The 66,726-nt window shown below is 42.4% G+C and overlaps 2 protein-coding genes across 3 annotated transcripts; one reads left to right on the forward strand and one right to left on the reverse strand.

Annotated features, from left to right (window-relative positions):
- Positions 1–22,850: 22,850 nt before the first annotated feature.
- On the reverse strand, positions 22,851–48,999 carry EXOC5 (exocyst complex component 5). 2 transcript variants are annotated; one of them, XM_053980834.1, is made up of 19 exons: positions 48,881–48,999; positions 44,238–44,329; positions 41,744–41,891; positions 41,183–41,377; positions 36,941–37,005; positions 36,464–36,492; positions 36,208–36,317; positions 35,680–35,724; positions 35,432–35,572; positions 34,266–34,348; positions 33,609–33,818; positions 33,325–33,360; positions 32,294–32,441; positions 30,099–30,207; positions 29,292–29,412; positions 28,820–28,906; positions 26,484–26,592; positions 25,324–25,539; positions 22,851–25,177 (listed from the first exon to the last, which is right to left on the reverse strand). In XM_053980834.1, exons 1-19 carry the CDS (start codon positions 48,905–48,907, stop codon positions 24,989–24,991), a joined length of 2,160 nt encoding a protein of 719 aa, XP_053836809.1. In that variant the 5' UTR covers positions 48,908–48,999; the 3' UTR covers positions 22,851–24,988. The 2 variants fall into 2 exon arrangements, with proteins under 2 accessions (XP_053836809.1, XP_053836811.1); XM_053980836.1 differs by lacking the exon at positions 33,325–33,360 and having other exon boundaries at positions 48,881–48,998.
- Positions 49,000–49,089: 90 nt separating this feature from the next.
- On the forward strand, positions 49,090–58,610 carry AP5M1 (adaptor related protein complex 5 subunit mu 1). The gene is made up of 8 exons (XM_053980225.1): positions 49,090–49,223; positions 53,228–53,873; positions 55,213–55,440; positions 55,940–56,079; positions 56,798–56,883; positions 56,985–57,100; positions 57,344–57,440; positions 58,448–58,610. The coding sequence occupies exons 1-8, from the start codon at positions 49,156–49,158 to the stop codon at positions 58,528–58,530; spliced, it is 1,464 nt and encodes a 487-aa protein (XP_053836200.1). The 5' UTR covers positions 49,090–49,155; the 3' UTR covers positions 58,531–58,610.
- The last annotated feature ends 8,116 nt before the right edge of the window (positions 58,611–66,726 follow it).

A 66,726-nucleotide genomic window follows, 5' to 3' on the forward strand; every position in this document is an offset into this window, starting at 1 on the left:
AACAAACCCACCCCAAAAAATTCTCTGGCCTAACTGGGAAACTTTTTGCTGTCATGGCTTGGGAAGCAGTCGATCCTTTCAAACAATGGCTTTTAAGTGATTTTAAGTTCATGTGTTCTGACTGCTCAGTTTGTCTCATTGTTAAAGCATCAGCAAAAGGGAGAGAAAAGGGAGAGTTTTATCACAGAAATCCCCTGCTCGTGAAAGATTTGTTAAATGACCATGCAGTCAACTGTGGAATTGGGACCATCGTGGCATAAAATGTTGTTTTCATTATTAAACCAATTGCCAATTGCACGTTACAGTATTTGCTGTGGAATAGAAGTTACACAAAGCCACGTTTTCCCTGGTGCTGCACAAGGTTTGGAACACATGTGTGGAGTTTTATACATGAACACCTCTGTCTTTCCCTTCCTTGTGGAAATCAGGACTCATTTCACCCAGGGGTAAGAAAGCCTGCAGTTTCCAGATGACAGTCAGGCCACCAATGTCCAACCCCTTTCTTTGCATTCCATTTGCCATTAGGATCATATCAGTTGGCCACTGGATACAGAACATTTCTGCCCTTCAAAGCCCACAGCAGCTGGATTACGTCATCATCACAGAATCAGAGAATATCCTGGGTTGGGAGGGACCTACAAGGATCATCATGTCCAACTCCTGGCCCAGCACAGGACACTCCAAGAGCCCCTCCAAAATGTGCTGACTCACATCACAGGGGTTCAGCAACTTTGCTCTGACTGGTCCAGTCACAAAAAGGTTGGAAATAGAGGGGTTGTGAGATTCCTTCCCTCAGATTCCTTCCCTCAGTGGCTCCAGACCCATGAGGGGTCTCTGCTGTGTCCTTCTGGTGAATCAACACCCAATTCAGGTTCCCTCCCTGCCAAACAGCTCATGAAAATCATTCTTTCCTACTAATCATTACTGATTTATTTTCCTGGTCCAGCCTTGGGCAGTTGTTGTCTCTCAGATCTCCATCAATGAGTGGTAGATGAAACAACTCACACCATAACCCAAAAGAAGGGGTTAAATCAACAGAGTTATACCTTATACAGTCAATGGAAAATTCTGCTTCTTTTTTAAAAACTTCCTCTTTTGTAGCTGACTTTCAACAGACCAGCTCCTAAATTCTCCAAGTTATTTCTCCCCCCAGTTTCACAGTTGGACACAATTTTAAAGCTTTGATAGCCAGGCCCAGCTCCTGACTTGTCCCAAGGGACAAAGTAAAATCACAGAAACCATCAGACATTTGTTTTGCATGTGCCAGCTGACTACAGAGCAAGAATTTCCAGACTGCAATGCACAAAAATTTGACTTTTCCTTCTATTTCAGCACTTAAGACATACCAGTCAAAGTAAAAATCCTTATCTAGAAATATGGACTTCACCTCCCACTAGACAGACCTTAAAAAATATTTCAAGTCTGAGGCGAATAAAAGAACAGGAGGAAAGGTTATACAATGTGGATCTAGACCAATTTCATAGGAAAAATAGGGATTACCTTTAACTGCAGCTTTTCTCACCTGTCCTGCCTTTCCTTACGAGAAAATGAAAGCTCTCCATTTTCTCCCACTTTCATTTTATGTTCTTTTTAAACAACTAAGCATGGTTCTTGTTCCCTAGAATTAACTCACACTGGTAGTTCTAAGAAGAAACCAATACCTATGAACCAGATTTAAGGGAAAAAAAATTTTTTTTTTATCTTCTAGCTGCTAAAGATTCAAAGTTATTTTGTAAGGGACTAACTAAATGTTGACTTTTTTTTTTCTGGTATTAAATCACAAAAGATATGAATGTGTATTTATATAACACAGGAACAGGCAACAATTAATTTGAAATCAGATTGTACCATCTTAGACTTTTCTAGAAAAAAAATTTTTCTAGCCAAGTATTAGGGATACTGTCAATTGATTCCAAGAAGAAATTTCTGGAATAACAGCCACTAAGTTCACAGATTCAAAGCTTTATCTAGAGGGAACATGATAGGGAACACGCAGCAGAGCAGATTTTTCACTCAAGACTCATTCCAAGAGCTGCAAAGCTACAACAGTTTCCAAAATGTAGGACAGAATTCCTTAGGTTATTGCCTTACACACATGTCCACACAGCCAACAATTAAAAATTCACAAGAACATCTTGTCAGATGCCTCAGCATTGGGTTTGCTTCCCAGTCTGAGCCTAATCTTACCCTGAGCATTCCTTTTCTCAGGAGGGAGCGAGACTCGCAGTTAAGATGGGACTGGGAAGCAAAGTCACAGGAGTTCAAGTCCTGATCCTGCTTCTGAGTTTTGAAGAACTTGTTTAATCCCTCCAAGTTGCAGCTTTCCCTGCATAGAATGGGGATAATATCGCTTGCTTTTAGTTGTCTGTTCAGTCTATCCAAATCCCAAGTTATTTAGGAAATAGCTTCTCAGCATATATTTACCTTTTTGCTTTGTGGAGCAGGAATTCCAATGCCATTGGAGCCCTTAAGCAGTAATAGTGAAAGCTGGTGAATTAGTGCCAAAGGAGATCATGGTGTGTCCAGCTTTTCAAGCCAGGTTAGTCAAAAAACCCTCCAGAATGTTTCAAACAAAAATGTTCCTGTGTCACAGTACACAGTTCAGCTACACTATTTCTTCCCAGCAGGATTCATCAGTTAAGAGCTGCTGCTTCTCTCACCCTGGCACAAGGCTCCTGGGTCTGAAGGGATTTAGATATAAAGCTTGAGCACCAGGAATGCATCCCTGAGGAGGGGGAGACAGTTCTGTGGCTCCTACCATGACAAAAGCTGAACTGTATTGCAACCAAACATTGATGGGCCTGATGAAGAGATTTCAGGATTGCACTCACTGGCAAAAATCAGCCAGGGTGTCAGGAGAGGTGACCACAGTAGATCCTGTTGTCTTACAAAAATTTGGCCAATCACTGTGGAAAATTCTCAGCTCAGACTCATGAGCAAGCAGTGATTTCTTATTGTACCAACACACAGAATCCCAGAATGGTTTTGTGTGGAAGGGACCTTAAAGTTCCATCCCTGCCATGGGCAGGGCCGCCTTCCACTATCCCAGGTTGCTCCAAGCCCTGTCCATCCTGGCCTGGAGCACTTCCAGGAATCCAGGGGCAGCCACAGCTTCTCTGGGCACCCTGTGCCTCTCCACCCTCACAGGTCATGCCAGGAGCAGCCTTTAGGAAGCCTCTGCAAAATTCTGAGGAGCAAATACCACCCCAAACGCTGCAGGCCATTTGGGGAAATTCTTTTGCGTGTGAGAAAAAGGGATGTTTGGAAGAACATCCAGGAAAAGGGTGTTTGGAAGAATACAGCCTGCAAATCGTTCGCCCTGTTCCGCTAAGCCTCCGAAATGATCTGGAGGTGTCCCAGTTAAGCAGAACTGCAATCCCTAATAAGTGGCACTCATTGCCACTAAGCACCGTTGGACTTACATGATTTCCCTTGTAGATGTCTGGATTAAGTGGTTTTGCCAACTAAGCACTTCCTTCTTCTGATCCAGCGGCGCGTACGGAATCACACCTATTTTACCGCTTTATGTATCTCAAAGGGCTGGTTTTGTGAAAATGAAAATGCAGTTTATCTGTTGCACAAGTTTTGAATACATGTGAGCTCCTGGGGCACGTGGAATACATTTCACTCCATCCATCCATCCATCCATCCATCCATCCATCCATCCATCCATCCATCCATCGTGTTGGCCTCACCGTGCACTTCACCTGGTCTGATAACATTCCTCTGAGCCAGGAATCACGTGCTGAGCCTCGGTATAATGTCAGGGCACAAAGGAAAAGGAGAAAGAAATAAACAAGTCAACCTCAAATCCAGGCACCTTGAAGCAGAGCTCTGAGAAAACTGTCTGTCTCAATGGAAAATCCTAAGGCTGGTACATTTTGGCGGCTTTCAGAGCGAGCAATGCCCCTTTCATTGGGCACTCAAAGCTCTAGAGTCACATCTGTTTGTGCTGGCGTGAGATTGGCACGCTGCTCCCGAGGATGAAAGCTGGAGCGGTGGTGCCAACCTGCTGGGAAAAGCATGGCTTTCAGGATTTTTCCCTTTCTTTCCTTTTGCTGCAAGGATTCTCATGCGGTGCCAAGGCGGCGTGAGAGGCGAGCGCCACAAGTTTTCTTTGGAGGATGAGGGGAATGGTTGGAAAGGAGGAGGAGGAGAAGGAGGGGGTGAGGAATGTGGTGGGGGAGAAAGGCATCGTGTGATGCCTCAGGTTTGAGCTCATCCCTCCAGGGATGGGGATCCACCACTGCCCTGGGCAGCCTGTGCCAGTGCTGGACAACACTTTCTGTGAAGAATTTTCCTACTATCCAAACTAAACCTCCCTTGGCACAGCTTGAAGCCATTTCCCCTTGTCCTGTCCCTATCCTGGGAGCACAGCCCGACCCCCCCGGCTGTCCCCTCCTAACAGGAGTTGTGCAGAGCCAAGGTCCCCCCTGAACCTCCTTTTCTCCAGCTCCCTTAGCAGCTCCTGGTGCTCCAACCCCTTCCCCAGCTCCACTGTCCTATTTGTACTTCATTTTCAGGTCAGTTTGGATTAATGGGAATTCATGGCATGGCCCACAGTTTGAGTCCTAAAATAGGGTTCATCCTATTTATCTCATCCATGAGACCCAGGTTTCAAATATGACTCCCTGAACATCAAGTGGAAAGCAGGGCCAGGAAAACATTACTACACCTTGGGACAGCAGGAAAATAGCACATGACTCATGAGGCCAGAACTCAGGGAGGCTTTCAGTGCCTTCATAAAGGAAGATTAAAAAAAAGCAAAGGAAAAATAATTCGGAGTTGCAGCAGGACTGAGATTACAGCTAACCTCATTCTTGTGCCTTGTAAAATATCTGAGCATAATTAAATCTGTTCCTTTTCTTTAATTAGCCTTGTGTCTCATTAGAGCAGTTCACTACCATGTCTTTATTTACTTGATTTATATCTCCTCCACACCTTTGCCTTCCCTCCTTCACCTAATCTTAACATCTCTCTTTTCCTTCCCTTAAAGCTCTTTATTTTCGCGCTTTGATGTTACATTGGCTTCCTCTTGACATGTTTTGTTTAAAAGAAAAACAAAGACAGAAAATCTATACACAAAACAGAAGTCAACTACATCTTGACAAATCAAGCTTTTAAAAAGTCAGAAAAAGCAGATTTAGAGATGAAAGCTCATTCTTAACCCAGCTTCCTTCTTCAGAGACCTTAATATGATCTCTTTATGTAACTGTTTGCCAATTAATTCAAAATATAATGCAAGCTGCAATTTTGCTTAGAGACACGCATTCATTAGGGTTGGGGAAAGCATATAGTTTTCAGGCTTTGATTGATTTTTTAAATCTCATTGAGACGTACAGAACAAGACATCTTTTAAAGACATCAATTGTCCAAACAGCCACGGTTTATATCTACAAATTTACAAGAAACAGATGGTTTGCACATGGGAGGAAAAGAGAGTTATCCTAGAAGAATGGTAGCAGTGTTTAATCTGAGAGTGATGACAAGTCCTGCTCAAGTTCTGACCTACATTTGGAGAAAATAGCAGTTCACCATCGCAGACTCTGCTTTTCCCAACACACAGAGATCAGATTCCTGAACATGGAAGACCATGACCTGTAAAAGTTGCTCTGGACACTCGTAGTTATCACTTCCATCCTCTGGAAGATGTGCTGGCACTGCACCTATGGCATGAGGAGGCGTGGCTTTACAGGCAGACAAATCCCTAAAAGACCCCAAAGTTTGGGGTTTTCTTCCCCCCACCAAAACATCTTGAGGAGACAGTGGCTGCAGGGACAGAGGTTTCACAGCTTTCCTGATTTCACACCTAAACAGTGCTGCTACCCCAACGTTGTCCATCTGATCCTTGCTGCCATTCTCTGGGGTACAAGGAAAGATAATAAAAAGCTATAAGCTGTGGAATATGATATTGAGGTTCGCTGGCATGTGTTCCAGGTACCCAAAGGACTCATTAAACAGGAAAGGGTTTAACTGAGCTCAACAGATTTAATTGTCTGGATTCCTGAGGATCCCAAGGATTCCTGAGTGGAATCAGGAGTCCAAATCTCAATACCTTTCAGATCTCTCCACTCCTGACTTACTGAGAGTGATTTGCAGTCCCTGCTTTGCCTCCAGCTGCAGCACTGATACAGAACAGTGGTGCTGCAGCATTCAGCTGCAGATGCAGCCCAAGATCTCATAAAAAATGGAGTCCCTGCCTAGAAAAAAATTGCAGACATCTAAGTCCTGGTGTAAACCAAAGTATTCCCTACATTTTTCACATGTAAGTGACCTGAAACATCAAAACTCCTACCCAGACATTTTGGGCACATCAAGTCCATTAGTGTATAAAAAACTGAAGATAAAATAAATGCCTCTTTGAGCTTCATCACCCACAGGATTTGTTTGGAGACCACACCAGCTCAGCAGGCATAAAAACAACCTTCAGACCCTACCATGATTCCGAAATCCTTGACAAATTATGTTAGAAAGGTACAGTGATGCCTCTTCTGACAGAGCCCACTGAGTGTGGCAGGATTCAAACTCCTTGTGCCACCAGATCTCAGGTGACATGAGAAAATCTGAGCAGCAGATTGATGAAAGAAATGGATTGACCATGAGAGCAGGGTGCAAAGCAAACAAAAAGAAGAAAAAGGAAAGCACGTGGCTGTTGGGTGAAGGGGTCAACAGCTGGCTTTGAGGTAGGAGAGCAGCACCGGGCAGCAGCAGAGCACTGCAAGAGTATCAGCCACCAGATTACAATTTCAGGGTGCAGGAGCCTGCTCCGAGCTTCCCACTCAATGCAGAAAAGTATCAGGGAGGTGATCTTAGCATAGGAATAATTGGATGCCAGAAAACAACCTGTTTCATCACAGAGTGCCCTGTGCTGGCCCAAATCTGACGCCGTTAGAGGCTCTGTGAAAATACAAAATGTTTAAAAATCGGCAAAAACAATAAAAAGATGACAATATAGATGGGTTCCTCAAGGGTCCCAGGCAATCAGGATCCCATCCCTGTCCTCTTTGCTCAGACAAAACTACTGGAGGGAGGAATTTGCTCTGTGACAGAGCGTGCTGGAAGCATGCCCAGGCCCACCACGGCTCCATCCCAGTAGTTCAGCGTGGAGCCCCCGGTGCTATTCACGATCAAGAGAGTGAATTCTATAGCTCCCTGCTTCCCCCTGCCCTGTTGGCAGCCACATTCCTTCACTGGCCTTATGCAAATCCAGCCCAGCCCCCCTGCTCCCCACTCCTTAGCCCTGTGCAATATTTTATTGAGCTATTGTTTCTCCAGGACAGTTCAGAAAGCATCACGGATTTTTCTCTGCTGAGAGTCTCAGGCCACAAAGGAAAATATCCCTGCCCTCACAGGGGAGGTCTGCAAGCACAAGCTCTGGCACACCAGTCACCATCCAGGGCAGCCTGTTTGCCCAGCTGGGGCAACTCCAGGCATTGTCCCAAGAGTGGGATCCCCTTCCCAGCTGGCTGTCGGCTTCTCCAGCACCCAAAGGACAAAACTTTGCACCCAGCCCCATCCAGCCATGGGCCTGTTGTGGTTTCCAGGCAGCTGTGCTCCCTGCAGAGGGGTTCTGTCCCTGGGGCTCAGACACTTCGCGTGGGAAGGCCCTGCAGAGGGATCTGCACAGGCTGGATCCGCGGGCTGAGCCCAGTGGTGTGAGGTTCCACAAGGGTTGAGGTGTGAGGTCCTGCCCATGGGTCACAACAACCCCTGCAGCTCCAGGCTGGAGGAAAAGTGGCTGAAAACTGCCCAGAGGGAAAGACCCTGGGGGTGCTGGTGATTGCAGCTGAACGTGAGGCCAGGTGTGGCCAGATGGCCTCTTGGCCTGGACCAGGAACAGTGTGTCCAGCAGGAGCAGGGCAGTGACCATTCCCTGTGCTGGACACTGGCAAGGCCACACCTCCAATCCTGGCGTCAATTGTTTGCTTCTCACAAGAAGAGGATGCTGAGGGGATGTAGTGTGTCCAGAGAAGGGACTGGAGCTGTGGGGGCTCAGTCTGGAGAAGAGGAGGCTCAGGGGAACCTTCTGGCTCTGTACAGTTCCCTGACAGGAGGGGACAGCCAGGGGTGGGTTCTGGGCTCTGCTCTCAGGGGACAGGGTGAAATAGCTTCAAGTTGCACCAGAGGACATTTAAATTCAATGGTAAGAAAAATTTCTTCACCAAAAGAGTTGTCCAGCCCTGGACAGGCTGCCCAGGGCAGTGATGGGGTCCCCATCCCTGGAGGGACTTAAAAACTTCGTAGATGTGGCACTTGGGGACATGGGTTAGTGGTGGCTTGGCAGTGCTGGGTTAACAGTTGGGCTCAATGATCTCAAAGGCCTTTTCCAATCGAAATGAATAAATTATTCCCATGGCATCCGACTCTTCTGGGATTCTCTGTCAACTCCAGGAGCTGGCAAGTGTGGCCAAAGCCATGGCAGAGCTGTGCCTGCCAAGGCAGTTCACTGGCCTAGCAACATTTTATTTTCTCCCACATGACAAAATAAAAAGCAGGAGAGAATTATTCGTCAGCTCAATCCCTGTGTTAATCTAGTTGCAAGTATAATGTGATTTCCCTCCTGCCCCAGTAGTAGGTATTGCAACACCTTACATATGGATCATTTTAATCTAATATAATCTGGCTGGCTGGAAAGAAGGTTTCCCTCCACCACAGCTGCTTTTGATTAATGCTAAACATACATGCAAAGCTTCAATCAGCAAGAGTGTGCATCTTAGCTGCTCTGCATTTGGTAAATCAACAGTAAACCCTAGAAAATGCAGAAGATGCTGCAAAGCTTTACATGCTTAAGTTATATCCAGCTTTCCCCCCCCCCCCCAGATGTTTCCTCTCTTTGCCATTTCCAATGTATCATGATTTATTACTACTTTTCTTTAAGCAAAATTGATTTAAAAGCTGCTGACTGCAGGAGATAGGAAGTGTCAGCTGACCTTTACAAAAAACAAACCCTGGGCAAATTAACTGTTTTGTCCTCTTCATTTTACATTCACTTGCTGCAAACTTCAGCAAGAGGAGAAGCATTTCTGCTGGAGCTGAGATCAAGCACATATGTTATAAAAAAAACATAAAGCCAATAAACGATAGCTTTTTTATCACTATTAAATACAAACATGTATTCTTATTTTATTATAATTATCAAACTAGGATTAATATAATCTTGTATACTGCTTCCCTTCACGGTGAATTAAATTATGTAAAAAGTCTCCCACCAGTACTCTTACCCAGCAAGAAACATTTTAATTGTAAATTTGCCTTTTGGAGTCTTTAAATGACACACACACACGCATTAAAAAAGGCCACGACTGTGGAAGCTGTGTATGCACTAATCTGTAAATAGACTCCCAGTCCAGGACTCATCTCTGAAATGTGGCATCAATTGCACAGGCTCCCATTTAGTTTTAGTTGAATAAAGCCATACTAGATACGCAAATAACATCAAACTTGCCGGATTAGAAAGGGGCACCTCATACTCTAAATCATGATTGTCAATCATCACCCAGGATTAAGGGATATAGTTTAAAAACCTAAAAGCAAGCACTTCCTTTTAACTTCTGCCTACTGTGCATTTTGGATTATCGCCCAGAAGCAGCATTACTTGAAACAAGGCTGCCTCCCTTCTGCCACCTCCGGGAAGTGCATCTCTGCCATCTCCTCACCTCTGCTTGGGGGAAAAAACCTCTCAGCAAAGCATGCAATTTAGATTTGAGATCTACTGCTGACTGTGATTATATTTATAACTCGCTTTTCACAGAAGAATGGGGGGTTATTTTTGGCTTAATAAGTGCTTTCTGAACACAGTCCCCATTCTTACCACAAAGATGTAAGGCAGTTAAAAACCAGAGCAGCTGCTCTGTTCTTCCACAGAGCTGGCAGCCTCCCTGAACCACCGACTTCCAGGTGAAGGGTTTTGAGGGAATTACCTGGAATGCATTTCACTGTGCTGCTAAAAGCAGAGCAGCATCCCTTGGATAACTCACCCGTCCTGCTGCACACTGGACAGTCACACTCAGCCTTCTGTCCCCCACCTCTCCCTCCATCACTTTTCCCACCTTCCCCTGGTTGAGCCAGAAGTTGTGCAAAGTGAGAGTTGCCACTTGGGAAGTCTCTCCATGGCTGTCAGAAAAGACCATGGGATAGGGAGATTTGGTCGACAAACATTGACACTGAGTGTGCATGTGAGCTCAGTGAGCTGAGCTCAGCGTTGGGACCTAAACCAGGAATAATTTATGGGAATTGTTGCTGCAGTTTGGGCCCCGACTCATAACTGATTACCTGATTTTCCAGGTTTGTGGTTTTCCTTATCTGATGTAAACTCAGGTCATTTTTTGGGCTTTTGGTTGTTTCTGCCCAACAAGTGTGCTGCCAACTGATGTACCTGGACATGCAGGCTCTGTTGGAGAGCTGGGTATGGATGACAAAGAGAAAGCACACAAAGGATGGGGCAGAGAGGGAACCTGCCTGCACAAACCAGGATCTGTTTGCTCTGTGTGAAGGCATTTCTAGCCAGCATTCTGTGTTTCCATTCCTTTGGCTGCTACCAGAGACAACACATCCCACCCTGTTCCATAAAAACAGGATTAAGTCATCTTGCACAGCTAATTGAAGCCTTTTTCAAAACCAGTATTTGTGGAACACCTTTATAACTGAGATGGTCACCAGAACCTAGGGACAAGGTTCATACCCTCACTGATGTAAATTTACAGCTGCACTGACTCCAACTTCACTTCCAAAATCTAAAGTAGTCAAAGATCTTGCCCCTATGGTGCAGTTTATGGCTGCAAACTGATTAAAGAAAATATACACTGGTTCTTTAAGCAAGAAGGGGAAAAAACTCATCTAAGGCTAATCTTATCAGCATATAACCTTTTAATCAGATTATTGAAACAACATGTTAATTTATGAAAAGTTCAGCATTCTATTAAATTGCAAACAACCTAGTGAATTGCAACCCAACAGGCTGCTTCATTGAATTCATGCAGCCACTCCTGGCAAAGGCATTCCAAATTTGAACTTAATTAATATTCCTACTCCTGGTTTCCATAGTTTCTTTTTAAACATGAGTACCAGCAGAAACTGGCAGTAACTTTACCCATATTCTCAATAATAACCCCCCTCTGGCTGTCAATATGTATGAAAGGAAAAATTTTTTGCATACCCCAAACAGCCTGTCATTTTCCTGTCTTTTGTCAAAAATATCTTGGCAACTTTTTTCCTCTCTTTTTTTGCTTACACAGCTTAAGATGCTTAACTGTTTCTCTGCTTGGGTTGTGAGTGAGGCACCTTCCATCCTTGTAGCATTGACCTCAAATGACAGCCACATTGCAAAAAAAAATAAAACCAAATTTCACAGAGGTATCGGGGGGAAAGCTTTCCTTGGAGAATCAAGAATGTAAGTGCTAAAATGCTTGGGGAAGTATTTAACATTTTCCATCCTTGCTTAGGAACTTAAAAAATTACTTGTCTCCATCATGGAATGAGAACTTATTACCCTAAATGTGATTTGAAGTTATTTTTCTATTCCTATACAAACTGAATGTCAGAAACACAGACCAAGAAAGCCTCACTCACCACATGGACAGAAAGCAGGAGAGGAGCACAGCACTGAATCCAACCTGGGCATGGAAAAGGAATAACGAGACATTCCCAGCAGTTGCCCTGCTTCCACAGGAATCTTTCCAGAGGATAAAGCCCCTCTGCAGCTCCACAACACTGCCCTTTCTCCATGATGTGGTCCTCAAAACCATCTTCCACTGTTCACCAGATGAGCCTCTCGTTCATGGAATCCTGTGACTTTTAAGGAGTATTCTTTGTATTTTGTGTTGGTACAAGAGGAACATAAACATCATTTGGGAGGGTACCCAGAGAGCTCCCATGAAGAATTTCAGGCAAAAATCTGCATAGCAAATCCACCCTGAGCTCTGTGCTGCTGCAGGACACTGTAATAAAGATTAATCCCTCAAGCTTTGGGACCAGTGACTTCAGATTTATGCCTTTGGACTTCTGCACAGGAATAACCTGGGATTACTTTCCATGGGGAGCTCAGTGTCTCTGTTTCATCTGGCCAAGCAAACCCCAAGTATCTCAGACCGTGTCTGACTGAACTTCTCTTAGAAGCAGAGTTGTCCAGCAGAGCTTTAAACCAGGTGAGATGTCAGTGACAGCAGTTAGAAAGTGACTTCACAATTCCCTAAATTAGGGACTAAACCTAAAGCTGTTTCCTAAACTGAAACCAGTAGGTAAGATCGGGATCTTGCCATGGATATATCCAAACTGATTCTTCTCTCTAGTTTACTTAGGAGGATGGTGAGGCCCTGGCACTGGTTGCTCAGGGAGGTTGTGGCTGCCCCAGCCCTGGAAGAGTTCCAGGCCAGGTTGGATGGAGCTTGGAGCAATCTGGGATAGTGCTTAGTGGCAATGAGTGCCACTTATTAGGGATTGCAGTTCTGCTTAACTGGGACACCTCCAGATCATTTCGGAGGCTTAGCGGAACAGGGCGAACAATTTGCAGGCTGTATTCTTCCAAACACCCTTTTCCTGGATGTTCTTCCAAACATCCCTTTTTCTCACATGCAAAAGAATTTCCCCAAATGGCCTGTAGCGTTTGGGGTGGTATTTGCTCCTCAGAATTTTGCAGAGGCTTCCTAAAGGCTGCTCCTGGCATGCCCTGTGAGGGTGGAGAGGCCCTGGCACAGGGTGCCCAGAGAAGCTGTGGCTGCCCCTGGATCCCTTGGAGCAACCTGGGACAGTGGAAGGTGTCCCTGCCCATGGCAGGGGGTTGGAATGAGATGATCTTCAAGGTTCCTTCCAACCCATTCAAGGTTTCTATTAATTTCTCAGGTTGGCACATTAGTTCCATTTTAACCAAAAGTGGCCAAGGCACCTTTTTTTAAACAAACAAACAAAAAAATTCTCCAATAAATTTTATGCAAAAAGTTCGATGCAAAGATCAGAAATACAAATCGGTGCATCACCAAAGGCAGGCTGCAGAGTGAGCTCAGCAGCAGTTTGTTGTTTATCCCATCTGTTGACCAGCTGAAATGTGTGAACTGGTGTCCAGTTAGAACATATGTTAATGTACAGGAGATGTGCCAGATGCTGCGTGTCTCACAAGGATCCACAGCACACACAGCCACTCATCCACCTGTGGGACAGCACAGAGGGTGCTCCAGAGGGATTTAAAGGAGTTCAGCATCACAGAGTCATTTAGGGTGGCAGAGACCTCTCAGATCACTGAGCAGAGGGAGGAAACTCTCAGACATCATTCCCCAGGAAAGCAGGCTTGGTTTAGTCCAGTGTTAAATACAATAAAAGTAATTAACACCTTCCCTGACAAAACAAGGTTTAGATGCACACAGCCAGTAAATCGGGTTCTGCACCTCTTTTGGGGCTGTTGAATGTAGTGTTGTTCTTTATGACCTGAATTCACTGCTGATCCTGCTTTAAAAGTGGGGGTGGGAGGACCAGGTGATTTCCTGAGGTGCCTTTCAATCTGAATTATCCCATGTCTGTCCTACATCTGGAAACACAAGCAGCTAAGTACAGCCATAGGTGAATTTTCCACCTGCAAAGGCTACACTAAAAAAAAAAATCCAGTGAGCAAAGATGGAACTCACAGATTCTAAACTGACACAGTGAGTCTACATCACACCCTCAACAGGTAGAGGAGCAGACAGTGATGCCAAAACCCACTAATCAAACACTAACCACAACAAGGCAACCTTGGGCTGGTCGTGACACCTATTTCATTCCATCAAGGCTGATGTCAACCACAATTTCCAGGATTCTGCAGGATAAGAAGCCTACCTTCAGGGTACCACAGTGCAAAAAGGTGATGTCTCATGCTGTCACATTCCAAATTCTGCTGTTACATTGAGTTCAATCATTGAGGCTCTGCTAGCTGTTGCCTCCTGTGTTGCCAGACGGGGAAACTCAAAGCCACCTGCGAATCAGGAGGGGACAAGATGACAAGCAACTGTTTGACTGGTGGAGATCCTATTCTTGGAATAGTTCCTGCCCATCCTGCCAAAAATGCCTTGGCTGAGGAGTGTGTGGTGGCTTGGGATGAGGGATGAAGAGAGGGGAGGGAGTGCTGCTGAGGATCAGAACTGCCTCCAGGTAAGGTAGACCCAAGGCAGAGTTGAAAGAGAATGGCAGGTCAGATGGAAGCACCCTGGAAGAGATGGGCATCCAGGAGGATGTCCAGCCAAATCCAGGATTTTCTTCAGAAGGAGATAAATAATTTCTCCTTGATGTTGGTGCTGGCTTTCAGCTTTAGAGACTCTCAACTCAGGAACTGTTAAAAAAAAAAAATAAACCAGTGATCCTTTGATGGGGCAAAAAGATGTTTTGTGGTTCACAGTTCACAACACAGAGAAGGGCAAATAGGCTGGCTGGAAATAACCTTCCATGCTGCACAGGGGAAAAAAACAATCTCTTAATTCTTCAGCTGCACTGGGAAGGGTAACAGACATTATTTCTGTTATGGCCTGATAAGCCTTAGCTAGAAATGGAGGCTGGAAAACAAAAGGGGGAAAGCAGTGAGGACATATGAGGGCAGGTCATAAGCAGAGCCCTGCAGGAAAGCAGGCAGACATGAGGTGCACCCCAGCACGCTGCCTGAGCAGCTCTGAAATACCAAAAACCCTGAGAAACCACTCAGACCCAGCTCTGCAAAACTCCACCTATGAAGGGAAGTTCACCGTGGAAAAAGAATCAGGATAGAGACTTGCAAGGAGAACAGGGGAAAGGCCATTGCTCCCAGAAGCCAGGGATGGAACAGATGGATGGCATCTGTAGATTGTCTAAGTTGCAGCACAGCTGAGGGAGCGGCGTCAGAGCCACGAGCAAACGGTCAGACAGCAGCTGCCACTCAGGCAGGCAGGGAGAGGGGCCTGTTCTGCTCTGCCAAGGACCAGCAGGTGTGCAAGGAGAGAGATGCCAAGCAGAAGGGAACCAAGCTAGAAGAAAACTCATTTTGTTTGAAGTTAGCCAGTGTCAGATTAAAGAAATCAAAGACTTGTTTAGAGTAAAGCAAGGAGAAATAAAGGAAGCGTTTTTCAGATTTCAGTCCAAGCCTTTTGTCCAGTTTAACCTCTTTTCTCTTACTCCTCCATTTGCTTGTTTTCTTCATCAGTCACAACAGAATGGCCCCTCCAGAAGAGGCTCATCCCTTGGCTTTGTGATCACCAAAGAGACCAAGATCAAAGCAATTCAGGAAGCAGTTTTCATGCCTGCATCCCCCTAACGTGCTCCTTCACACAGCACTGCCATGGGAGATAAACCCCTGAGCAGTGCCACGGCAGCCAGAGGGGCTGTGCGTTTTTCCTAAAGACAATTCCTGCACACAGAAAGGAGGCATTTGCCTGTATCAAATTCTCTGCTCTCCAGCCTTAGCAGGGAAGCAAAGTCCTCTTGAGCTTCTTCCTGTTAACAGGGAAGATGAAATCCAATGAGCCACACAAGCTGAATTAATTTCAGATGGTTTTCAAGGGTCAAATTAACAAGTAGCCATGGCTTTCTTGGCCTCTACAAGTAGGTGAGGTTATTTTACTCATTAGGCATCTCATTTTAGCTGGTTTAAACGAGTGCCTTGCATCCCCCTTCAGAAGTGATGAAGCAACTGAGACTCTTCTAGGAAGCAAATCATCTGTCCTACTTTAGTTCCACGCCAGGATGAATCAGACTTTGAAACAGATCCCTTCTCTCTTAGTCCATGATACAGAGAGCCTGCACAAGGAGCACAGTGCCCATTTAAACTCACAGAATGGAAATTTGGTGATCAGTCCCCCACGATGTTACCATGCCTGGGGAGCTGCTCCACTTTTCCTTCTTTTGGCTCCAGTTCTGTCTTGTGTGGCACTGCAGAGTAGCTGTGTTGTCTTCTACAATCTTGTTCCATCACAGAACTGGCTCTGTTCCATTTCCCCTTGGAATCCACACAGCTCAACATCCAAAAAATAACTACCCACTGAATTAAAACAAAAACTTTTAATATGTTATGTCACTCTCCCACAGCTTCCTCAGCACATCTTTCTGGGTCTATTTTGTACAGGGAATGCTCAAGAAGGAGAGCTATTCCTTGTCTTTTTTGGCATGAAGCAATTTTCTGGCACTGACAATTAAAAGCAAGTACACTGCAACTCAAAGCTGGAGACAAGTGTAAGAGTGTGTGTGACAGCACAATTGACGCTCATTCCATTTTTTTTTAAATCAACTTGACAGACTCTTAGGAATTTCTAAGAGCAGACATTTCCTGAGCCTGATTAGGACCTTACTGAATCCTGGAAATAAAACCCCAGGATGAACTCTCTTCTTTAGCTGACATCACTGTTGATTGCTGCCCTCGCCATGTAACTGAACACTCGGCACTACCATTGAATCATTATTTCCTGCCTTCTCTTTTTCAGCTTGGCCCCTCATGTTGCTAAATGTGCCATTTTTCCATGAAACAAAGCAGAAAACTGCCCACCTTCCTGTTTCTCACCTCACATGGTGGGTCTGAATGGAAAACACCAACATGGAGAGAATTACACATTGCACAAAGAATGGCTCCAGCTTTCTCGACGGAAACAAGCCCCGTTTTGGGTCACACCACTGCTGCACAAGGAATTGCCCTTCCAGTGCCCTGATCTGAGGGGCCCTTCTGGAATAATGTCCTAGAGGGAAGCTGACAGCTCTTTCTTGCCCTCCCCCTCCTCCCATCACACAACCAGCAGCATTATTTTTACAGGATTGCTGTTTGTGAAGACCAAATAAAGCCATTTCCTTTAAAGCAAAGCACCTTCACAGTGTAAAGGCTTCAAAGAGATCTTTGCCCATCATTGCAGGGACTACTAGAACCTTGAACCTGTGTGTTCCCAAAGTCACTTTAACCTATTTTTCAATTTGCAGAAAAGAGGAGTCTTTTCTTGCTAACAAAAGCACCACCTTAGCACCCCTCTCATCAAAAAATTAAGTGCTATTAGCTAAAGACACTCTACTGTCTGCTCTGAGTTATACACCAGTCATGGTAGGTTTTAATTTGATTAGTGATTGGGCTAAAAGCAGCTAAATAAAAATTATAATGCCCAAGAGCCACTTAGACTTGTTCAGACTCTTTAAATACCAAATCCCTTCAGCAACATAACATTATCTTTATAGACAAAACTGAGTTTAAAAGTACAAATCTAATTGATCTCAAGTGCATTGGAATTACTATATTTAGGCATTGGATTATGTACTACAGAAAGCCTCATGCTATGCAGGCAACAAAACTAATTGTGGGAAGACAAAGGTATGTGTCTAACGTGCTTATGGACTTTTAAAAATTCATATTTCCATTGAAGCTGGCAAAATTACAGCTGCTCACACCAGCAGTGAATTTGGCACTGTGCCCTATATGTTGAACAAACATAAGCCAGCTATTTCTGGTCTCCTTCAGAAGACCTGGACTTCAAGCTCTGCCTCAAAATTACTATTTAAGGCTTTCACTGTTGCAAGAAGACAAAAGTAAATAAAAAAGCAGCAAGTTGACTCTCAACAGCTAAACAAGACTTTTCTTCTCTTTAGTCTCCACTGGGGGCTCAGTTCACGCAGACATTTATGGCAAATGCTCTGACACTGAAGAAAGATGTCTTTCCACATTTAAAGAAGCTTTTCAAATGTAAGATGCTATTTCAGAATAAAGGAGTTGCCTAAACAAGAGGAAGGAGCAATCCATCCCCACGGCCACTTCTGAGATTGATAGATATCAGCATATATACAAAAACCACCCCCATACATAGAAAACAAAGGGTACACAAATGGAGAGATTCACTCATTCACTAGCCCAGCTGAACTTGTGTCTGGCTGGTCAGGGACATTCTTTTAAAGTCTTCAGATGGATGCAGGGATTCTGGCTGCTCTGAACTGCTGCTGCTTGCAATTTAGTTGCCTCCCTGCAGACAGATTTTCCCAGGAGGAAAAAAAGCAGCAAAATCCAATTTTCCCCCCCCAAATACAACCCCAGATCTGCATGTCAGAACAAAACAATTGTCAAGAAACACTGGCAGGCAACATGATCCAAGATTACAGAATTATTTTAGTTGGAAGGGACTTTAAATAACATCTCATTTCACCCCCTGCCAAGGGCAGGGACACCTTCCACTATCCCAGGCTGCTCCAAGCCCCATCCAACCTGGCCTGGAACACTGCCAGGGATGAGGCAGCCACAAGTTCTGTGGGCAGCCTCTGCCACTGTCTCCCCACCCTCACAGGGGTGAATTTCTTCCTAATATTGAGCCTAACCCTGCCCTCTGACAGTTTAAGATATTCCTCTAAAACTTAGTGGCTCATCGCCATGCAGCATTTCCTGCTTCTCCCAGAATAACTCTTCTTGACCCTTCTTTATAAAAGGAGATGCATTCACTGGTTGAACAGACTAACTTTACCCTCAGAGGCTTCCAAAAATGCACTAAGAAGGGAAAACAACAAGCAACATAGCAGAAGACAAAATAGGTCTTAAAAATAGGAAAAAAACCCAAAACACCTGAACTTCATATAATTCAGAAAAATCCACAGAAGGAATCCATCTATTACAAGGGGCTGGGCTGGGTCTTGGAGATCTTATTTCAAGCTTTCCCCTAACAGGCTGGAGGGAGAAGGAAAGGATTTGGAAAAGAAATTCCATGGAAGAGCAAGAATCTTTCTAGGTTGAAAGGTGTTTAGTTTTTTGGGGTTTTTTTTCCTTAATGAGAAATTAAAACCACACATGCTGGGAAACAAAGTTAAGTTAAATCTAGCCCAGCTTTACACATTTTAACAATTCACTCTGCTGTCTGTAGAACACAGCAATATAAATATTGCTATCTCTGTTAAAATGAATTATTGACAATTTTAATACATGTTGCACAGTACATATTAATATAGAAAAATACATGTTATCAGCAGTGCAATGTTGACTATGTACTAATCCATTCCACCTGCTCAAATATTAGTGCAAATAATTATATATTTGTAATGCATCATTGCTGTCTAGTTTGAATCTCTGCCTCCAGAATAAATGTCTCTTCTCTGAAGTTGTTTGCTATTATGAGTAAAATGTTATATATTCATACTCAAATTGACTTTGGGTGGATAAGTAAAATGAGCAACCTTCAAAAATCTACTTGCCTAAGACTTAGCAAATCATTTTAATGAATTGTTTACAGTAAAATGGATGTTATAAAAATGTTTCAAATGCAAGCTCGTGTGTTCACTGGCTTCTCCACGATGCTCAAACATCAGTCAAATATCAGTGGAGGGTTCACAATGACCCTCTGCAACCCAGGTGAACCTGAGCTGTTTATCCTGACACCTGGAGCTTGGAATTGGTTCTGGACACATCTTCTCTCCACAGTCTCCTTTTTTAGAAGCAAAGAGGGGCCCTTGGTGAGGCTGAACCCCTGACAGATCAACAGTTCCTGTCCCCACAGAGTGATGGCCACCATGGAAAAGCAGCTGCACATCCAAGATGCTGCCAGGGCTCCTTTGTGCCAGGACAAACCCTTGGGATGGGCTGGGAGGGGCCAGGGCAGCCCTGAGGACAGATCAGCTGGGGTTCAGGTGAGTCCATTTCAAGGGAAGTGTGGAGCAAACAGCCTCCTCTGGGGAGGAGAAACAGCCCCAAAACTTACAGAGCCCACTGCGCACACAAAGGGGACAAATGAAAAGGGCTGACACCTCTTAGTCTGTTCTCCCCTCTGTCCTTGCTAAATCCAGCCCTGAGAACCAAAAAAAAAAAAAAAAACCACAGAGAGAAGGGCTTTCAGCAGCAGCCACTGCTGCTGCAGTGCTGGCATCCTGAACCAGCACTTTCCCTCCACACTCAGGATTCAGCAGCCTTCCAGATGATTTTGGGTTTCAGTGAGAGAGAGGAGGTTTAACACTTCAAGAAGAAAAATTTTAAATTTTCAGCTTTCAAAGAATGCTGCACATGGGAAGATCAGCAGAACAAGGCAGCACTGACAGCTGTGGCTCTCTTGAGATGGTCACACATGATCTAAAATTACATCAGCAGGGTGGAAGAACTCTGACCCCACAGGGGGACTGGATATTAGGAAAAGGTTTTTCACTGAAGGGATGGTTGGTCAGGGCAGGCAGAGAATGTGGGGGCTGGCCCCTCACAGCAGGGATGAGGACAGGTAAGGCATGGCAAGGGTGGGAATTGCCACAGCCTGTGGCTCAGCCGTGTTCCAGCCTCAGCTCCAAGGTCTCCTCACTCCACAGAGGAAAAACAGCAGTGCAGATGAGCAGGATTGGGACTGCTACAAGCAAGCCTCAGATTTAGTTTCATCCCATAACAGGATGAACTGAAGGTAAAAATAAATAAGTTACTAAGAAAACTTCAATCAAGTATGAAAACAAGCAATTTTGATTTAAGCTGATCTCAAAGATACTCTTCAGAAATGGCTCAACTTTGCATTTCATGTTACTTTCCTGGCACATTTACTAACGATTAAAGCTGAGATATCTGAGTTTTCCCTCCATGGCTGGCCCCTTACATGAAGTTTCAACCTAATGTACAGATCAGGGGAAAAGAGATGGAAACAGAGACCTGCAGAGATGAGAGAATTTGGGGAAGGTAGAGGGATGAAGGGGCAGGGAGCTACACTTCTCCCACCAGGCTCCATGTGCATGAAGAAGCACCAGATAATATGTAAAGATCTCCAAGAAGCCACACTGCAAAGTTAAAGATTTTTCTCTCTCTGGCAAAGTGGAACAGAGGGGAAGGGATAGTGCAGTCCTGAGATCTGAAAGGAAAACAGGGCCCAGGGACATAAAGCTAATAGAATAAAAGTAGAAACCAAGGTTTCCACTCACACTGAGGGCTGTATTGACACAGGGCTGTGCCCCACACAAGAGAAAAGACGACAGGCAAACACAGCTGCTTCCCCACTGCAAGATAAGCAGAAGATGTGGTAGAGAAATCTCCTACCACCAAAAGAAATTAGAATGGAAGAGAAAAAAGACAAGCAAAACACTGAATGTAACTGGGCAGGAGATCTGCCTCCCTCCCCTCCTTAAAACAGGTGTAGAAACACCAGGAAAGAAAAAAAAAAAAGCCTACAACATGCCAGCCTTGATGCAGAAGCAAAACAGAAATCTGTCTCCATTTACAGCTACCATAGAGGAGGTGGTGGGGAGGAAATAATGCCCAGAAGCCAAAATCCAGCTGAACACTGAGGACAGGAAAGGTGCTCCTACCTTTCTGTTGTCCTCTAGAAGAGAGCTGGTGGCTGGCTTGTCCTCCCTGCTGCTCCTGGGACAAGAAGAGCAAAGAGTAAGGGCTGCTACCTGCATTTAAAGTTAGACAAGCAATTGTTTAGATATCTGCTTCTTTTGTACAAAAAAAAAAAAATCATAGCCTCAAACTATGAGTGGCTCAACTCAAGTACTAATCTGAATTAAGACAGTTATAGCCATGAAAACCTAATCCAAAGAGCCACCTCCCGCCCTGGAGTTTGTCATGACATCCAGAACTGAGAATGTTTACTGCCATGCACATACTGGACTGAGAACCCTGGAACTCTGTGTTTTGAAGGACAGAACAAGGTGTACCCAGCCCAGAGAGGGACTCAAGGGGCCTCACCCTCACCAAGGCACTTTGCAAGACACAAAATCTCCCACAGAAACAGAGCAATCAATTCAAGCAAGACTCCATCACACCACCAACGAATTAAAATGACTTTGTGAAGAGGAAAATAAAACCAAACCCCAAACCCACCCCAAGTCCTCTCACCATAGCCAGGATAGCCTGAATTTCCCTCTGTCCACACTTGCCACCCTCAAATCCAGCAGTCACTCACCTTCCTCCAGCTCACTGTGGTCTTCAAAGAGAGTCACAAGCTCAGCTCTGGCCAATTCTCCTTCCCTCCACAGGGGCTGCACCTTGCTGATGCATTTCCACTCCTTGCAGACTCCCACATCACCACCTGTCCTTCACAGCAGACACACACTGGGTTTGGAGTCTCCTCCTGTTGAATCCATCTCTCCAGATGAATGAACAGCTCCACAGGCAAGGATTTTAGCCAGCTCCCCCTCCTCTGGAGGCTGATTTCATTTCAGGGTGGGACACAGCTGTGGAAACTCAATGCCAATCCTGCTTTTTCTCCCAGGCTGGTGTGTGTGTCAGGCTTCCATCATTCCTGTTTTAACCTCCTCCTTCGTGTGCTTCTTCAATTAAAACTGCTCCTTCTCCATATCCTTTTTTAGTTCGTGTCTTCTTCATTTCTTAGCCTCTATTTCTCTATATTTACCAGAACTGCTGTTTCCCCCACCTTTTTTTTTTTTTGCATTATTCGTGAAGGACTGTTACAGAATTCCTTCCTGCCCTCTGTGCACACACAAACAGAACAAAATAGCAAGTGACCTTGATAAATTATAGGACTTGAAAAAAACCCACAGCTTCTTTTCCAGCCTACAACAGTTTACTGCAAAGCCATTTTCACCAATTGTAGACAACATAATTACACACACACACTCTCCCCCTCCCAGGTTTGGCTGCCAGCCTGATAAATAAATGTCTATGTTGTAGGAGGGAACATTAGACAGGCAATACTTTAACTCATTATATGAACATTAAAAGGCATATTTGTATTTTAGATACTATTTTATTACATTCATAAGCCACTGGAAATATTTTTCTAAATTATATGCTATAAGAGCTCTAAACTTACAAATGTGTGAAAATTATAGTTCCCCCACCCCATCCCAATCCAACTTGTATTATAAAATAAACTTACTGACAATGCAGCCTTCTCCAGAAATAGAAACTTTCAGTGTGTGCATGGGGAGGTTTTTTAAAGGAAGGAGAAAGCTCACACCAGTGATAAATTTGGTCAGTAAAATTACTTTTATTCCTTTTTTTTTTTTTTTGTTAAATAGAAGGGCTTATACAATTGAGTATAAATATCTTTGAGGAACATGGAAATGAAATGAAAAAAGTATTTGGAAGGAATTCTTTTTATTGAAGAAGAGTTTACATATCTAAGTGTTCACCTACTTTTTGCTGCCTCCTGTTAACAGGCATAATGGAAATATTGCACTGAGCATATGCATGGAAAACACAGCTAATAAAGCAAGGAATATGGTAAATACATTTCATACAACCTTAAAAAAATTCAAACAGTCATACAACAAATTCTGAAGCACTTCTGTGATCTGCAATCTCAAGATGATGTTCACGGTTCTGAAGTGTTAGCAAATTGACACTTTTTTTTTTTTTTTTTAATAGAAAGATTTTGTATTGGTTCATAAAACCACAGCCTTAAAATTGTTGGCTTTCAGTTACAGAGGTAACAGAGAGGTATCATCTGAATTCACATCAGAGCTTTTGGAACAAAAATGGCAGCAGTACAAGCAGGTGCCTCCTGCAGTGTCCAAACCCCTCTGTGGCTTTGCCATGGCCAAGGAACAGAGCAGAGCAGCCCAGCAGAGCAGCCAGACTCCCTGGATGCTGTGAGCCAGGCTGGCAACCATTCCCTTGTTTACTGGCAGAATGCTCCCCTACATCCAAAATGAAGCAGGAGAACCCCAGCTAAGCAAGAGAAGTTCCAACAAGTCTTGTCAATATTGACCCCACCTGGGAATTCACTAACAGAAGAGGAAAATACAATTCTTTGCCCAACACATAGAGTGAATGGATAGAAATGCTGCTCTGGAGATGGGAGACAATGAAGTTTCCATAATGTGCTGAGCCCACAGTAGAAGGAACGTGTTAGAAAGGATTTGCTCCACTGCAGTTCCAACCTGGTTTCCACAAGAGCCTACTCTGAAAAAAAAAGGTCTATTTACAATAATTTCCAGCTGCTTGTGGAAAAGCCACCCCAGAGGTTTCCACCACTGCTGCCTCAGTTCACTGTGTGCACACTGTGGGTCCATGTCAGGAACTCCTGAATAAACCCTGGAGCACAACAGACACAGAGTAGCCTCTGTCCGATATCAGTTTTGATCAGTGGAAGAGCAGCTTTCACACACTTCAACATTTTATATTGCTCAGGCACCGAGAATTTGCCACTCTAGGTTTTTGCTGGAGCCATTCCTGCCACATAGCAAAAACTGGGCTACATTTTATCCTTTCACTTCGTTAGAATTTGAATTTATTTACATACAAAATAAGACAGGAAAAAAAGTTCTTTTATAGTAACCCAACAATGGGCACCTTCACTTGTAATAAGGATGCCTTAGGCAAGGCAGCTGCATTTACTTCAGGAGCATATATAAAATTCAGTGTGCTGGTATCAAACAGAAACAATAATGTCAGATCATACAATGCCAGTACATTCCAGTGGGCCCTCAACTATTAGATAAAAAAACCAAAACAAAGCCAAAGAACCAAAAATAAAAAAATCCCAAACTTTTCACCACTTTTAGTTCTGTTTAGAATGCTACACAATGAATAAATTACGTCTTTCTGGGATAGTGTTTTACTCCTACATCTCAAAGAAATTCCAAGCTAATTAATTAGAGCAAGAAATTACATTGAGCAGGATAACGTTTTAAATGAAAGAAATGACTTAGAAACACCAATCAAAGATAATTTGATTATGATTAGCTGTGCTGAAGTCTAAGTCATTAAAATTGATGAAGAATGTTTTTACACTGGTCTATTCTATGTAATCCATTACCTACGCTATGCTCTGTAGTTCAAGTCTAACAAATGGCATCTGATAATTCAATATTGAAGACTAAAATACTTTCAACGCACCATTTGCTCTCCTACACCAACATGTTTCCAATTAAAAAAAAAAAAAAATCAGTAGCAAGTAGATTTGTGAAATTCTTCACTGGGAGAACTTGAGCTAACATGAAACATCATCCAGATTTTTACCTGCTCGCCTTCTACATGGCCAGGTTTAAATATGGCTGCTGCTTTATCCTGAACAGTTACTGTCCCACAAAAGTTACACCCATGGTTGGTTGGTAAGAAATAATTCCCTGTGCTTTCTAACAACTGAGGCTGCCCAAAGGTGCAAGGTTTCCTGCCACGCTCTCAGCTGAAGTGGCGAGCCAGACGAGCAGACCTGTAGTCGACACGCAGCTGGACAAAGGAGTGAAGGATGTTCTTGTCCAGGTTAGCAAGTTGTTCTCCTGAGCAAACCTGCTTCAAATTGTCTGGGGCTACAACCAGAAGGTTGCAAAGTGCATGCAGGGTATCAAAGAGCTGTAAGACCAGCGCAATCTGTGGGCAAGAGGAAACAAAGGAAAAAAACAGAAATAATTAGAGTTGCTCAAAGTCTTATAACAGAATATCCATCTACATCTTCAAAACTCTTCCTCCTGAGAGAGGATTTACAACCATCACTGCCTCCTCATGGACAGGCTCACCTTGAAGTCTTTGGCACACTTCCTGTACTCAGCCACATCACAAATGGCCAGCATTCCCCCCATGCAGCTGTAGGAATATTGCTGAAGGTGTTCATAGATGAGGCGATGGAAACGGACCCCGAGCTCCATCAAAACCGTGTCCACATTCTTGCCATCCATGGAATTCCTGATCTTTTCCACCTGTTTCCTAACATACCCACACACTTTAACACAAGCCTAGATTAAAAAATAAAAAGGAATAAGTAAGAATTAGGTAATCTACTCTCTTCCACATCATAACTTGAACATCAGTTACTAACTCTTATTAACCTCAATGATGTGTTGTAAAAGTTTATTCTCCAGTTAATAATTTCCACATTTCTTTTTATTTGCCACACAAAGATGCAAAAATGCAAGTAGAAAGATGGATGCAAGAAAATATTCAAATAAGTTATAGCTCATATCAGTTCAGAATAGAACATTTCAATCTGGATTTTTAATTTAGTGATCCATCAAAGGGTTGATTAAAAACCTCTTGTGAGTCACAATCATAAACCCAAATTAACAGCCATACAGGGATTTTCACCCTTCCCACAGAGTACCACACTCTCTGTCCTACTGCTGCACTTCTCCCATTCCCACCTGGCTGCAGGCATTCAGGGAATGCCCTCACTTCTTCCCACTGAGTTTGTTCCCTCCTCCTCCCTGCCTCTTTCCCTAATGTGAGCCATCCCAGCAGCCCCTAGGCTGGGATTCAGACACACTCACTGGAGAGACAACACTGTGCAGCAAAATGTTCATGCTGTACCTGTGATGCTTTGCCATGTTCCTGCCATTCTGAGAGGAAAAAGCACCCAGCAACTGGAGAGTACCTGATAATTGATTTTCTGAAACTGATAGCTTAAAGCTAATTATCAGCTAAAAGCCTTGTTCCAAATTTGGGCCTCTTGGGAGGGGAAAGAATGTGCCAGTTCCTCCAGCACTCACTGATTTGTGTCTGACACTAGATAAAAACTACTCATGTTCCTTTTCAGCTTGAGAAATCAGTCCACAACAGAGTTTGGAGGTGCTTGGTGCCAGATGGAAGTAAATTAAGTATATCCACATGTTGTCTAATGGGAGTTTGGTAAGGAGCATCTTGTACCTGGTAACACTCATGAGCTGGGACTTTGGTTACTTACATTTGTATATTGAATCAAAACATTGTTTTCATCTTCTGGTTTGAAATCTGTCTTCCTTTGCTCTGCAGCCAAGATGTGCTTCATCTGTCCAATCATACAATTCAGTGTCCTTGAAAGTTACAAATACAGATTGGGTTTTGAAGGGAACTTTTTTGTTTCCTTGACTTTTATATTTATATATACTGACACAATTCTGGACAAAACTAAGCAGCATAAAGCAATAAGGGGAAAAAAAACCAGCATCTAACATTTTTCTATAGAGAAGATTTTATGAAAGCAGTTAGAAAAAAGAACATCAGCCAAAAAAAAACCCTAAAAACACTTTCCTCCAAGTTCAGTGTCTTGGAGCAGAGGATGCAGCCTGCTGCTTTTAAAGGAGACACATCAATTGTGAGGTAATCCACTCAAATCCAGCTCTTCAGAGAAATTGGACAGCATCCTTCAGCACAGAGAGAATCCAAAGGAAGCATTCCAAGGAGTTTAGCAGAATTAGATCACATTGCATATTAGTCAGAAGCAAGCCCCAGAAAACACTTGGAAAATGAAGGAACGGTGAGGGGAAAGAAGAAACTTCTTCCTTTGCCAGAGCTTGGTATTTCTCTTGCTCCCAAAAATCTAATGGAGTTTTACAGCAGCAATTATTTCTCCTTTATAGGATTTATCTGTTCAGAACATTATCTAAGGTCAAGGCTCTGCTTTCCTTCGAGTCCACAGCAAAGGTCAAACAGCAAAGCAGGCTACAGAGGCTGCAAACCCCTCCCAGTAGCCACCTTGGCCAGGAACATCCCCCTGGCTCTCTTCTCTTCTCCTTTCCTTCAACCCCCCTCATCCCCCCAACCTTCCCAAAGAAAACTGTCAAGGACATTCCAGACCTTGAAGAATTCAAGCTGGGGTGAGGTGGAGAAGAATGTATGTATCCAGAGAAGGGAAAAAACTCCTTTTATTCCTATGCACAGAGCTCAGGCTTGTATTTCAGATTTACTTTGTTCCAAGTCCACATACCAAGAGAAATTTAAAGAAATAATATCTTGCATTCTCCTCAATTTCCATTTGGAATAAATACTCCCAGAAGGCTGTTTACACAAAATACATTCTGAGAGAAAACCAGTTAAACTAATTCTGTTTGGCTACTAAATCACTTTTACTGATGTAGATAAGTGCTGTGAATGGTTTTCAAGAGCTGCACTTGGACTTTTCCAGATTAGATAAAGCAGAACCCATCAATGTTTCAAAAATTTGCTTTATTTTTTAAATTCATTCCTTTAAGCAGGACATCAATTCTCAACAGCATCAGTGGCACCACAAAGCAGCATGAAACAGCCCCACTAACACATTTTACATGTAATGTTCATCTCAAAACTAATCTCTTTTTTATCTGCTGAAACACAATTTTTTTTTTAATTCCTCATCCAAACCTTTGATTGTACTGTCTTCTGACAAGAACTTGTTCTCCTAAGTCTTTAAGAGATTAATTATTTAACACAAAAAGATACAAACCATTGTAATACTGATGACTGACCTCTATCTGTCTAGATCTAAGCTTGTGGCCTCAGTGCTTCAAGTGCTTCCAACTTCGTGTTTAAACCTCTAAGGTCACCTGCAGCAGGAGCAGCTAAAATCTCAATTGCCACCTTGCATCCCCTATTTCCACCTTCTCCTTGCACTTGCAGAAAATAATACACCAAATCAGAAGTAGGGCATCACACAACAGCTCCATTTCCTAATATTAAGCTCGTTAGTTTATTATTTTCCTCTGCTGCAAAACAGCTGTGATTTTAATTTGCAATTTTTATAGCTATCCCCTCATTTTTATTCTGAGAAATAGAAAAAAGATTAAATGAGTCACAACCTCAAAGCAAGTCAATGTCAGAATCAAAATTATTCCAGGTCTCCAGACTTCCACGACTCGGTCTAATCCATAGCACTGCACAGATCCCAGCAAATCATTTAACCTATTTTTGTCAAACCTTGCTCCTAAATGGAAATCCTGCAAGTGCTTAACCTATTTCAATCATCATTTCTCCCTCTTTCAAAGTAGAAAAACACCAGTTTGAGACAATAAGGTAACAGTGAATTATTGCACTCTTTCAACATAAGCAAAATCCTTTTGTATCCTTCCAGAAGCAGTTATGGGTCAGAAATCGGGCATGGAAAACATGACCCTCTAACCACACAAAATCTAAATTTCCTATGCACAATAATGGATGTTTATCTGTTAAAAAATAATTAAAATATCAATTTTGAGTTGAGGAATAATTCATGCTTAAAAGGCCAGTTAACATATATCACAAAGGTATGGTTTAAAAGATTAAGAGAAAGTTTTAATCTCTACTTGCCTATCAATGCCCATATCCAGCTTCACTTCCATTTGTTCTATGATATCCTTTTTCTTCTGAAGGCATTCAGATAATTTAGGAGAAGAACTGCAACAGTATAGAAGATGTGTGACAGTATTAAAACATCAAAACTAATTTGTTTGATGGGTTTGCTGCTTCCAACAGGATCTAGTGAAGATTTCCCACCCCAACAGGAAAAGGGCATGGCCACAAACCCCCTTGATTCCCACCTGGAATGCAGCAGCAAAACCTCCAAGGAGCAACATGTCTTTCCTTCCTATCAGTATTCATGGAGCTCACCCTCACCCATTTGTTTCCAATTTGTTTAAAGTTCCCTTCTTCCCCCTCCTACAATATCAAGTTGAACTACTCCAAGCATAAACTCTTCTTAATAGAGATGAGAAATGAAAAAAATTAGCTTTCTTCACCAAAAAAAAAAGACCAGAGGAAATGTTAATCAAAACAAAGGTACCTGATCAATGGCATCAGATGATCATTGAACTGCTTGTCAAATAAATGGAAAATAGTATTGGCCTGGTGGACAACATCCAAGAAATAAAGATTTGCATTCTTTGAATCAGAAGAGGGAATGCCTGAAGCAAAAGAGGTTTCATTAGAATTGTAACAATATGCAGTTCTTATAATTAGCATGATGACTTTTTAAATATGCAGATTTTTTCCATGAATGCTTCAATCACAGGCTTAGAGTTTCAAAAATTTACCACGGTGCCATATATAGAATTCTTCTCGTAGCTATATTGGTAAGAAGCATAAGCACAGAAATACCTAACTGGTAACATTTCTGATGGCAAAACAGAGCAGTCACTCTAAAAACTCCTTCAGAATGTGAGTTTGATGCTGTCTTGCAAGACAGACAGGTTCTCACTGTCAAGATTATAACTTCTTTAAACAAGCAGTTTTCTTATTTACTGTCACTCTAAGCACACAAATATACAAACAAGCACAGAATTCTTATAAACATTAAGATTTAATACAAAAATATTCTCCTGTTGTGACACAGAATACAGAGGTAGGGAATGCTGATGTCCCAGCTTCTGTGATAAAAACGTTTCTAAAGACAGAAGCACGTTTCCATCTGTGCATCAATTCCCCAAATGAAAGTTACACTTTAGAAGCCATTAAATGTCAACCCCCAGACACACAAAACAGATTTAATTTAACCAACACATCCTGAACAAGGCCAATCAATAAGGCACAGCAAAGATCATCTGCACAGAAAGGCCAAGGAGATGAAATGCTGAGGAAATACTGTACTCACCAGCAAGGCCAGTTTCTAATGCATAATCGATGTGTTCAGTACATAAGAACTCTACAAGCATAGAAAAAATTCTGAAAGCATTCTTGGGTAAGTCAGAGGGATCAGAGAGCTTTAAAGAAAAAGAAAAAAAAATGTCCTAAAGGTCAGTTCTACATAGATTTGAAAGTTTATTGGATATTGCATAGGGGATAAGCTTAAAATGTAACAAGTATTCCAGAATAATTGGAATTTTACTCAAAATGAAAAGGATCCATACAGAGAATTATTCAGGAACAGCCTATAATATCAGTAAACCCTTCAGCATTTATAGTAAACTGAACCTGCCACAGGATGCTACAACAAGCAAAAGCATTAGCAGTTTCTAATAATAACTATAAGAGTAATAATGAAAGGAGATATTAATTAATAGTCCTTTCAACAGTTTTCCAGATGCAGTCTCAGGAACTGCCTAACCTGCATGCCACTGGATGATGGGAAAATGCAGACAGAAGAGATTACTCTATGCATACCCTGTATTTTTATTCTTTTAACACTCTCCTGCCACTGGCCACTGTGAGAAGCAGGACACTGGGTTAGCTGGAGCAGCTCCAGTTTGTGTTCTTTTAGCACTGGAGCAAAAATAATGCAGCTGAACCTGGGCTACATTTAGCACAGTTCAGCTGGAGTCAATGGAGCATGAACACTTTTATTAAGTGCAGCAATGCCCACATTTACACTCAGCATCTGGACTTTGATGAGCTATAAGCAACATGGGATTTCGGACAGCAACCTGTCAGTAAATCCCTTTTCTAAAGAAAAACGTGACAGGGCTTTTGTACCTAGGAAAAACAGCTTTGGTTCCTAAGGAATTAGGTGAAGACTTTTATAAAGCTTCAAGGAAGAAAGATTACTACTGCAGCTGCAGGTAATTTACACAACACTCACAAATATTTCTGCTGTATTTCCCCCCAAAAAACTCAAAAACCCACCAGCAGAGACCCCCAAACACTGAAATGTTTCAATATACAGCCACATCAAAATTATCAATTTATTCTTTCTAAAGCAGTCACAGCTGGCAGAACCCTGCACACATCTGCTGTGTGACATAAATACCACAATTAGTTAGCCAAGGACTAACTTATCTTTTGCACAGTGAGTTGCTTTGACCACAAACCCCTAAATTCTAAAACTCTAATTCTGGAAATCTCCTTACGTGCCAAGATCCATTGGGGTTTCCACTCAAATACAATTCTTCTAAAATTATTTATATTAAATCTGATCCCAACAGAAAGACAGAAACAAAAGGTTGTGCACATGTAGAAAAAAACAGTTTATATCACGAATTTAACAACTGCTTCTAGCAACTATGACATTGAGAAAAATAATGATCTATGTGCTTGCCTTCCAGTCACTGATTGTCACCCCGAGGAAGGTGGTGATCCCAAGGGTGTGCAGGTAACAGTCCTGTGTCTGTACCCTGTTCTGTCTTTGGCCCCACTCAGTTTATGAAATATTAATACATCTAAATATCTGAAGCTTTTCTGCCCTAAACTCACTGGGAATGTTAAAGGAATTAAAATTTCCTAGAAATCAGTGTGTTTAGCTAATTAAAAAAAAAAAAATCACATTTACGTCTACAATTAAAATTTCAAGGGTTTTCATTTACACCAAGTACCAAACAAATATGATTGACAGGCAGTAAAACCAGCAATTTAATTAGAAGTAAAATACCTTTTTCATGTTAGACTGAAGCATTTAAAGAACTGTAGAGGGTTACCAAGGTAAATAATGTTTAAGACTATTCCTCTCAGCATTTTATTGGTGACCATTCACTAATGTAAGAAGAAATTACACTTGAGGCAGGAAAACAACTGTTGAACTATTCAGCATATTTTTGAAGCAGGAAAAGAAAACCACACTAGTGGTTTCTCAGGTTTTGGGTCTAATTTAGTAAGAAAAGCAATGCAGCCAGTAGGTTTAACCATCCCCACTTCTTCCAAAAACAGCCAGCATTAATCCTCACAAATTACAACTAGATCCACATGGAAAAACAAACCCTCAGCCTCCACTGTGGCTCCATTTCCATGAAAAACACAAGAGACAATTTGAAATGTCCTTTCCTTTTCCTATCACACCTCAACCAAAAACTTAAGCTCAAGACTTAATCTCACACACAAAATTATACCACTAAGGGAGGTCACAGGAAGCAAACTTACCCTGTGACATCTTTCAAAAGCTTGTTTGGTTTCTTGCAAAAGGTTAACCACCACTTCTTGTGACAGGAAAGTTTCCCCATGTGTGTCAATGCTTGGCCCCAGGGGTAAGTTTGTTCGTTGCCTTAGTCTCTCTTTGAGGTCTTGAATACTGGAACAAAGACAGACCCCAAGAAGATTTCACCAGGTGGAAATTTTGGCACTCAAACTCAACAACAATTTAGGATCTTTTAGTTGTTAACTCAAAAAACAGGACCCAAGACACAGTTTAGGATGTGCAAGCATTAAGACAAGTCTTGCAAGCTTTAAAAACAAAAATTGGCAGTAAATGCAAAACTACCACCTCTGATTCCATGGTCAACTGTGTTCTGGAATGGCACGTTCACCCATGGGAGCAGCTATTCCCCTTGTGGGATGAGTGATTTCACTGGAATCCTACAGCACTTCTGCTGTGGACAGATTCAGCCTCCATCCACTCTGTCACACTGCACTTTCTAAACACTAATGAGAGCTTCCTATCTCATCCACACCCACAAATCCTCTCATCCTCATCCATTATCTCAGCAGTTCTTTATTTAGTCAAGCATGCTTCGACACATTTCCATGCATAAAACAACCCATACAGTTATGCACTACAATAAATTTAATTTTCCCCAAGAAAATTAAATTTTCATCTTTGCTTTTTTTTAATTACTTCACTGCTGCTTTTTCCATATCATTCCTCATTCCTGACACACTGAACTGAGCAAGTCTTTGGAAGGTGCAGCAGCTTTAGCACCTCTGCTTCACACAAGTTTTAATACTTCCTATCCCACTTCTCACTACTCCTTCATTAGTTTTTCTACCCTGAGGATAATGAAGTCTTGTTTTACCTTTCTCTAAGTCCATTGCATCTTCTGGGCTCACTAAGAGCTTTCTCACTGACATTGCTATGGTCTTTTCCCCTTCCTAGGTCTTGGGAGGGGACCACAAGACCTGGGCAGGTGAAAAAAAATGTATGCTTTTAGATACACACATATACATGCTTTAGGTACCTTAGTTTTGCTTCAGTCCTTTTGTGGATCTGGATCCTAAGTTGAAACATAGGTTTAACTGGTATTTTTCATTTCCAGTATGTACAAATACCATGCACTGAGTACATTTCACATGTACTGAGAGCAACACACTTTTGAGCAGAACATAAAGTGAAAGCAAATTATAAAAAGCTGTAGGTCTTTGGCAGTTCATCACTGTGCATCTGACATGGCAAATACAGCCTTTCTCCCCTCACCACCTCCCTTCCACTTCAGAATTATCAAACTTCCCAAAAGGAACTTACCCTCCAGTGCCAATGGACCTCTTCTGGTGGTTTTTGGAATCATAATAGCGCTGCAGAATCATAGCACTCCTACTTTTCAAATAGCCAATTTCCACCTCAATGTAATTCTCCAAGTAGGAAATGAAAATGGCCTTGATAAGCTTAGACAAGAAAGTCTGCTTATCAGTACCCAAGTTAAATTCCATCAATTTGCTTGACAGATTAGTGGTTCTTTATGCAAAAGAAACAAAGAAGGGAAGGGGAGGAAAAGGTTGAATGTGGATGAATTACAGCATTACACGTTTGTAAAGTACACAGCACAACAGAACCCTGATGGTGATTAAGACTTGGAGCAGTTTTGCATTTAAGTAAAGAATTTCACATAATTCATGTTTAATTACACACAGCACCACTGCAATCAAGTTGCCAGTGAGATGGGGAGGACTGGCTTTTACACAGTTTTAAAATTACTCTTGAAGATCACAATAATACCCATTGAAAATAATAATGGCCATTTTAAATTTGCCTTAGGAAACCCATCATTGTAAAGGTTAATAGACATAAAAAAATTTCAGCTTTTATGAGAAGTTTACATTTTTGGCTTCTTTTTCTTGACAATGGATCTGTTTATTTTCCAATAGCTTCAATCCAATAATTTCATCATTAATATATAAATACCTTGTATATAGATCATAGAGGTTTTTAAGATACTGTTCTGCATCTGATTTCCTGTGTTCTTCCAACTGGTCCTTCACATAACTCTGCAAAATTTGGTACATCTGTTAGAAGATCAACTGACAACCACAGGTCATACTCACTACTTCCTTGATTATATGGAATTTCCTGCAAAGTGTAGACCTTACTTAAAGGAAATTAATCTCTCCTTTACATCTCTGATTTACACTTCCTGCATTATCCACAGGGGGGGTCAAACACACTTGTAGAAAAACATGATTTAATAATACAAAATAGTAATGTGTGAAGCAAAGACAAAAGACAGATGGTTTTGAAAATATGTCTGACTACCTAACACAAAATCCCCTCACTTTAAGAATCAAAAGCACCAGAGGCCTCAGAGCATTTCTGCAGTTGACAAGGCAAAGGAGATGGTTACATATTTGCTTATCATAATACATACACTAAGCAGATACAAGCCTAGAGCCTTCTCATCATTGAATATTTGGACAAAAATATAATTTACCATAAAATACTAATTCAAAACTGACAGGCAAAATTGGGGTTGAAACACAAGCTCAATCCCTGCACTACAAAAACAACATCTACAGGGATATTGCTTTTTGCAAGGAAAGTCATGCTGTTGACTTTAAGAACTTAAGTGGGTGTATTTGCAGGATGAAAAATTTAGTATTTTCAATTATTCTAGATTTTCATAAATATTGCATTAGCTGCAAGACAGTACTCACAACATAAATGATTTTCACTTATTCAAGGCTAACCTCACACATGACACCCAAATCCAAGAATGAGCAAATTAAAGATATGAAATGTGGAAGTTCTTTTCCTGACATATTCTTGGTAGGGGGCATAGAGAAGAAATCAAACTCGTGTATGACATCTCATGAATTACCCAACGAACACAGCAATTCCCTAATAATTTTACATATTGAGTTTGAGTATTTGCTCTGTATTCAGAGCACAAGGAGATTTATTTGATATGGGCTTGATTATCTGTCCTAATTATCACAGAGCAATGAGTTAATTCTATACCCTTATTCAGAGATTACAAATACTGTAAATTCTCATTAATTGCTATCACTAGATGAAATATTTTTTTTTATTAAGAGGTTCCTCAATGAACTTCAATGTGTTAAAATTTGAAATACCTGAAGTTTAACTTCAAAGATATTTTGAATGAGTTTGGCTAGCACGGTCTCTGGATTGCTAAAGATTTCTCCAACTTGCTTATTCACTCTCTGGCAGAGAATGGCTGCATCTTCAAAGACATCATTCCTCAGGAATGCACCCTAGCATTGAGAAGCACATTTTAGAATATATTTACAACAACCTATAGGACTAAATAAATCAATAATGTAAGGTAAATAAAGAAATGATGTAAAATAAACTGCATTACCTCTTGACATTGTTTTATGTACACATCAACACAGTGGGAATAGCCCTGTGGAAGGAGCAAAACAACTTAGTGTTAGAGCAGGCTGTTCATGCTTTCAGTAAAAAACAAAATCAAGGAAATACAAAGCTTGTGGAAAAGTTACTTAAAAAAAAACCCAAACAGAATGCATTTAAAGCACAGACTTTTCCAAACCCATTTTTGTTACATATCTAATAACTCCACTTACTACCACTCTACATGGATTTATACCTTAAGTTTCAACATTCTTTCTCAAGTATGAAAGTCAGGTCACACCCATGCAAGAAGAGATTATCTTAGGAAGTTCTCCACTGATGCTGCCCCCAATCCCCCTCATCTGCCTCCTTTATTCCCCTGCACTTGATTTCAGATTGAACACCTCAGTCCTGAAGTGACAAATTATCTGACACGAGGGTTGTGCCCACACAAATACATTCACTCAAAACAGGCACTTATTGTGCCGTGGGTCGGTTTTATTCACGTATTTAAATTAAGCCCCTCAGCTTTTACCTTAAAGTGAAGCAAAACTGCTGCTACTTCTCTCATTCTGGAGATTTCTCCTCTGCGCTGAGCACTGGTAAACTCTTGAATTAACTGGCACTCTAAATCATGGTACTTACCTGGAGAGGAAAGGGGATAACAACAAAAACCCATCAAGCTACGTAATTCAGGCAAAAACTGTAATACTGACAGCATTGCTTACTTCTTTAATCATCTTTAACAATTCAAATACAGCAATATGGATTGAACTGGATAGATAACTTACTTGCTATCTTTGATTTTACTTCAGAAAACCTGTTAACAACAAAAAAAAAAAATAGCATGATGAAATTCAAATCCACATCACATGAGAAATCACAGGCATCCTGGATCATGAACAGCAGGCACTCTGCTTAAAAACGAAAACATGCAGCACAAAGACGACAGAAAAGTTCCCCGCTTTATATCCTCCCTAAAAACCTACAAGCATCTAATTCAAATCTAGCATTAAGTCAGCAAAGCAAAATTATCCCATTAAAAGTCTGTTAAGCAGTTTAGGATGTGTATGTAAAGATGATCCTACAACATGAGCGCGTGAACACAAATTTGAGAATAGAGGAGAGAGAAATAAGCACACAATCCAGCTCAAAAGCTCCATGAATCCCTAAGCACAGCACCAAAAGGGGAGACAAGGGAAGCATCAGAAAAATCATAGCTGTGCGAAGATTTACTTTCTTAAAAAGATGTTCAGATAGATTTTTACCTGTCAAAAGGCAGTTCCTGTGCAATCAAATGCAGTTTCTGAATAATATCAGCTGCCTCTTTAATCTGGTGAGAGGAAAACATGACAGAGTCATTAAAGGTCTGATTTTGGGCTGTTCCTTTCCTCCCCCTGCACTGTCCAATTTTCATACACAAAGTTCCTATCCCTAAAGCTGGTTGAGTTGACATACCCGAGGAAGAGATCAACCCCTCCAAGTTCCCATATGTACTTTTAAGATGCTTAAGGTATTTTTCTTTAACATAAAGTAATATAGGTCAAAATATGACGAAAAGTCACATTACACATTCCCATTGGGGATATCTGTGGATGTTTGTGTGAGCTGTCTGGACAAACAGCTCATACCAAAAAAAAAGCCATGACTGTACTTGGCATGGAGAGGGGAGGAAGGGGAAAAAGGGGATCAAAGCAGAGCATTCTCCCAAAGAAGGAGAAATTTAAGATATATTAGAAATTATAAACTCTGAGGTCCAAAGTAAAAATCAAGATGGAAGTCAGGTAATTACACAGCTACAAAATAAGAACATCTGCATGAATACAAAAGTTAATAAATAGGTAACACAGCATGCAAATCTGTGTTCTGCTCTGGGCAGCAGAACCTTTCATCAATTATTCTTCCACCATCAGTCAGCACAGGACATGCATGCATCTAAGTGGTGCTCAGTGACTGCTTCTTTAGGCTGAATAAAGTGATGGAAAACACAAATTTCAAAGTGTGGGTAGGGAGCTGGTTGCAACTGAACTTGAGTGGATTTAAGCAGTGCTGAGTGGGCCAAACCTGACACAGCTGGAGCACATCTGATGAGGAGTAGCTGAGGGAGCTGGGGGGCTCAGCCTGGAGAAAAGGAGGCTCAGGAGGGACCTTCTCACTCTCCAAAACTCCCTGACGGGAGGGGGCAGCTAAGGGGATTTGGCTCTGCTCCCAGAGAACAGGGACAGGACAAGAGGAAACAGCCTCAAGTTGTCCCATGGGAGGGTTAGAGCCTAAATCCATGGGAGGATTTAGGAAAAAATTCTTAATGGAAGGGGCTGTCACTGGCACAGCTGCCCAAGGCAGTGGTGGAGTGCCCATCCCTGGAGGGATTTCAAAGCCATGTGGATGTGGCACTTGGGGACGTGGGTTAGTGGGGGCCTTGGCAGTGCTGGGGGAAAGGTTGGGCTTGAGGGTCTCAGAGGTCTTTTGCAAGCTGAATTATTTGATGGCTAAAAGCTTTATAAGCTGACACAATGGAGAACATGCAGAATTTGCAGTTTATCTTGTTCTTCCAATTAGTGATGATCCAGGGAACTGAAGTGAGAGGGAAGGAAGTAATGAAATCCTATTCTGACACCACTTAGAGCAGGCTGGATTAAAACTTTTCAAGAATAGAAGCAGACACACAGGTAAGAATAGAGAGCACAGGCATCACACCAGGCTGGTTGTTCAGCAAAAATAGGGGCACTCAAAGTGTATCCATTCTGACTATTAAGAGCAGCTTATGTTTTGAACTGTCAGCTTACAATAGCCTCTTAAGGCAGAAGCTGCTACACTCCTCAAATAAATCCAATGAAAGAGCAGTTATTTCTATTAGCTTGCAGCAACATTAATACCTAACAACTGGGGTCTATACAATTGTCTATATATTAACAGTTATTCACCAAAGCTACAAAATCAAAACAAACAAAAAAAAAAACACAACCAAGAAATCCTACAAACACAACATTTTCTTTGTTTCCTCTTCACACAGTAGCTGTTAACTAACTTAGATTTTATTGAACTCAGGACTTTTTCTATGCACAAGAGAAGCCATGACAAATCAATTCTCCACAGTTTCTGCTTAAACCCGGACATCTTTAATTTTTAATTGAATCAGGCTTCTGTAAACCATTAAACCAAAATAAATATCGATTTTGTAAAATACAACTTAAGGGCTATAAAGTATCTGGGAAAAAACAACTGAAAAACCATGGAGAAATAATGGCAAGGGAGAATTTTAACACAAAACATGCACAAGTGAAAAGGCATAATGAAATTAAGTACAGAACATAAACAGAGAAATGGACATGAGAATAACAGTAAACATATTAAGCAGGACAATGTTATTGCATGATAAACAAAGTGAGCTGCTGATCATTTTGATAGTTTAATTGTGTTGGAATGATTTGCTCACTTCAAGAATCTTCAGTACAGGAGAAAGATTGGTTAGCTAGCAGCACAAGAGAAATTATAAGGATTCAGAGGGTGAAGACACAATGCACAGAAAGGGACAAACCAGCAAGGAAAACTTTCACAGAGGTAAGTCAGAAATTGCTCAGTATAGCTGGGAGAAAGTGGGAAGCACAAACAGAGAGTAGAGAAAGAAAGGAATCCAACAGATGTTAAGAACAGACACTGTTGAGAAAAGTATCAATTAGAGCATAACTGTACTATATTCTTTTTTGTGCCTCTCCTTTCACAGTGTCCCCTCAATGTCTCAAAGAAAAGTACACACTTGTGAGGGCTGGCAGAGCACAAAAAATCATAACATCCTCTAAAACATTATCTAAAACCCCTATCAGTTTGAAGATCAGAAGACTGACAAAGCACTAAGGGTTCACATTTAAGAATATTTGTTACCATCTCATACTTTAGAAGTATTTTTAGTACAAAGATGCATTAAGATGTAACAGCTCCTGTCTGGGCAGGCTCTTTTACAAACACTTGGACTTATTGTTTAAACCAGGAGGCAAAAAGTTCAAGAATCCACCTGGCTGAAATTAGCCTCAGTAAGATAACTTGTATCCAGAAATTCTTGTTTCTGTTCCCACACCCTTCCCCTGCAGACTGGCACAAGACTTAAGGCCTTTAAGGCCTTGTCTTCCTCCAGATTTGATGAGTATCTTACTATTCTTTGGGGTGTACAGAGATTAATTTGTTTACAAATTTCCCAGGTTCACCCTATTTATCTACCAAATTTTTATGCTTCTCCAACAGGATGTATCATGAAACTTTAATTTACAAATAAAAGTCAAAGTTGAATTCTTTGAGCCGCTTGAACAGACAACACATCATTCTCTAGCTTATGTTTTGTTATTCACCATGCTGCCATTAAATATTTGTAAATTGCATGTTTTATTACTCCTTAGGAAGAAAGAAAGAATTTATGCAGCTCTGGGAAAAGCTCTCCATAGAAGAACTTCCCTTATGCTGAAACCTGTTTCCCTTGGAAATCAAGGAAGTTTTTCTCTGCTCTCTCTTGAATTAGGGCAAGCTATCAACTAGTAATTACCATATATCCACAGACCATGAATCAAAAGGCACTGTGCAAGTGACTCCTTGGGAATACAACTATATAAAATGATTAGCTTTTCATTTCCCTGAGAGACACCTCCAGCTCAGTGGGAGGGGTGACTATTAACCTGTTCTCAGGTCTTCCATGAGCTGCATTTCAAGCACATTTTTTGCTGAATGTGCAAATCAAGTATTTGCTGTTTCCACATATTATAATTTTTTTCCTGTAAAAAAAGTGGTACCACAGAATTTAAGGAGGGAAGGAAGATTCTTCAGGATACACCACATAAAAAAAAAAAACCCAACAAACCCATACCAACAACTTTACTTAAACTGCATTGGAAAATCCAATGTGTCCTTTTGCTTAGAGCTGGATTATTTTCCTTCAGTTTATTTCTGTTTGTCACACCACTCAGATTGTATTTGCTTCATGAACGTACTCTTGAAGCACAAGAAAAACAAAATGCTTGAACATTTCTTTGAAGTTTTCCTGCCTGGTTCCTCTAAATTCCAAGGGTGGAGACATAACCACAGGACTACACAAAGCCCAAAGGCATGCTGTGACAAAAAGGTATCCAAGGCCAGTGGACTGACCCAACAGAGCAAAGTTGCACAAAGAAGTTGCATTCAGAAACGTTCTGCTTTACAGGATGGATCTGAGGCAAGGGGTTCAAAGGAAAGAGGCAGATATTGTATTGCACTCCAAAGTTGCCCTCCCAGCGTTTCCCAAATCTCCGATAATTTCATAAAATGAAAAATGCCAACATTGCCACATTAAGCATCGCTGAATACAAATGCTTTATCAGCAATCTGCAGCCCAGTGTTGTTAATTTACATTTCAGAACAATGAAACTTTAACGAGTCAGTCACTCAGTGGTTTGAAGTCTGACCATGGTAAGTCATGGTAGCAGCTTGTAATTAGGGCAGTCCCGCTTATTGCTTTGAACTGCTTTCATCCCGCTGACAGCTCTTACCTTTTCAGAGTTTGTAAAAACATCAGACTTCAGCTCTCCATCCAGAAACTCATTAAAGTATTTCATCAGCTTCTGAGCCTCCACAGCCCGTTGCCGTGGCGTGTTTACCCCCTCCAGCTGGTCGCCAAGGTGACAGACCTTAGTTGCTACATAGCTGATGTGCTCATCCAGTTCTTGGAAATGTTGGAAGGCAACCTGGAGAACACAGACACTAAACTCATGATTTCCATTTCATGTACTTCAGGAAACACAAGATTTCCTTCAGGAAGAAGCCCAGTGAATGCAGGTGCTGCATCTCAGAAGTTCTAATTAATTAATTACACACAACTCAAATAAAGTTTAGTCTTCCTTTAAATTATTGTGAAGACTCCCCACTTTCAGCATTGCTAACACTCCTTAATGGAACATGCAGATAAAGCCTCCTTTGACAGGAGAAATTGTCATCAAACCCCCTTTATTCTTATCTCAAACAGCAACACCCTGTACCAAGAAAAGTTAAAGGGGCACAGGATGCTTTGAAAACTTGCACAGCTTCCCCCTGACTCTACCCTTTGGATTTACCTGGTTGCTTTTCTGCAGCTCTTGTACTTTCTTGGCAAATTCCTTTGCTTCCTTCTGGCACTGTTGTTCTAGTTTCTCCACCTTCCTCTGAATCCTTTCATCCATTACCTGTAATTCTTGGATATGATTTACAAATTCTTCCAATAATCTGATTTAGAATAAAATACAGGAAAACAGACTTTAGTTTGAAAGACACAGTCTTCTGAGGAGTTTAAAACACTTCAAAAAAAGCAACTTGCATACAAGGCTGATCTAACCATGTCCAACTAAGAAATGTTTCTAGATTGTAGATTTAAATAAATAAATAAAATTTTTAAATTTAAATATTTTAGAAAATAATACTACCATTATATACAACATTAAATTGTTTAGAAAAATTCTGTTTCTACAATTTTGTTTTAAACTACATCACCCTGGTTGTGTACCACTCTATGATAACATAAAAACTCTGTGCATGGTGGGCCAAAGGAGAGAAGAACACCAAAATATCAATCACTCAAGAACATGGCTCTGCCACAGATACAGAATTCCCTTCATCCCCATCTTCCCTAAATAAGTGTCATATGGAAAAAGAAAGCTTAGGCCACTACATCCCTTCATTGTAAGGGATACAACAGAAAAATATTCTCTATTCTACATGTTACTGTAAAGTTAGAAATCAGCATGACAATGAGTAATTATTAATAAGTAACTGAGACAGCCATAATTTCATAATGTTGTTCTGACTGACTTCACTTCTTCCTATACCCATTTTAGAGGGTTTTTCTGCCCTTTTTCTGCCCTTTCCCATCATTAGCTTTTCTTTCAGACTCACATTTTACTCCTCCCAATCACAGTACATCTGCATGCATTCCTGAATTCCCTCTGTTCTTTTCATTCTGTTCTCAACATCTCTCTTTCTCATTCCTGTTTTTGTTCATTCTGTCCCATTTCAGTCATATTTTCAGCTCTTACTTTTCTAAATCTCCCAGTCACTGGTCAAGGGAAGGATTACTCCCAGATCCTCCATAGCCATAAAACTCATGCTAAAAACGGAAAACATCTGAAACATTTCAGAACTTTGCTGTCCAGGTTCAATGTCAGAAGAGGCTTTTAGGCCAGTCAGTTACTTGAGGGCTTTTCTTTTTCTTAAAGAAAACTGGACTGAGGCAGACGTTGGTGACTCCTCTCCTTCACTCCCTGCTTGCCAGAAGCCCAAGAGCAAGCACATTGCAGCAGATTTCACAGAAAACCACAAGGAACACATCTAAGTTTACAGAAGTATATTGAAACAGTGAAAAATCACATTTAAACAACAAAGCATTCTTTCAAACAAAAGCCTAGAGACATTCAGGCAGTCTCTATTTATTTTAACAAACTGATTCAGGCTGGGGTTTATGTTTTAAACAGGTCTTGTGTCAACTCTGCACTTTTTCAGCAGCACTGCTCAATATATTGAGAAAGGAAAGAAGCAGAAGAGGCAGCTGCTGGTCAGGTTTACAGATGAGAAATAAGGACTCCAATACTCTTTCTAGAAAACAAAAGCAGCATCTTCTAAAAACAGAAAAGGAAAAAACAGGCACAAAAAATCTGTTTCTTTTTTAATACTAATTTTGACTCCCTGCCCAATACTAGAAGATGCCACAAGAAAAATATTTACTGTTGCAGGTTTCACTTGCTTGTCCTGAAAAATATAGAAGTGTCTCCGAGAAGTTCACACAAGCAAACCAGAAGAAATACAGAAAAATCTGTTAAATTAAGTAGGAATTTGTGCAAATCATGAACTACCCTAATGTATATACTGGGCACAAGCACAGAGAAAGAGCTCCAGGGAACAATGCTGTGTATTTCCAAGCTTCTTCCTGCTTCAGTCACACATAAAGCTCTGCATAGGATACAGGCCTCAGACTGAATGTCAAGAGTTCAGCATCTTGCTAGAAATTCAGCAATATCCTTTCTCTTCTCAGACACCTCCAAAGGGCAAGAGTGCTCCAGAAGAAGCGTCCTCTGACTGTGTCAGGTTCATTTGCTGACATTTTAGTAAGTCAGATTAGTTTATCACTAGATCTTGTCCCCAGAGCTGCCTCTCTTGCTGTTCTACCTTTTTGTGCCTTTTATTTGCAAACTACTGTGTCTTAAAACAAGGCAGCTCAGGAAACTAAAGTAAGAAACTCATTAAATTGAGTTAACTAACTCATTAACTATCATAGCAGTGAAGCCTCATATTATGCTTGAACCCAGCAACTGTCTGACAAGCACAAACAATTTTATTTCCCTTTCATTCAGAAGGTCTCAATCAGAAAGTGACTCTCCCTACTCCTTACTGAATAATTAGTTCTGAATAACTGGCTCATGGTCACAAATGTTAGCAATTCTCCCACGTGAAAACCCCCTTGGACACACAGCACCACTACACACAGGCTTTGTGTGGAATAAATATATGGAATATATATGGAATAAAACAGTACAATTAGAGATACATCCACTTTGGCCATTGTGCAATTTGATTTTTTACCTTTTGGGATCGAAAGCTTCTCCACCTCTGGAACCTCCCCCAGGTGTTCTCCATGCCAGGCGTTCAATGTATTCATCTGCCACAAAAGGCTCCTGGCCACAGAAGAAAAACCCTTTACAATGTGCCACAGCAGGTTGTTCCTTCAGCAGGTGCTCACACCTCATTTTGAAAGTGTTTAGAAGCTTTACTATAATCAAAAGTACAGTGTTGGCAATTACTCCATCACCTCTTGGGCTACATATTTATTGCTGAGAACACTGCTTTTAATATGATGAGTTGGAACATCAAGTTTAGATAGTATCAGACTGTTTGCAAAGAATGTGCTGCAGGTCTGTGAAGAGCTGGCTCTAAATGACATTATTTGCAGCTGAGTTTGTGGCTTGTCATTCCAAAGTGCCTGAGCTCTGCAGCTGATTTGAGAGGTTACACCACCCTAGCCAGCCATCAGCTGCACAGCAAAACACATCAGAAAATTCATCTGCCTACAAAAACTACGTGGCTTTTACAGTTGTTCAACTCTGTCACACCATGGCATCACACAGAGAACTGACCAAAAAACCCAGCCCAAAAAACCCAGCATGAGATGCCACTGAATGCAACCCAACTGCAACTGCAGAAACAGAGCAGATAAAAATGAGGAAAAAAGGCATAAACACAGAGGATGAATTTGATTTCCACAAGCAGAAAAAACAGAGTGTAAATTCCCAAGTGTAAATTCTCTCCTTATGCCATCTTGATACTAAAACTCAAGGTTACACAAGTTTCTTCCATAATATTTGCTGGTTCTCCCATAAAAACACCACTCAAGGGTAAAGAGTTAAGATTATTTCTCCACCCAACAACATTTTCTGAAGGCAGAGGCCTCATTTATAAACCCAAGACCTCCTATTTTAGCTGGCCTAATAATCACACCAGCTCAAACATTTCATCACATAGCTAATACTAAATTACTCTAAACACAGTCCACTTTCTATCAATAATAAAAACAATATTTATCACTTCAGCAACAGTGATTAGGTGCTAACATCAGCACTTCTAAGACCAGTAAGGAAAATATTCTCACAACCACCAGGATTTTATAGAAAGCTTTTGAATTATATGAAACAACAGTTCTAAAAGTGTGAAACAACCCAAAACATAGCTGGGAGTGGCTCTGGCGAATAGGAGTATTTGATGAAACAACTGAATATGCCACCACTGTTTTTGATAAAACTTGGTTGAAAAAAAATGAAAATTGTAAAAAATAAACAGATCTCAACAGGTATTATATTGGTTACTGTATCAATATGTCTGAAACTTTGTCACAAGGAATAAGGAGGGGGAAAAGAGCATTACAGAGTTAGTTTTGAAAGTAAAACCAAGGGCTGAAAAGCAAATATTGCCTGTTCAAGGTCTGTTTCCTCAGAAACAAATTATGCCCTATCCAGTCAGGCCCAGCCACTAACCAGGAAGATAAAAGGTTTTTAAATATACCTTGTCACACGCTGAATCCTGATAGACATGGCAGAAATTTTATCACTCGGTAACTCCTCATCCAGACTGACTCGAATAACTATGTTGTGCTCAGCCTCCTTGGCTAAACTTCAAAAATAACTGGCTGATATCACATAAAAACAATTTCCCTACAAGTCACTCATCTCTTTAACCAAGTCCTTCCTGATACACAAGGTGAAGTTTCCTTTACAAGAATCCTTTTCATCAAAAGCCACAATGCCACGTTTTCATGCCAAGTGTAAATTCCCTCCTTATGCCATCTTGATATCTAAAAGTTTGGAACCCTTTTGTAATTTAATTATAGGTGAAATGAGTCATTCAGTGCAGTAACATTCCCTTCAGGGGAGGCCTCCAGCTTCCCAGTGACCTCAGGGCTCTTTGCAGGACTCCTCCTTTATATGAAAATCCACAATTTTTCCTCTGAAGATCCTGTAATTCAGCTGAGGCACCACTCTGGTTACAAGGACACTAAAGCCAAGTATGGTTTACTGACACTCTGTGTGTGCAGACAACATTTTCTGCATTTCTCCCTTCCCCAGATGTTCTTACTAAATTCACCTACACACATATAATGGCTTTGAATACTTTTTTTCATTTTTGTAAAACAACATTTACAAAGTTTTTCTGCAAGCCTCTTCTCCTAAGGAGATCTGATGTAGATGCCTCAGAACCCCAGAAAATATTAGAATACAAATCTTTCTCCACCCCATCATGCCTCTATGTACCTCTAAATATTCCTTGAGTGCATGTGTACACAGACCACCTGCAGCTCCCTTCCTGGAAAATACCTGATTTTCCAAGAACACTTACACAGGAGACCTGTCCTTCAGTTTTTTAATCATATAAATAGTGTTTTATATTATTTAAGACATATTAACTGCAGTGGCTATTATGTGCAGGATCAACAGAGAAATAAAATGAGCTTTCCCCTTTCCATTTTCTACAGAGGGCGTGCTCAAAATAATCTACTTGATTTATATGGAATAAATGAAGTTCAACAGTGTCTTTCTAAGACATGATTTTCCAGGTTCCACTGCATATGCAGAAGTTCTTACTTTAGTTTGTATCTTCCATACACATTTGCTTTTTTAAATGCTATCTTGATAACAGGGTTACTCATAGCTGACAGCCTAGCTCCTATTTTAAGTCCCCTATCCTGTTCTGCAGAAATTGCTGAAAATCAGCTATTACAAATGTCATTTGCAAGTCCTTTGCCTGTTATCAGATGAGCCCCAACAGTCAATTTCTCCAGCTTTGAACTTCCCTCTGGCTCCAGAGGAATTAATGTGATCCCATCCATTCAGCCAATACTCCTGATTTAATAAGAGATACGCCTGAAGTGGGTCATAACCTGGTTTGATCTGGTGTTTACAAATGAAACTACACTGGACACAGCCAGATTAAAAACCAGTTTAGAAGTATCCACTGTTAAATTATGCTTTAAGTTATGTGAGGGAGAATTCAGTCCATGTTGTGCACATTTTCAGCACAGATCCTGCTACACAATTTCCCATACCTGTACTGAAATTTACTTAAAACACACACTCATGAAAATATGGTAATCAAATTCCATCCTCAGCAGACAGCCAAGGGCTACTCCCATAACATGCACATTTTTATGTTCTTATATAAGGCAAAAATTTCAAACTAACCAAGTAGGCAACATTAAATTGGTGGACATCAACAAAAACTCTCTTGCCTTTGGAGTGAAAGTGAACTGAAAGCAGGAGAGACAGAAATACTGGATTCCATGTTGGAAAAGAATAAATTCCATCCCAAATCTCCAGGCAAAAGTCTCACCTAATTTGCAATTTCATCTTTATTGCTATTGCAAAATGGAAAAAGTTGTTGCACGACCCAAAGCAGCCAAAACACAGAGTTTTCTTTCCATATTCAAATTACCTCACACCCCACAAAGAACAGAATGGCACCGTCATCATGTTGAGAAATCAAGGGGCTCTTAGAGTGGTGTAGGGAGGGTACAAAACCTGGCATCCAGCCACAGGAACACAGTATTTTAGTCCTGCTATTTTTTAAAGCTATGCAAACCAAAAGATGTGAGTCATAACACTCGTGTGCCATCATAATGATTCATAAATTCAAATGCACACAATGCATTTACATGAACCCCAGATATGGGATCTTCCAGAGAAACAGGAAGACCCTTTCCTGAAGGCTGGGCAAAGTGAGTCCCAGCAATAACCCACCAGAAGAACAACCAGCTCTTGAGTGACTTGGAGCAAACACAGGACACCTGGGGATGACACCATGCCCCTGGGAAGAGGAAGTGGGGACACCTCACACTTTCTCTTTATCACAGGCCACATCATGAGAGCTCATGGTCCAGGCCAGAAGCTGAAGCCACAGAACCACAGGAGGGTTTGGGTTGGAAGAGACCTCAAAGATCATCTCGTTCCAACCCCCTGCCATGGGCAGGGACACTTTCCACTATCCCAGGCTGCTCCAAGCCCCACCCAACCTGGCCTTGGACACTGCCAGGGACGGGGCAGCCAGAGCTGCTCTGTGCCAGGGCCTCAACACCCTCACAGTCGAGAGGGTGATATCATTCTTCCCAATATCTAACCTTTCAGTTTGAAGCCATTCCCCCTGTCCTGTCACTACACATTCCTGTAAAAAGTCCCCCCTCCGTCCCTTTGGCAGGCTCCCTTCAGGAGGGGGATGATCCTCGTGCATCTCTTCCAACTTAGGGCATTCTGCAATTCCACGGGAAGAATCTGACAGACTCCTGCTATTCCTGCCCTGCTCCTGCGTGGCCTTGGCTGAGCTATTCTCCTTCCGTGCCTCGCTTCCACCGCGAGTAAAGGGAGGGCAAAGTCATTTCTTTATTCCACTCCAGCCCCACTGACCCCACCGCGCCGGGGTCAGACAAGGGGGTGCCTTCGGCAGGAGGAGCGCGGAGCCGGGCCTGGCGTGGCCCTATCACCCGCCCGCTGCCAGCACCCGGGAGCCGGCCGGGAGGGAGGCCCTGCAGCGGGGCAAGGTGGGCACCGCAGCCCGCGGGGCGGCACCGGGGCTCCCCCGCTTCCCCAGCCCCACACACCGCCCGCCCTTCCCCAGGGAGAGACCGCCGCATCCCCTCAGCGAGCCGGCCCGGCCAGCGCCGCCCGCCCCGCGGGGCCCGCACCCACCTCGAAGAGCTCGGCCGTGGTGGCCATGGCCGCAGGGAGGGAAGGAAGGAGGGAAGGAGGGCAGCGGCCCCTCAGCGCCCCTTCGCCACCGCCGCCCCGCCGCTGCCGCCCATTGTGTCCCCCGCCCCGGCAGCAGCAGCGGCGGCCGCGGCGCCGCCTCCGCCCGCCGGAAATGGAGCTGCGCCGGGCGGTCACGGCGCGGCCGCGGCTCCTCCCCGGCCGCCATCGGCACCGGCGGCATCACCGCCGCCATCGGCACCGTCGGCACCATCGGCATGGCCCTGCGGGCGCTGTGGCTCCTCAGGCACGACCACGCGGCCGGCGGCGCCGTGCTCTTCTCCAGGTAGCGACGGTACCGCGGAGGGGGCGCGGGCACGGCGAGCTGGGCAGGTCCGAGGGTCGGGCTAGGTGCACTGGGTGATCTAGAAGGGATCCAGCTGCTATGAGGGATCGAGTGCCCTGGAGGGACCGGGCGTTCTTGAGGGGAGCGGATGCTCTTGGGGGTCCGGGTGCTGTGGAGGGAACCGGACGCCCTGAGAAGAGCGGATGCCCTCAGGGGGCGCGGATGTTCCTGAGGGTTCCCTGGAGATCTGGGTACCCCGAAGGAAATCCTAGTGCCCTGAGGGGGATCGGGTGCTGTGGGGGTCTGGAGGAAATCCCGGTGCCCTGGGGGGGATTGGGTGCTCTGGGGGTCTGGATGACCTGAAGGAAATCCTGATGCCCTGGGGGGATCGGGTGCTCTGAGGGTCTGGAGGAAATCCTGGTGTCCTGGGGGGGATCGGGTGCTCTGGGGGTCTGGAGGAAATCCTGGTGTCCTGGGGGGGATCGGGTGCTCTGGGGGTCTGGAGGAAATCCTGGTGTCCTGGGGGGGATCGGGTGCTCTGGGGGTCTGGGTGTCTTGGGGGACACTGCTGCCCTGTGGGGCCGGGGCGCGGCCCCCGAAACAGATGCAAAACCACCAAATCCATCTGCTACTGAATAAATCCCTCGTCTCGTCCCAGTGCCGCTGGATGCTGTGCGTTTCTGACTCCGATTTTGGAAAGTTCAGAATCAGGGTCACGTAATGTGCTTTTAACTAAATAGGGGAGCTTCTTCCCAGCTTCTGCATTTTGCACGTGCTCCGTTCCTCTTTCTTCTTTGTCACTGTAAACATTTTGCCCTAACATGGTAAAGGACAAGGGAGTGATTGTGAAATACTGTCAGATTATCAAAATGGGCAAAGTAGAAAGCATATATTATTGCTTGTATTTTATTTATATTCTCTCCATGTTGTTCTGTAGCTCTAGGTAAAATAGAGTACTTTCAGACAGAAATTCAGCTTTCCATTTGATGCTAATTTTTGCATATAAACACTTTTTTTTAAAAGTTATTGGAGGACTTTTAAGTTATTGAACACTAAAGAGTCCTCCAAAGGAACAGTTTTTATTCAGAATTCTTGCAGATATAAAGGAAGACTTTGGGCTAGGCAGGTTACTTTTATTGGGCTGGCAAGATTTGTTATCCTTTTTTTTTCTTCTGTGACTTCAGAGAAATCCAGATAATGAGAAGAAAATTAACTGCAGTTAGGGAAAGTTTGCGTGGAAAAAAAAAAAAAAAACAAGACCTGGATAAAGTGACCTACAGTCCTAGACTGAATTCAGTAAAAGCAAAGAGAAAACCTAGGAATAAAAAAAAAAAAAAAAAAAAAAAAAAAACAACCAAGAAAAGAGGAAGTCAACTATCTTCCATCTTCAGGTGCAGACAGATCTCTCCATTGGACACTCCTCTGATTGTTTTAGGATTAGTATTATGGTCCTTGTATTACCTACAGGACTAGAGATGAGGCCTCCCCTCTACAAACACAGATAAAGAGAAAGCCTTGTCCCCAAAACCTCGGGGAGTGTAATCACCACGGAGCAGGGGGGAATGGTGACAGGGGTGTCTGAAGTGACTTGTCACACAGTGAGCGGCAGACACAAGGAGTAGCACTCCTTTGAAAAGGGCAAACTGTCCTCGATGCTTCAAGTGATTTCCAGACTTAGATCTTTCAAGTTCCCAGAGGAAATAATAGGGCCGTGGAAGCCCCAAGTTTATCCTCCTAACTGACCTTAAATTCAACAAAGCACGCAGACAATATAAAGAATGCCCGGATCACATGGAAACTGTTGGTTTCAGGACTTAGGCACTCAGCTGGAGATACGTGAGCCCTGATCTTTGACCTCAGGGAAGACATCGGGGACATCAAAGCATTCCCCCTCTTTTTTTTTTTTTTTAGCTGATCATAACTTAATTCAGGCAACAAGGATGGTCTCTCTCTTGAGTCACTGAAGTTCATTCATCCTTGGAAACTTTTGTCGTTTTTTTTTTTTTTTAATTTGCATCACTTTCTAGAAGGGAATACTGAAAAAACTGGGATCTGAAGGGCTAACTAATGATCTAATGACTCAGCTGGTAAAATTCAGTGGGAGGAGGAGGAGGCTGCTGTGGTGTGGGGACAGCTTCAGCAAATGGAGCAGAGAGACTGGGACTTGACTAAAACAAAACCAGACTGAAATATCTCCTCTTCCCTTGTTTTGGAAATGTTGGCCGAAAAGAAGAGCTGCTCACCAAGGTTACACATAGCCTCTTATCAACACCCTGGCTCTGCAAAGCCTCATAAATTTTAGAGCTGTAAACCCACTTTGTTTCTTTGCTCTTCAGAATAAAATGTGAGAGCACAGGGAGGTGTTTTGCTGTCATCTGTATCCTGTTTACGAATTTTGTCGCTCTGGCTTTGCTCTGTCTATGTTTAGACAAAAAAAAAAAACAACCCCAAAAGCCCTTGATGCCTGATTAGGAATGAAGGAAAAAAAGGCACAGTCACTGAAAATAAGCCTGAGGAAGTGTAGCTGCCTCCAGCTACTCAGTTAAGAGAAGATGATGTAGGTGGGACTTAGAGGCAGCAGGATAAGATCCATGGACATGCTCAGGAGCAGGAGGGAAGTGCTGCAGATGGAGGTCATAGATATAACAAAGTCCCACGTTGCTGGAGTTGCAAGTTCCATGGCAGTTTGGAAAGCAGACTGTCAATGTGTCCTAAAAGGACGGTATAAAAAGGACACCAAGTGAGAGCCTTTATATATCTGTGCAGATTTTTTCTGCCACGTTGGTGTGCAAGCATTGCTCTGAGTGCAAACAAACATCTGAGAAACATCTGCTTCAAGATGATCCATAAAGTGATTTAATTTTGTGTGTGTGACCTGTGAGGGGCACTTTGAGGGTCTGTGGATAACTACTGAGGGAATCCACAAAACAGAATGTAGGAAAGCCAGGCTGTCAGCAAACTTCGTGTAAGAGACACTCAGGGGAGTCTGCAGTTCCAAACCAGGGCAAAACCAGTGCAATCATGGAAGTAATATTTTTTTCTTTTCTCGGCTATTTATTGAAAGACAACTCCTCAGTTCCTCTTGATGGATTTAGGTTACCTTGAAAAGAAATTCATCCCACTCCCCTTTAAAAAACAATACTGCTGCAAGACAAAAAAATCCCAGATATAGTTTTAAACAGTTAATATGATATTCCTCAAATATTATCTCTAGAAAATTTGAAATGAAATATATGTATTGGTACAACATCATTCTAAATTGTACAAAACCTCTGCCCATGACATTATCGTTACATCTTGAATACTTGATAAAATGAAATGATGAAAAAGTCATAAAAGCTTTAAGTCATATACATTGCATGTGCAGTGTGGAATTATTATTATTGTTATTGTTGTTATGGCAGCAAAGCTGTAGCATTATCTACATATAGTAGACTCTGTACTCTATCTAGGCAAAAAGCTGTTGTAGTTGCATTTTATTACATAGAACATCCATGTTCTTAAATATCTGAGAACTTATCTTCAGTGTGATCTCACCTCTTAGAAATGTTTTGAAGTTCTGCACTGGTGGGAGTCATTCCTTAGTGTCATAAAAAATTCTGTACCTTTGTGTGACAGCCAGCATAGATGGACAGATTCACATTTTATTTTAAAAAATAGGTATTTACTCATGAGAATGTATTTACTTAAAGTTTAGACTTGCTAGAAAGAATCCTAACTACTCATGGAATGGTTTTATTGACAGTGATTTATGTTCTGATCCCACCACTGCTTCTATCAGGTTGCTGCAGGCTTCCATGTACACAAGGTTATTTTTAGGCCCAGTGGGTTTTGGGGAGTTGTTTGAACAATGAAGAGAAACCAAATATCAGTAATCCAAGTATTTTCATAATGCTTTTGCAGCCAGAGGAGGGCTTGGGTGCTTCTGCCCCTGGAAGCTCTGGTTTGGGGTGATGTTTTGGGTGGCACAAAGGCACTGAGCCGCTCCGATCCCCTCCCCGCAGGCGCTACCCCACGGTCGAGCTGCGCGCCGAGACCTTCAACGGCTCCACGCACGTCCCCGTCCCCTCGGACAGCGCCTTCCTCAAGGCCCTGCTCTTCGAGCTGCGGCTGGTGGACGAGCACGTTTTCGTGGAGCAGCGGGACACCTGCACCAGGATCAACCACTCCTGCGTGTACTCCGTGTCCACCGCCGCGGGGGAGCTCTGGCCCGTGCTGGCCTTCCACAAGAGCGGCCTCATCTACGCCTGCGTCCCGCTGGTGGAGGGGACCCTGGAGCCACGGCCACCCCTCCTCACCGTCAGCGGGCTCTCGCAGGGACTGGCTCTGTTGTTGGGCATCATGGACTACGTCTCTCCCAGCCGGAAAAACGAGGCTGAGCTGAGCAGCAAGGTGGGGCAGCTCCGAAATCTGCTGATCCAGGCCTGTCCCCTGGGCACCCCCCTGAACACCAACATCCGCAGCCTGAACAGCTCCTTTGAGGACATCCAGGAGATGCCTGCGGATAAGGAGCAGCCAGCCTGGAGATCCTGCACCTACAAGGGCAAGCCTCAGGTTCATGTCTGCATCACTGAGAAGGTCAAGTGTATGCAGTATGACCAGAGGGATGTGGTGGACACGTGGCAAGTTTATGGAGCTGTGAACTGCAAGGTGAGAGTGTTTGATGTGCAAAGTAGTTGTTGTGCAAAGTAAATAATTATTTGATGTAAAATGATATATTGAGTTGAAAATTTTCCTGATTTTTGTTGTCTGAGTCACATTCAGGAGTTACTGGTACCTTTGACTGTTTGGCCACACTGCCCTTCCTTTAAATGATCTGCTGAAATGCCTGAATTAGACAAAATATATCCAGGCTGAGATGTCTGAATGTCTTCTACAAGTGTCCTTACATGAGCATTTTAATTCTTTTTCCTGCCAAAGTTTATTCTTCTGTTATTTCTTATTCTACTACAACATTTTGATCCCACAAATGCTGGTGTTTCATGATATAAGAACAGTTGATAAAGAACCTGGTGAAAGTAACTGGTTGTATAGTTATTTTGGATGGTTTGTATGTGACAGTGGTTTTCATTGTAGAAGCCCAGAATGGTTTGGGCTGGAAGGGACCTTAAAGATCATCACATTCCAACCCCCTGCCATGGGCAGGGACACCTTCCACTAGACCAGGTTGCTGCAAACCCTGTCTGACCAGGCCTTGAACACTTCCAGAGATGGGCTTCTGTGGGCATTGTTTAATATTAAAATATCTCATTGTTTAATATTGCAAAGTGGGGACTATTGACTAACTGGATCCATAATAATTATGAAATATATTAAAGTAATATCCATAATAATTATGAAATATATTCTATAATTTGTGCTGTCAATTCATTCTTTGTTTTGAATTATGCTTAGGAAGCACACAATATTATCTTGGCACACTGTATTTGTAACTGCCAGTGTTTTACAAGGAGAGGGACCTGCTAATAAACTGGTAATTTAATTATTTGCATGCAGTGGGAATCTCATCTCCAAAGGAGGCCAACCTAGATGCTGCACTTCCAAAGCCTGGGTAACATTTCCCACCTGCCATGCTGGTAGGGATTGTGTGGGTGAGCAGCTTCCTGCTCTCAGAGGGACAATTCCCAGGTCATTTTGCAGGGTGGGTGGATGGCCTTACACAAGAAGAAAGCCCAGGTGTGATCATGGCCTGCTGGGAATGAGACAAGGGACACTCTGCTGTGACAGAGCTGGCATGGGACCACAGAAACCATCCAGAGCATGCTGGAATCCATTAAGTGGATGTTGTAAAAACAACCTAATTAATTTAATTGTCAGCAAGTGAGACCGATGTCTTTGTTGTGGTGGTTAGTACTAGTGATCAAAGACAACTGAAAATCAGTAGGGATTTTATTTATTTTTAATCCTAAAATTATGTTTTATTTTTGAACATCTCATTGTGACTCGATTCAGGTGTTTTAGAATAATGTCTTGATTTCCTTTTCCCCAGTGTGACATAGAGGGATCTGCACCAAACGTCACCCTCAGCCTGACCCTCCCGACGAACGCGCCGCCGCTCCAGGACATCGTGGTCCATCACTGTGTGACCTCCGTGGACCCTGCCATGCTCATGTCCACCAGTGCTGAGCCTCTGCATGATTCTGTGTACAATGGACCTTACAAATTCCCTTTCATTCCTCCTTCAGACTCCTTCAACCTGTGTTACTACACTTCCCAGGTAACAGCACACTCCCAACCCGTGGTTTTTTCTAGTGTTCAAACAGAAATGAAAACACTTGTGTGGGCATCAGCCCACATGGGCATGCTGGAGTGAGTTTGAGTCCAATGTAGATAACAAAACATTATATAAAATGTAGATAACAAAACATTATATAAAATGGTTCTTGTGTAATATACTGCTTGGAAGGCACTTAAGGACTTGACTTGACTTGTCTGAGTCACCTTCAGGAGTTACTGATATCTTTGCTTGGCAATGCTGCTCTTACTTTAAATCAGCCACTTAAATGCTTGAATTAGGAAATTATATCCAGGCTGAGAAGTCAAGTGCATGCCCCCCAGGTCTCTGTTATCACAAGCAGCCTGAAGAGTTTAGCACAGTCACTAATTAATATGTGTTTGGGGTCTTTTTTAAAGTACTTTACCAATGGAAACAGTATATAACTGATCTTGTGATGATGGTGTTAATATATCTTGAGAATGAATATAGTTTTTTCCAGGTTCCTGTCCCACCAATTTTGGGGTGTTACCAACTCGTTGAAGAGGGATCACAGATAAAAATAACAGTTAATTTAAAGCTCCATGAAAGCATAAAGAATTCTTTTGAGTACTGTGAAGCTCGTATACCTTTCTTCAACAGGTAAGAATAAAGAAAACCTAAATGAATTTCTTCCATTTCTCTGTTATCTTCCCAAAATGAACTTGTCAGGAGTCAATATAACAGATTATGCTCTCTCAGGGTGCTACCAGTGAACACCAACCTTGGTGAAATGAGGCTGAATACAGAATTATACCAGAATATTTGGTGACATTCCAAATACTTGTGTTGCTCATCCTGTTTGCCTGTGGTATCTTCTCACATGAAACACTGCCACAATCCCCCAGGTGGATTAAGCTGGGGATCACTTCCAACTCAACAGGGTTACCTGTTCCTTAAGACTGCCAATCCTAGCTACAGATCAGCTTATCAAAAATATAGTTATTTCAAATTAAAATAATAGTTTTCATCTAAACCTCTCTGACAGCTGCCATGACCATGCTGCCACCTAATTATCATGAAAATTCAAAGATGGAATGATGCAAAGTTGCTGATGCTGATCACAGTGTTGGTAAAACACTATCAGTGAACTAAAACATCAACAGCTCCTTTATGATTACTGGGCTGAAAGCACAGTGATTTCCTCCTGCTCTGTAATTTCTTCTCATAAATTAGCAGTGTGCTCAGATAGGTGTGATTGGTCTGTATGCACATAAATTATGTCTGTCAGCATTTCCTGGCTTTCTGTAACAAAACAGGCATTAACAAATGCTGAATGATAGTAACTGCAGTGGTTTTAATTCTCCTCTCTCCCATCTAGGGGCCCCATTGCTCAGTTAGAGTACAAAGTTAGTTATGGCCAACTGGATTTGTCCCGGGAGAAGAGCCTCCTGGTTTGGGTCATTGGTAAGGACCTCCCCCCTGTGACTGCCCTTCCTTCCCCAGCCCCTCCTCTGCAGCCTGGGCACAGCTGTGTGACATCTAATAGATGCTGTCTCTGCCTTTAGGACAGAAGTTCCCCAAATCTTTGGAGATTTCCCTGACTGGAACTGTGTCTTTTGGCACCGCAGGCAAAGAGCACCCGACTGATTATGTGTGCACTGGGAACACTGCTTATGTAAAAGTAAGTCACAGGCTCTGGGAAAAGAGGCCTTAGTAGCCACTTTTTTATTGTCTTCAATTGAAGATACATTGATTTAAAATCTCATATTCTCAGCATGGATTCTTGTTTTCCTGCCTAGAGGATTTGACATCCTGTCACTTTGGAGTACCCTTGCACACGCAGAGCATGTGACACAGATTGTCAGGATTTGTACAGCAAGGGTGACAATGTGCATCTGATTGTGTTTTCCCTCTTTTTTTGTAGCTGTATTTTAGGATCTCAGATTTTACGCTTACTGGATGTTATGTAGACCAGCATTCTGTTCAGATCTTTGTTCCAGGGAAACCCAAAATTACTGCAAGTGAGTTGCTAAAATTGAATTGAAGTTATGAACTGGCTATCAATTACTAAAATTGCATGACTAAAGTTGGACTTTTGTACTCTTTTGTTGAGTTGGGGTTTTTTTGTGATGTTTAAAGCATCCCTGGAGTAGGGACTGGCCTCTCCATTTGAAATGAGAGCTCTTACAAAGTCAGCCTCTCTCTGGGTCTCTCTCCCCTCTGCCCTAAGCTGGTTCCTATTCTTTCCATAATGGCAGAACTATTTTGGGGGACACAGGGAATGATCCTCCCTAATCTGGCCCCTTGTTTAGGACACCTTTGTCAGAGACATTTTCTGTGGGTTGGGAATACCCAGGTACAGAACTGAGCACCTGCATGCAAGGTGACACTGCTGCTGTCAGTGTCACCACACCAGCTCCTCTTGGTGGATGTGGCTCTACACTGAATGTGTGAAGCAGAACCCAAATCTGCTTTTTATTAACCCATGAGCACTGCCAAACCTGCACCAAAAATACCCTAAATGGCATACAGAAAGCACATATTAAATCTGAGCTCATTAAACCAGCTCTGCCTAATGGAAGCATTTTTATTTGTAGCTGTCTCTCTGTTGCAACTCTGTAAATGCCTTCTGAAAAGCATCGTTTACACTGTTAATTTTGTGAGAGGTCACACTAGCCCTAAATTGTAACGCAGAAAAAGCAGCATTTTCATGGTTTATATTGAGCGTGCAATTTATATTCATTGAACAAAATCCAAGCCATCCACCTGCTTTTGACTTAACCTCTGTTTGAATTTTAAGCTCATGACTGATACATTAGTAAAGGTAATTGAAGCTGAGACTTTAAATGTCTCATTATCAGAAACGATTTTCAAATAATAGTAAGAGTCTTACAGTTTAAAGAGGCCATTATACCTTTTCTGTAAACTGGTAAAGATGGATTAGTAGTTACTTAAACTTGGATGAAGGAATGTCTGATTGTGAGGCACCCTGTAATGCTTATTTTTCTTGCCTGTTTTTTCCCTTTAGCCCGGGAATTGATTTCTTCTGATTACTACATCTGGAATTCCAAAGCACCAGCACCTATGGTGTACAAACCCTTATTTGACTAATGTACTTGAGAATAATTTTTATATTTAAACAAAGCACAGTGTTAATGAGATTTATGTCATGATACAGTAAAATAAATATTCTTTAGCACTTTTGCTTTCTTTGTGTTCTTAAAAATTTCTGTTGATGGAAAAGAAGAGGTCACTTGTCTTAAAAACATGGGTTTAAACTGTTGAGTTGAGTTCTGGCTGACAGCCTAGAGAGGACAATTTGAAATAAACTTACTGTGGCTGGTTTCACTTTCCCTTCTAACTTTTAACTGGTACAAAATAAGTACCTGGTGTTACAGGTTCAGACATTGAGATTCCCAGTTACTTCACTGGTTTCCCATTGCAGGATGAGAAAGGTTTCATCATCCTAATCCTGTCCTAAAGTCACAAGAATCTCATCGAACTCCAGATTCAGAGAACAGTAGAGCAGAAGTTCTGTTATTTTTACAAGATGTGTACAGAATACACACCAGTCAATAATTTACAAGGATTTTCAAGAGGAGGAATATGGCATGAGCAGCACTTCTGAAATTGGAGGCAGTTTTAATGAAGGTATCTTTATTGCCTCTGCCAGCAGAAGTGGTGATTTCCCTTGCACACATGCCTGTGAGCTGCTGTGAGAGAACCTTTCTGTGTTTCTCTGTTCCCTCTGTAGTTGCCTAGATATTTTCACTGTTTCTGTGAACTGCTTGCTCTAGAAGCAGAGGTGTGAACTGGGTTTTTCAGCTCACAAGACTGGTTCTGAGGAGGCAAAATCAGCTAAGTTTGCTGGAAGTTCCAGAAACCTTCACTGAGCTGTGAGTAGGTGGAAAAAGTCACAATTTACAGATGCAAACCTCTAATTTTGAGATCTGCAGGAACACAGGAAATGGACTTTAGGAGAGTTATCAGGAAATGTGCAGATTCTGAAGGGCTGGTGGGGAGGTGCTGTGGAGAGCAGCACAAAAGCAGAGGATGCTGATTCCTAACAGAGCTGCTCCTGCCCTGCCTCGTGTTTCACTGTGCTCTGTGGGGTAGCTCAGATCAGGGGTTGTGCAAGGAGGGAATTTTTAAGCTCTAATCTGAAAAATCCTTAGATTGATAGAGTAATCTGATGGGTTGGTTAAATGTTCTAGAGGGTGGATTCATTCTTGTGAGACACTGTTGAGCTGAAACTGCTGTGCAAACTTAGAGAACAGAGCTATGCCCTGTGCCCTGTTTCACACAGGTGATGTGTCTGTTTTGTTCAGCAGCAAAAGGTGAGTTTGTGATTTTGCCCATGACCCAGCCCCTCCCTGCTGGAGTTGTCCACGTGTCTGGACACCACGGTGTGAGTGGGAGGAGGAGCTCTCTCTGCTGGAAGGGTTTAGAGCCTGTTCTGGACACCAGGCCACGGGGTTTGGCTTCCACCTACCCATGAGAAAGGTGGTGGCTCTGCTCTGCACAGCAGCACTCTGCAGGAATGGCTTTTCTTACTCAAACACTCCCTAGTAAATTCTGGGAAGCAATGGCACTGCCTAAGTTCATGGTATCTTGGCACTTAATAGAAGGGAATTTTTCTAAATCCTGATGCTTTGTGTTTCCCTCTTGCCCGTGTCTCTGACTCTCATGGTTAGGGGAGTTGAGGTGCTCAGGAATGGAGGGCTCTGGCTTCAGTAAGCTAAAAATGCCATTTATTCTACAGAAGCTGTGAATGGAAATGATGAACTGCTTTGCACACACTCAGTAGGGCAGGTTTGGAGGGAGGGAGGTGGCAGGTGATGTTTCCCTTCTAGCCCTGAGCAGTTTTTCACAACCTCACGTCAGCCATCTCCTGTTTTGATTTGTTATCAAGGTTTGCTCTGTAATTGCTGCAGTGCTCTGCTCAGGGACAGCTCTGTAGTGAGAAAAGTGGGGGAAGGAGCCCTGGCTGCAGAGATCTCTGTGCAGATGTGAGTGTGCAGCACACCCTGTTCTTTGGAAAGCACCAGGATGGGAAAGGCAGCAAAACACAGCAGCTTAAAGGCACACAGCTTCACCCAGCATTGTGCAACCCCTGGGGGACACCCACGTGGGCAGAAACCAGAGGGAGAGCTTCCCCTGGCCTTTGGGAAGGGCCCAAGTGGATCCTGCATGCTCATGGATACTTCATAAATATTAATAAGGTAGGAAAGTAGTAAACTCATCTTGGTAATCTCACTAAATTAGGGGACACTGGGTAGATAACATGGGAAGAGTTCAAGGAGTTACAAATGACTAAACCTTTCTGTGTTTCTCTGTTCCCTCTGTAGTTGCCTGGATAATTTCACTGTTTCTTTATGTGCTCTGACTGCTTGTCCTGTTTTATGAAAGGAGAAAAGCCCTTCAAACCCTACATCAGGAAGATCTGATGTAGAGCTCACATGAGCCTGCAGATTCCCAGGAAAGGGCTGGTACCTAACAGAGGTTCTGGTGGGCTCTAAAGGTGACCAAGTTCAGTAGCATTCCTTTAGCTCTTTAATAAAATAAACAAGTTTTTAATACAACAGTTTCTTTAAAAATGTGTTAAAGGGAAAAACCAAAAAAATTTGTGTTGGTACAGAGTGCTGTTTCTTCTACCAGAGTGTTTGCTGTTTGAAATGCTTCTATTTGTAATTTTGTCACAGGCATAGATTACATGAAATCTTTGTGAAGGTAACTTTGCACAAGGACTTTCCAAAAGAAGTGGCCAAAGAGTTCTCCAGACTTTGTATTTTGTTTTAGAGGCCCAGAAGAAAACTAAGATGCAAAGAACTGAAAACAATAAATGTAAGGACTTAAATAATGGGTTGCAAACATGACATTCCCCCCCAGCCCTCAAAAAATACTGGATTTCATATGATATGGAACTCACTTCATTAGTGAAATTAATTTGTTTCATTTCATTAAAATTTGGGAGTAATGTAAGAAACAGCGATTAAAATTAATTTAAAGCAAATACACACTGTCAAAGCTTTTGAGGTGAGACTGAACATTCATTGGCAATGAGAATTGATGTAACAGACCTCCAAGAAATTAACATAATGCAAAATCCATGTATAACTCACTAAACACAGCAAAAATGGCTGAGGTTTCCAAATCCAGTGGTATTGGGAAACCCTCACCAAACGTGTTTTGTTTAACACTTGTGGAAGGTGTGGAGGGAAATGGGGAATTTGCATTGGAGTTCCCAGAGAGGCTGAGAAGCTGCAATTCCTGTTCCTCCCACCACAGAGGGGAATGAGTCCCCCTAACACAGTTCCATGTTGTCAAATCTGTCACTGATCACTAATCAGGAATTTGATGGTTTTCCAGTTTTCTGGAAGCCCTTTCCTCCCCCAAGGTATTTGTTGACAGCTCTGAGATGGTTTATGCCAGTTCCTCAAGAACTTTGGGGTAAATCCTGTTGCTTTAGATAATTTGGAAGTCATCACTTTTTTCATGTAATTCAGCCCTTCCCTCCTCTGTGTTTTTTTGCTGTTTTTACCAGCGTTAACTGCTGTGGCCATTTGTTACAGTAAACACTGAAACAACGAGCCATTAAACATTCCATGCTTGTCCCCAGTTTATTCATGCTGTCCCAGGAATTGGCCACACTCTGTCCTATTTGTACAAGCCCTGCTGAGAATTAAGCCAGAAGAGAGTTTGTAAGTCCATGTTTGTCCCTCACTACTTTTGCTGACTCCCTCACCACCACCTCCCTGTTCTCTCATCCCTAGGGGACAGACAAAATAAAAGGTTTTTATTTTTTAGCACCTTTTCAACACCTTTTATTTCAACACCTTTTATAGTGGGGAAAACCAAGTCCACACAAAGCTGAATTCATCCTGAGAGCACCATGGTGGGAAATCCGTGCAGCCCTCGATCCCAAATGAGACATTAGATGAGAATTTTGTGCATCCCAGTTTGGGAAGTGCAAGTTTCCCTGGAAGAGCTGCTGTAGCTCTGTATGGCTGTCAGTGGCAATCCCACAGGGGCACCTTGGGATTGTTGTTAAATTTCATTCCCATGCCTGTATTCCCTTCTTGCTACCAAAATCTTGCCACACAAACCCAATACAACAATTCAGGTGCAGGGAACAGAGATTTAACTCTGACTGTGACTACCCTGGACATCCTGAGGACCTGCAGCATGGGGATAGGTGCCACTCATTGACCACCTAAAATTCCACTTCCTTATTTCCCCAAACCTCCTGTTGCCCTAAGATGCACCAATCTGATTTTTGCAGGAATGAGGTGGTAACTCAATAAGGTGGTAACTCAATAAGGTGGTAACTCAATAAGGTGGTAATTCCCCCCTGCAGATAAGCAGAACCTGAGAGAAAAAAGAGGCTCTTTTCCCCTAAAAATGGGGATTCTCTCTCTTGTGAGCAGGCTGGCATTAAAGCAGTGTCTCTCTCCACCCACACCCAGATCCAAAGGACTGTGGGGTTGTTACTGCAGCCCTGCAGCAGGCAGGACACCCAGCCAGTATTGCCAAGAGGCTTTCCCAGGAAAGCAGCATCCCTGGAGCTGCAGTGCTGCATGTGAGGAGGACAGCAGTGCCACCACTCCATCCCAAGTCAAGGGGGCCAGGGAGGAGCTGGAAAGGAGAGGATTGGGATGGCCCATTGCTCCCCCAGCCAAACCTCACTGTCCTCAAAGGGGCCGGAGGGCTCTCCCAAAAGCTTCCCATTAAAGATGCACCTGTCCCCCAGGATGCCACACCCTCAACAAATCAAGCCAAATACTACAGGGAGATCTCAACCCCCAGGTATGCTTTTTTCCTAAGGACTCCTGACCCACAGTGCAACTGAAAATCAGATATTTTAAGCCACAGGCCTGCCCCCTTTTCTCCTTCTTGCTTTTATGAGGCCTCCAAGAAACCTGGTCGAGCTCTAGATAATTTTTAAAAATTATTTTAAATAATGCCATTTGCAGAGACACGTAACAGCAGAGAGCTAAACCCAACCCATTTTCTCCCCAATGAGATCAGCTGGTCACTTTTGATTTTCTCTAGAAACCTATCTCTTCAGGACCTTTCTTCTTCCTTTTTCTTTATTTTTTTTGAAGTCAAAGTCTGTTTCCCGTTTGGTAGGTGACCTGTTTAATGTTTTCCCTGTGTCTGGGAACTCCTTAGTGTAATTAGCGACCTTTGAACTCCACAACTAATCCTGAGCTATTTTGTATTCCTTACTCATCTTTAAGGCTGGACCTTTCTTTTCTTTTGAGTCCGCTGCCACAATTAAAGAAGAAACAGCTGCATTTCAAAGGGATTCCAATTCCAGAAGCTTAATCGTGATTGACATGTTCTTATTCTAAGCTATAAGAAACTCTAAGAGTCCTTTCTTGGGTTAAAACTTCAATCATTTTCTAAAAAATTATCTCAATATGGATTTTATTCATTTTCTTTGATAACCATTCTTTGTGATTTTTTTAACTTGAAAGATGCTTTGAGTTTGTGATGAATATGAACTGCGCCCACCGAAAAGAATGAATGGTGTCGGGCTCGGGCTGGATGCAGAAGTGCCTAAATTCCGTTTATTGTCAAAATCTGATTATGAAACCTGACGTCCTCCATGTAGCTTGACATCATTCCACATGCCCCAAAGGAAGGAGAGGTGGAAGCTCTTGCAAATGAACCTCAGGAAGGCTGGGGAGGGAGATGGCATAAAGCATTCTCCAGAAATAGATATATTTTTTAACAGCTTTTCCCAATTTTTATAGCACAGATTAAGAAGCCTTCCAGTGTTGGAAGGGCCCCTCTTCACTCTTGGAGAAATGAATTCCCAACGAAAAGTCACTGCCAAAAGCAGCTGCCTTAAAACAGGGATAATTCGTGAGGTTTAAAATTATTGCCACAAACCCTGAGCGAGGCTGTGGTGCTTAAATCTCCTCCAAGGGCTGAGCCTTTTGGGTCCCGTTATTTAATTATCTCCCTCTCACTTACATTCGAGTTCAGCGTGACCTCAGAAAGATGGGCTTAGAAAGGGAAAAAAAAAAAAAAAAACAAAAAAAAAGCCTGAAAATCTGCTTGTGTGTTTGCCCAGATCCACCTGATCTTTGGCACACGGATCCGTGGGCATCACTGATGGTCTAGACCTGCCCAAAATCATCCCAAAGAGCCCCAGGAGCAGCAGCAGGCGAGACCTGGTGTTCCTAAGACAAAGGTCAAATAAAAAAAAGGATGTTAATAAACAGCCCTCCGGTTTAAAGGGACTTTTTTTTCCTCTTTTTTTTTTTTCCCCCCCTTTTTTTTTTTTTTTTTTTAAGGATTACATCTTAAATTCCAACAAATCAGATTTAGGAGTTACTGAAAGTGAAATTGATCCATCCCTCAGCCAAACTTTGCAATACTTTCCTGTTCTGACATCATTTAGATAGTTAGCTGCATTATCAGATTAAAAACCATTGTACAGGGCCGCTGAAAGGAAAAAGGAGCCAAAAAGCTAAACACTGCCTGAATTCTGAACCTTTTAACCTGGCTGAAGTACGGTGGGGTCCCTGTTATGCAAATACCTTCAATCCTCTGCTAAGTTCAGTGGAAATAATTTTCTTGAATGACAGGTTTATTCAGCAAGGATTCAGTTGGCGATTAATCCCCCTTTGATCTAAGGTATTTCACTTAACTACCAGTTACCTCGTCCTGACAAAGTGCAACCGAGATTAGGGAGATCACCAGAACGCGGCCGGGCTCTGCGTTTATTCTCCCCAGCCGTTCAAAGGGAAGGGCCAGGAATGCAATCTATTCCCACTATTTGAAGATGGAAACTCCTGTCTCCCGAGTTAGAAAGTCAATTGAATACCAAGTGGGGCTGGGTCCTGACCGAGCTCCCGACCCCAGATATTCCCACTCCTTGGGATATTTTTGTTCTGAGCCCGCTTTCAGCCAGGTTTCCACTCTTCCAGAGCTGCCTGTTTATTTCAGATCAGCGCGTGGCACTGTGGAAAAGGCCTTTGCTTTTGGGGAAAGAGGATATTTCCCAACTTTGAGCTCTTTTTGAGCTATTTCCCTATTTTTGAGCTATTATTTCTTCATTTTTTTTGGCTAAAAAATCTTTTTTGCACTTCTCCAGCAAGTATATGTGGCAAGCACATTTCTCTCTCTCTCAGGACTTTTTAATAGAGGTACACAGAGAGAAAGAAATGTGCTTGCCACAAGTACACCTATTTATTAATATATAAGAGACCTAATATATTAATGAAAATTACATGTATTATAAATGCATATATTTTAAAAACTGATACTAGAGCTAACCACCTAAATTACATCAGAACAAGATAATTTTGCTGAGGGATAGATCAATCTCATTTTCAGTAACTCCTAAATCTGATTTGCTGGAATTTAAGATGTAATTCTTAAAAAAAAAAAAAAAACAAACAAAAAAACCTTTTTAACTGAAGCACTGTTCATTAGCATCCCTTTTTTTTATTTGACCTTTGTCTTAGGAACACCAGGTCTTGCCTGCTGCCATTCCTGGGATTTTTGGGATCATTCTGGGACAGGTTTATGTGGCTGGATATATATTTATACTTCCAGCAGGCGAGGTGTAAAATTTTTGTGCCAAAACCTATTCATGAAGGAAAATACATCACTACAGATTACAGAATTATCCCCTAAAATAAAAAAAATTCAGACAACTGCTCGGTGGCTGCCTGACATCTGAAATAAAGCAATTTTTTTACTCTGCTTATCCATTCACTGCCGTGTTTTCCCTTTTTGCTGAATTATGACATCATTTTGTAGCAGCATCAACTCCAAAAATGCTGCAGCGACCACGGGAGCACGGTCCTGATCTGGGCTTAGCTGGGTCAGCCCGTGAGAAGCTGATTACAGGATTGGGCACAAAGCTGCATTTCCCTATCCGAGGGGAAAGGCGGAACAAAATCATTTGTGGGATTCTCCCCGTGGTGAAAGTGGCTGCCGGGATTTCCACTCAGAACTTGCTGATTTTAAGGGGGTTGTTTGTATGTAAATATGGCTGAGAGAGGGGAGGGAAATGATCTTATTCCCATTTTTGGACTTTACCCATCCTGAGATATCAGGCAGCTGCTTAAACAAATTCCTTGTCTGTAGAATCTGTAAAAATCAACCTCCTAAAGCATAACTCTGCTTGTAAGTCCTTGCAGAATTGGGGCTGTATTTGGGTATTTCTCCACTCCATGGGCAAACTGTAAACCATCCCTCATCTGTGTTGTCATTTTTTTACTCCCTTATGTGAAATAAGTGGAATTATTAAATATCTGCTCTGCAGGGTGAGTTCTTCCACACGAA

Source organism: Vidua macroura, chromosome 6, assembly GCF_024509145.1.
Source record: "Vidua macroura isolate BioBank_ID:100142 chromosome 6, ASM2450914v1, whole genome shotgun sequence".
NCBI lineage: Eukaryota > Metazoa > Chordata > Aves > Passeriformes > Viduidae > Vidua > Vidua macroura.

Coding starts and splice junctions, on each gene's coding strand:
- EXOC5 (XM_053980834.1), bottom strand. CDS start 48,907: ATGGCCACCACGGCCGAGCTCTTCGAG. Junction 35,573..35,679: donor ACATAAAACAATGTCAAGAG/GTAATGCAGTTT, acceptor TCTCAATGCTAG/GGTGCATTCCTGAGGAATGA. Junction 25,540..26,483: donor TTTTGATTCAATATACAAAT/GTAAGTAACCAA, acceptor TTTTTAATCTAG/GCTTGTGTTAAAGTGTGTGG.
- AP5M1 (XM_053980225.1), top strand. CDS start 49,156: ATGGCCCTGCGGGCGCTGTGGCTCCTCAGGCACGACCACGCGGCCGGC. Junction 53,874..55,212: donor ATGGAGCTGTGAACTGCAAG/GTGAGAGTGTTT, acceptor CCTTTTCCCCAG/TGTGACATAGAGGGATCTGC. Junction 56,884..56,984: donor CCTCCTGGTTTGGGTCATTG/GTAAGGACCTCC, acceptor CTCTGCCTTTAG/GACAGAAGTTCCCCAAATCT.